The sequence below is a fragment of the Somniosus microcephalus genome, chromosome 5 (genome assembly GCF_052327205.1).
Source record: "Somniosus microcephalus isolate GS21.2 chromosome 5, FLI_Smic_1.0, whole genome shotgun sequence".
Lineage (NCBI taxonomy): Eukaryota > Metazoa > Chordata > Chondrichthyes > Squaliformes > Somniosidae > Somniosus > Somniosus microcephalus.
The window spans coordinates 53112249-53184337 of NC_140991.1; the positions used below are offsets into that span (position 1 = coordinate 53112249).

At 47.0% G+C, this 72089-nt stretch overlaps 1 long non-coding RNA gene across 1 annotated transcript; it reads right to left on the bottom strand.

The window, feature by feature from the left end:
• Positions 1–14820: 14820 nt before the first annotated feature.
• LOC147117035 (uncharacterized) lies at positions 14821–55243 on the bottom strand. The gene is made up of 3 exons (XR_015078270.1): positions 55077–55243; positions 27370–27525; positions 14821–16004 (listed from the first exon to the last, which is right to left on the bottom strand). It is a non-coding gene; the product is annotated as an uncharacterized LOC147117035 (long non-coding RNA).
• Between the last annotated feature and the right edge of the window lie 16846 nt (positions 55244–72089).

A 72089-nucleotide genomic window follows, 5' to 3' on the forward strand; every position in this document is an offset into this window, starting at 1 on the left:
GGAGACCCAGCATTACTGGATCCCACCCCATTTCCTGCTTACAGCTGCCCTCATCCACCCAGGTTACTCCATCTGAGTATTTCAGAAATCTGCAGAGCACCATCAAGTGAGTGGCAGCTCCAGGGCATCCTGCGAGGGAATCCCCAAGGACAGAGGATCCAAGTGCTGATGGAGTTTTGCTTATCGGCACTGTATGTGCTTCTAATCAAACCTTGGGCTAGGGCTGTTGATGTTGAGGTTGCAGGGCTGCTTTTTCAAGGTTGGTCAATACTCAACGCACAAGTCTGCCTGGCCATGTATCAGTTGGGGCTACTTCTCTTTCCTCTTCTTCCACCTCATCCTCCTTTTTCTTTCTCCTCCGGAAAGTGTGTGGGCTCACTTTCCAACCCTTCCAGCTGCAGGGTTTCCTCTTCTACTGCCAAAAAGTTATGCAGAATGTGCCAAACACAAATGATCCTGATACTATGGCAAGGCTGTAAAGTTGGACCTCATCTGATCTGTCCAGACATTGGAAACTCTGCTTCAAAATCCTAATAGTATGTTCTGTGGTAAATTCAGATCAAAGGGGGTATATTTCTGTGGGGAAGAGCTGCGCAAACCCTGTAAATTGGGCCTTTTTTACCCTTTTTCTAGGGCTCCCATTGCTCTTCAGTCGAAGTTACGCCAGACAAGCGGGAGGACCCTCACGGAAATTCACTCTCAAATCTCAGAGGTGAGAGGACAGTGCGCTAATTCACTATCTGGGAATATGTCTTTATAATGGCCCAGAAATTCGGTCGGGGGCTTCCCGCGGGTGTAAGCCCCCGATCTGCACTTACCTTGCGCGCCGGCCGTTGAGCCCTGGGCCCCCGTGGAATTCCGATCCGGGGCCTGGTCCAGCTGCCGGCGCGCAGTGCTTGCATATCCCAGGGGCGCAGTTAGTTCGATGCGTCCCCTGGGATCACGTGGGCCATGGGGAGCCAATCGGAGCAGGGAATGCGCCATTCATAAGTCTGACAGAAAGTGCTGTCAAGACTTATAAATACTATGGCCCCAAAATAGCACTAAATCTTCAAAAAAAAATTTTTTAAGTCACATTTTTTAAATAAACTATAAATTACATGAAATAACTATTATAAACAATAATTAAAATTTTTGAAAAAAATAATTTTATTTTCTAACGGGGCTAAAAATAAACTTACCTTGCTTTAAAGTATTTAAAAATAATAAACCTGTGGAAAAAATGTTTTAATTTTAATTAATACACCACTTACCTTGTAAAAAGCAGGCCTTACGCCTGCTTTTCACATTTCTAACTTCTGCAGGCTTACCCTCGTGGGAAAACCGGTAAAAAAAAACGAAGTTTGATGCACACGCGCAGCCTCTCCTGCGCACGCGTTTGACCTCTGAACCTCTTCGTTCAGAGGAACGGAAGTGCCGGTTTCCCACGCATGCGCAGTGCATGCAGGAAACCGGCACTTCCATTGGGCCTACGGGTGAGTACCCCGTGCGTACTCACCCGTGGAGACCTGAATTTCTGCCCCAATATATATTGTCATTGAAAAATCTATTGGTGACTGTTTCAGATACTCAAGACTCACCAAAGAATATCATGCATTTGTATATCTCTTCATCAGTTTACATTGTATGTATAAAGGTAAATTCACCAATCCTATGCTCCTGAAGGGAGCTCCATTTAAAGGTAGCGTGGGTTTGCTGCAGTATTGTAGCCTAATCTTCAATCCATGCTGCTTTTGAGTGCAGCTTCCCACAGCAGACACTGGCTTAGAATTTGACTCTGTCAAATCACAATAGGACTGCAGAAATTAATTGGTGACAACACTTTCTCAGAAACTACACATCTTATACATCGTGCATGCATGTTGCTTCCAGCTTCAGTAGCAGCACTGCGATTTAAATGAGGCAGGAAGTTATTGCTGGTGATGTGCATAATCACCTCATAAAGTAAACATAGAAACATAGAAACATAGAGATAGGAACAGGAGTAGGCCATTCGGCCCTTCGAGCCTGCTCCGCCATTCAATGAGATCATGGCTGATCTTCATCTGAGATCATAGCTGATCTTACCAGTTCAGTACCCCGTCCCCGCCTTTTCTCCGTAACCCTTAATCCCCTTAGCCTTCAGAAATATATCCAATTCTCTCTTGAAAATATTTATTGAATTAGCCTTCACAGCCCTCTGTGGCAGGGAATTCCACAGGCTCACCACTCTTTGAGTGAAGAAATTCTTCCTCATCTCTGTTTTAAATGATTTGCCCGCTATTTTTAGACTGTGGCCCCTGGTTCTGTGCTCCCCTGCCATTGGAAACATTCTCTCTGAATTCAGCCTGTCCAGGCCTGCCATAATTTTATATGTTTCGATGAGATCCCCTCTCAATCTTCTAAACTCCAGTGAGTACAAGCCCAAACTATTCAATTTCTCCTCGTAGGTCATTCCCGCCATTCCAGGTATCAGCCTGGTGAATCGCCGCTGCACTCTTTCCATGGCAAGAACATCCTTCCGCAGATGGGGCGACCAAAACTGTACACAATACTCCAGATGTGGTCTCACCAGCACCTTGTACAGCTGTAGTAAGGTATCCCTATTCCTATACTCGAACCCCCTTGATATGAAGGCCAACATACCATTTGCCTTCTTAATCGCCTGTTGCACCTGCATGCTCTCCTTCAGTGACTGGTGCACAAGAACACCCAGGTCCCTCTGCACTTCCCCATCTCCCAATCTATTGCCATTTAGATAATAATCCACCCTCCTGTTTTTACCCCCAAAGTGGATAACCTCGCATTTATCCACATTATAGTGCATCTGCCACGTATCCGCCCAGTCCCCCAACCTGTCCAAATCGCACTGTAGCCTCCTGACATCCTCATCAGAGCCCACCCCTCCTCCTAGTTTAGTGTCGTCAGCGAATTTGGAAATATTGCATCCAATTCCCTGATCCAGATCATTTATATATATTGTGAACAGCTGGGGTCCCAGGACAGATCCTTGCGGCACCCCGCTGGTCACTGCCTGCCACTCCGAAAATGAGCCGTTTATTCCAACTCTCTGTTTTCTATCCGCCAGCCAGTTCTCTATCCACGTTAATACTTTGCCCCCAATCCCATGAGCCTTAATTTTGCATGATAATCTTTTGTGTGGAACCTTATCGAAGGCTTTCTGGAAGTCAAGGTACACCACATCCACTGGCTCTCCCCCATCTATTTTACCAGTTACTTCCTCAAAAAATTCCAGCAGATTAGTCAAACACGATTTACCCTTTGTAAATCCATGTTGACTCTGTCCGATCCTTTCCCCATTTGTCAAGTGCTCCGCTATTTTATCCTTAATAATGGACTCTAGCATTTTGCCCACAACCGATGTAAGGCTTACTGGTCTATAATTCCCTGCTTTCTCTCTACCCCCCTTTTTAAATATTGGGGTAACATTAGCTACCCTCCAATCCACGGGTACTGTTCCCGAGTCAATGGAGTTCCGGAAGATGATCCTTAGAGCATCTGCTATCTCCAGGGCCACCTCCTTAAGTACCCTAGGATGTAGTTTATCAGGCCCCGGGGATTTGTCGGCCTTCAGTCCCCTCAACTTACCCAACACCATATCCCTAGAGATACTAATTTCTGTCAGCTCCTCCCTCTCATTAGTCCCTATGTTTGCCGATATTCCTGGGAGGTTATTTGTGTCCTCCTTTGTGAATACAGAACCAAAGTATGAGTTTAATTGGTCTGCCATTTCCTTATTCTCCATTATATATTCTCCCGAATCGGACTGCAAGGGACCGACTTGGGATTTTACCAGTCTTTTCCTCCTGATATACCGATAAAAGCTTTTGCAGTCTGTCTTTATGTTTGCTGCAAGTTTACTTTCGTATTCTATTTTCCCCTTCCTGATTAATCCCTTTGTCCTCTTTTGCTGTATCCTGTACTGCCCCCAATCTTCCGGTCTGGTGCTTTTTTTTGCCAGTTGATATGCCCTTTTTTTTGATTTTATGCTGTCCCTAATTTCCCTCGTTATCCACGGTTGAGTCACCTTTTTAGGTTTATTTTTATGCCAAACCGGTATAAACATGTTCTGGAATTCTTCCATTCTATCTTTGAATGCTTGCCATTGTCTATCCACTGTCAATCCCCCCAGAAACACCACCCAATCAATCTTACCCAATTCCCGTCTCATACCCTCGTAATTCCCTTTATTTAAGTTCTGGACCTTAGTCTCTGATTCAATTTCCTCACTCTCCATCTCGACTGAGAGCTCGATCATATTATGATCGCTCTGACCCAAGGGGCCTCGTACAAGAAGATTGCTGATAAGTCCCTTCTCATTGCACAATACCCAGTCTAAAATGGCCTGATCTCGAGTCGGCTCCTCGACATATTGGTCCAGATAACCGTCCCGAAAACATTCCAGGAATTCCTCCTCCTCAGAATTTTTACTAATTTGGGTAGTCCAATCAATATGTAAATTAAAGTCACCCATGATGACAGCTGTGCTCTTATCGCACGCTTCTCTAATTTCCCTTTTTATGCCTTCCCTCACCTCCATATTACTATTTGGAGGCCTATATATCACACCCACTAACGTTTTCCTCCCCTTGCTATTTCTCATTTCTACCCATACAGATTCCGTTTCATCCGAGTTAATATCCTTCCTTTCCATTGCATTAATCCCCTCCTTTACCAGCAATGCTACCCTAGATCATTGCTGCACCAGAAGCACAACTTAGAGAATCATAAAATCATAGAATCGTACAACACAGAACCATTCAGTCCATCGTGCCTGTCCCAGTTCTTTGAAAGAGCTCTCCAATTATTCCCACTCCCTTGCTCTTTCATCATAGCCTTGCAATTTTTCATCCCTTCAAGTATTTATCCATAGAATCATAGAATCATAGAAATTTACAGCACAGAAGGAGGCCATTCGGCCCATTGCGTCTGTGCCGGCTGCAAAAGAGCTCTCCAGCCTAAGTCCAGCTCTTGGACCGTAGCGTTGTAGGTTACGGCACTTCAAGTGCCTATCCAAGTACTTTTTAAATACGATGAGGGTCTCTGCCTCTACCACCCTGTCAGGTAGTGAGTTCCAGACTCCCACCACCCTCTGGGTGAAAAAGTTCTCCTCAACTCCTCTCTAATCCTTCTACCAATTGCTTTAATTCTATGCCCCCTGGTTATTGAGCTCCCTGCTAAGGTAGACAGGTCCTTCCCATCCACTTTATCTAGGCCCCTCATAATTTTATACACTCCCCTCTGCTTTCTCTGTTCTAACAACCCCAGCCTATCCAATCTTTCCTCATAGCTAAAATTCTCCAGTCCTGGCAACATCCTCGTAAATCTCCTCTGTACCCTCTCTAGTGCAATCGCATCTTTCCTGTAATGTGGTGACCAGAACTGCACGCAGTACTCTAGCTGTGGCCTAACTAGTGTTTTGTACAGTTCAAGCATAACCTCCCTGCTTTTATATTCTATGCCTCGGCTAATGAAGGAAAGTATCCCGTATGCCTTCTTAACCACCTTATCTACAGTACCTGGGGATTTGTGGGCATGCACGCCAAGGTCTCTCTGTTCCTTTGCACTTCTCAGTATCCTATCATTTATTGTGCATTCCTTGCCTTGTTAGCCCTCCCCAAATGCATTACCTCGCACTTCTCCAAATCGAATTCCATTTGCCACTTTTCTGCCCATCTGACCAGTCCATTGATATCTTCCTGCAGTCTACAGCTTTCTTCCTCACTATCAACCATATGGCCAATTTTTGTATCTTCTGCAAACTTCTTAATCATACTTCCTACATTGAAGTCTAAATCATTGATATATACCACAAAAAGCAAGGGACCTAGTACTGAGCCCTGCGGAACCCCACTGGAAACAGCCTTCCAGTCATAAAAACACCCGTCAACCATTACCCTCTGCTTCCTGCCATTGAGCCAGTTTTGGATCCAACTTGCCACTTTCCTTTGGATCCCATGGGCTTTTACTTTCCTGACCAGTCTGCCATGTGGGACCTTGTCAACAGCCTTGCTAAAATCCATGTAGACTCCATCAAATGTGCTACCCTCATCGACCCTCCTTGTCATCTCCTCAAAAAATTCAATCAAGTTAGTCAGACATGACCTTCCCTTAACAGATCCCTGCTGACTGTCCTTGATTAATCTGTGCCTTTCTAAATGACGATTAATACTGTCCCTCAGAATTTTCCAATAATTTGCCCACCACCGAGGTAAGGCTGACTGGCCTGTAATTACTCGGTCTATCCCTTTCTCCTTTTTTAAACTATGGTACAACATTGGCAGTCCTCCAGTCCTCTGGCACCACACCTGTAGCCAAAGAGGATCCAATTCCCTTTTGAAAGTTACTATTGAATCTGCTTCCACCACACTTTCAGGTAATGCATTCCAGATCATAACAACTCGCTGCATTAAAAAAACCTCCTTATCACTCCCCTGGCTTTTTTGCCAATTACCTTCAATCTGTGTCCTCTGGTTACTGACCCTCCTGCCAGTGGAAACAGTTTCTCCCTATTTACTCTATCAAAACCCCTCATAGTATTGAACAACTTCATGAAACCTCCCATTAACCTTCTCTGCTCTAAAGAAAAGAAAGACTTGCATTTATATAGTGCTTTTCATGCATGACCACCGGATGGCCCAAAACACTTTACAGTCAATGAAGTACTTTTTGAAGTGTAGCCACTGTTGTAATGTAAGAAAACAACCCCAGTTTCTCCAATTCCTCCACATAAATGAAGCCTCGCATCCCTGGTACCATTATAGTAAATCTCCTCTGCACTTCCTCCAACGGCTTCACATCCTTCCTAAAGTTTGGTACTCAGAATTGGACAACCCACTTTAGGAACTTCACCACATGTATGTTTCGCTGTCAGCATTGAAACTGGTAGCCACTGGCTGCCCTTCTTTTCCTGGCTGTGGGCTTGTATAACAACAACAACTTGTATTTATATAGCGCCTTTAGCGTAGTAAAATATCCTAAGGTGCTTCACAGGAGCGTTAGCGAACAAAATTTGATACTGCACCACGTAAAGAGATATTAGGGCAGACTTGGTCAAAGAGGTAGGTTTTATGGAGTGTCTTAAAGGAGGAAAGAGAGGTAGAGAGGCGGAGAGGTTTAGGGAGGAAATTCCAGAGCTTAGGGCCTAGGCAGCTGAAGGCACGGCCACCAATGGTTGAGCAATTAAAATCAGGGATGCTCAAGAAGCCAGAATTAGAGTAGCGCAGATATCTCGGGGGGTTGTGGGGCTGGAGGGGATTATGGAGATAGGGAGGGGAGAGGCCATGGAGGGATTTGAAAACAAGGAGGAGAATTTTAAAATTGAGCAGTCTCCCACCCCTATTCAGCCCATCAATGTAGGTGTTACACTTGTGGCCTGTACGGAATTTCTCCACCATCAGGACTAGCCACAGCCAGTGGCGACTGTGATTTTAAAAGAATTGTGCATGTGTAACTTTATGTGACTGATCACTAACATCAGAGGACTGACAAACGTGGGCTTGAGGAGAAGCCATTAAGAGGGGACCGTAAAGCTGTGTAAGGTAGTAAACAGTATGGAAGCGATAAACCTGGAGCAGTATTTCCAGCTTAACATAGTCTTTAATTGAAATGAACATTGAGTCACATGCGACCTTCTAGACTGAATTTAATAATTCAGTTACCCTTTTTGTACTTTTGTTTAAAATCTTTCTCAGTTACATCTGAATAAAACATTGATAAAGTAGACTTGTGCTACAAGGGCAAAAGAATTCATTCTAAATTCCTTCCCTGTCACTTTTGAAAGGCCTCAGCAGAACTCCCACCAGTGGAAACCTGACATAAGTCCCTTTGAAGTCTTATAATAGCCCCAAACCTTTACTCGAAGTGGCTTCAATAGAGGCCGAAGATGTAAAAAAAAAATCTTTGTCCCACCTTGAAAGGGCAGATTGGCTCGTGCCAGGGAAATGCCGCTGCTACACCCTTGCAGGTGTCAGTGGGCCGCCCCAGCTATGCAAATGACTCCATCTCCGGAATTTGCGGACAGGGTCTTTTGCCTTGAGCGAGGGCAGGCGGAGGTTCCATTCTACCACAGTTACCCTGGCAGAGCAGCAGGAATTTCCAGACCAGAATCTTTTACTTCAGAAACTCCTGATTATGTGCAGATTCTTTCCATCTGGGCACTTACATCAGTCAGTGTGGGGATAAAATTGAGGAGTAAATGATTGGTGAATAATGATAATATACAAAAAGTGGGAAATAACCAATTTAAAAGACCTAAAAACACTTAACCAAAAGAAAAGCAACAGAGGTCGATAGCTTGACAGAGCTAGCAAACTTGAAGACACAACAGACACAAGAAATGTTATGATAAAGATGCACAATGGAGTTTGCTGCTAAAGTTTTATTCCATTTTTAGTTTTATTGGACAGCAGTGGAAGTTATTGTAAATAGCCAGTATGCTTCATGTCATTGATTGGCCATATTTATTTAAACATGTTTTATTGAGTGAAAATCCACAGTATAATACAGCACACACAAAGTTTTTAAAACAGAATTTCAAGGCAATTAAAGGCCTAGTAGCTATTGTGGGGAATAATGGATGGCTGTGATTGATTATAAGGCAGTTATTTATTGAGAAGTTTGGATCATATAAAACATATTGAGGAGTTCATGGAGAAAGCTCTGTTCATTTTATTTTTTGTTGTTGAGAGTGCCTCTGATGGTGGATGCTGATGGCTCGTACAATATTGAAGTATACTAATCCAACTGAGAAGTTAATTGGGTTGAAATGATGCTGTATGATAATGATAATGAACACATTAACAGATTTGTAAGAAATGTCTTTGTCACAAACATGTTCCTTTTAAATTGGTTGGTGCCTTTGAGGAGTTTCATAAATTCTTTATTATATATATATATAAAATAGTAATGATAGATAGATAGATAGAAATAATTTATTTCTTGCAACAGGCTGGAGTAATAAAAACAATGTTCATTTTCTTAAGTCAGTGCCTGCAGATAAGAAATCAGGCAAAAGAATTGCTGAGAATAAAAAAATCATAAAAAGGCTTGAATTTCATTGCATGCTTTTAATTTTAGGCCTAATTATTTCAAGCTTTCATTCTCAAAATATCAGCAACTATTCACAGAACCTGATCAATTTGAAAAACAAACATTATTTCCTTGAGGTGAATATTACATGATGTAGAATTGAAATGGTAAATAAGCCTTTTTGTTTCTTCCAAAGGAACTTTTGAGTTGAATGTCACAAAGAGGAAAAATCCCACCAGTGTTTGTCACTATATCTTCTGGACTCTGACAACTCCTATAATCACAATGCAGTGAAGAGACCATTAGAGCTGACATTTTTATCAACATCTCAACATTACATCAGCTTTGCTACATGATTAACTGCCGTGATATTCCAAAACAAACACGGTATTTAGACATTTGCTTGCACAGATATTTTTCATTGTCAACTTGCGCAACAGCACAGGCCTTTGCTCGATTTTGACCCTTCTGTTATCAGCAAAATATATTTTTTAAAAGTTTTTTAGTGAGAAAATATAAACAGTTCATTACTATTTACATAGAATTACATGGTATTTACAGCACAGAAACAGGCCATTCGACCCTACAGGCCCATGCCGGTGTTTATGCTCCACACGAGCCTCCTCCCACCCTCTTCACCTAACCCCATCAACCCATCAACAAATCCATCTATTTCTTTCTTCCAAATGTGCTTATCTAACATCCCCTTAAATGCATCTATGCTATTCGCCTCAACTACTCCATGTGGTAGCGAGTTTCACATTCTATCCATACTCTGGGTGAAGAAGTTTCTCCTGAATTACCTATTGGATTCATTAGTGACTATTTTATATTTATGGCCCATAGTTCTGGTCTCGCCCGCAAGTGGAAACATATTCTCTATGTCTACCCTATCAAATCCTTTCATAATCTTAAAGGCCGGGACCCCGCTGTCAACCCGCCGCCATGTACCTTTCCCAAATGTCGGGTCTGTCATCGCTGAGCAGACCCGACATGCAGCGGCAGGGGAGGCAATTCAGGTAATTATGGCCTTATTAACAGAGAATTAAGAACTATTTTCAGCTCACCTTCAGCATTTACCAGGTCGCCCATGGGGTCCATGCTGCTCAGGGATCACGTCAGGTAAGCAGGTCGGGAGTTGAATGGTCATGGAATCATCTCATTACTTGACAGCTGCAAATGTGCTATAAAAGCTCCCATCTCACAGCTGTTCACTTTCCAAGCTCAGAAGCTGTTGCTTACTGCATTTGGGAGACAGATTGAGTTTATGCAGATTGCAAGTGTTTGGAGCAAACTCTCTATCCAGTGTCACCTCATTGGAACAACCTCTCTCATCACTGACAGATCGCTTCAGTCATCTCAAGTTCACCTGCCATCTATTACATCAGCATAGGTGCCCTTGAAAGGTGAGTGTGAGAGTTGGCTAGTGAGATGGGGAAGTGATAATGTAGATAGAGAGGGATGGGTGGAGGTGCAAGTTAAGTTGGTGTAAGGATGTGCAGGAGTAGGGTAGGGAAGGCAGAGTGATGGGGATGTGATGAGTGACACAGCAGGATCAGATTGAGTGTGGCTTGGCCGTAATATTTTGTGATCTACTGAGATCATTGAAAGGTTTGCGCCACTGCAGCCTGGTCCTCCTGACGACATCCCTGCTTGAGTCGTCCTGTGCAATGTGCAACCAGGCTGCAATGATCTCCTGGGGAGGTCTGTTCTGCCCATTGGAAGGGAAGAGAACCTCCCTGCATGCTGTGACTCCCTCCTTGAGCATATGGAGGGAATCATGGGAGAGCCTGGGTGCAACTCTGCACCTCTGTGCAGTGCTTCTAAGTGTTTGCAGCACCTCAATGCTGTCGAACACTGACAACACAAATGTCAAAATCAATTTGCGCATGGTCCCTTTAAGGAAACTGGCTGATGACGTGTCATGAAATGATGTCATCAGACCCGCTTCCTTCAATTGGGCGGCAAACGCGCTGGGCGGGCTTAACCAGCCCAATCATGGGAAAATCAATTTGGACAGCAGGCTGGAGCCAGCAGCGAAGCCGGAACATGCCACCGACATCACCCGCCACGGACCCGCCAAGGTTGGTAAAATCCAGCCCGAAGTCTTTGGGATAATAGCTGTCAATTTTTTTTTTCCTCATGGGAGCAGTTCAACTTTATTTTATACCTGTGTGGGTGATCTTGTAGTGTAAGCCATATGTGACTTATATCCTGCATTCAATCATTCGTAATACAGAGTAAACAAAAAAAACATGCTACTTGTTGCCTATAGGTGCTGCAGTTACTATTACATCAAATCTACCTCACCCATAGCTAGATCACCATTTTGTGATTCCAATGCCAATTCAGCACCATGTTAAATTGCACATAAAGTAGCTATAAGTTATTTATTCAGCGTTTATTTATTTATGTTTTATTTGTTCCTGGGGTGTGGGCGTCATTGGCAAGGCCAGAATTTATTGCGCATCCCTAGTTGCCCTTGAAAATGTAGTGGTGAGCTGCCTTCTTGAACCGCTGCAGTCCGTGTGGTGAAGGTACTCCCAGAGTGCTGTTAGAGAGGGAGTTCCAGGATTTTGACCCAGCGACGATGAAGGATCAGCGAAATACTTCCAAGTCAGGATGGTGTGTAACTTGGAGGGGAACTTGGAGGTGGTGGTGTTCCTATGCGCCTGCTGCCCTTGCCCTTCTAGGTGGTAGAGGTCGCGGGTTTGGGAGGTGCTGCCGAAGAAGCCTTGGTGAGTTGCTGCAGTGCATCTTGTACACCGGTGGTGGAGGGAGTGAATGTTTAAGGTGGTGGATGGGGTGCCAATCAAGCGGGCTGCTTTGTCTTGGATGGTGTCGAGCTTCTTGAGTGTTGTTGGAGCTGCACTCATCCAGGCAAGTGGAGAGTATTCCATCACACTCCTTACTTGTGTCTTGTAGATGGTGGAAAGGCTTTAGGGAGTCAGGAAGTGAGACACTCGCCACAGAATACCTAGCCTCTGACCTGCTCTTGTTGGTCCAGTTAAGTTTCTGGTCAATGGCGATCCCCAGGATATTGATGGTGGGGGATTCGGTGATGATATTGCCGTTGAATGTCAAGGATCATTGGTTAGACGCTCGCTTGTTGGAGATAGTCATTGCCTGCCATTTGTGTGGCGCAAATGTTACCTGCCACTTATCAGCCCAAGCCTGACTGTTGTCCAGGTCTTGCTGCATGCGGGCATGGACTGCTTCATTAACTGAGGAATTGTGAATGGCGCTGAACTCTGTGCAGTCATCAGCGAACATTCCCATTTCTGACCTTATGATGGAGGGAAAGTCATTGATGAAGCAGCTGAAGATGGTTGGGCTTAGGACACTGGCCTGAGAAACTCTTACATCGATGTCCTGGGGCTGTGATGGTTGACCTCCAACGACCACAACCATCTTCCTTTGTGCTAGGTATACCTCCAGCCAGTGGAGCATTTCCCCCCCCCCCCCCGATTCCCATTGATTTCAGTTTTACTAGGGCCCCTTAATACCACACTCAGTCAAATGCTGCCTTGATGTCAAGGGCAGTCACTCACACCCCACCTCTGGAATTCAGCTCTTTTGTCCATGTTTGGACCAAGGTTGTAATGAGGTCTGGAGCTGAGTGGTCTTGGCGGAACCCAAACTGGGCATCAGTGAGCAGGTTATTGGTGAGTAAGTGTTGCTTGATAGCACTGTCGATTACACCTTCCATCACTTTGCTGATGATTGAGAGTAGACTGATGGGGCAGTAATTGTCTGGGTTGGATTTGTCCTGCTTTTTGTGGACAGGACATACCTGGGCAGCTTTCCACATTGTCGGATAGATGCCAGTGTTATAGCTGTACTGGAACAGCTTGGCTAGAGGCGCGGCTAGTTCTGGAGCACAAGTCTTCAGCACGACAGCCGGGATGTTTTTGGGGCCCATAGCTTTTGCTGTATCCAGTGCATTCAGCCGTTTCTTGATATCATGTAGAGTGAATTGAATTGGCTGAAGACTGGCTTCTGTGGTGGTGGGGTCCTCAGGAAGAGGCCGATATATGAATCATCCACTCAGCACTTCTGGCTGAAGATGGTTTAAATGCTTCAGCCTTGTCTTTTGCACTCATGTGCTGGGCTCCACCATCATTAAGGAGCCTCCTCCTCCCATTAGTTGTTTAATGGTCCACCACCATTCATGACTGGATGTGGCAGGACTGCAGAGTTTTGATCTGATCCGTTGATTGTGGGATCGTTTAGCTCTGTCTATAGCATGCTGCTTCCGCTTTTTAGCATGTACTGTATGTAGTCCTTTGTTGCAGCTTCCCCAGGTTGGTACTGCATTTTAGGTATGCCTGGTGCTGCTCCTGGCATGCTCTTCTACACTCCTTGTTGAACCAGGGTTGGTCCCCTGGCTTGGTGGTAATGGTAGAGTGAGGGATTTGCCAGGCCATGAGGTTACAGATTGTGGTGGATTACAATTCTGCTTCTGTTGATGGCCCACAGCACCTCATGGGTGCCCAGTTTTGAGCTGCCAGATCTTTTCTGAATCTATCCCATTTAGCACGGTGATAGTGCCACACGACACAATGGAGGGTGTCCTCAGTGTGAAGATGAGGCTTCATCTCCACAATGACTGTGCGGTGGTCACTGCTACCAATGCTGTCATGGACAGATACATCTGCGACAGGTAGATTGGTGAGGATGAGGTCAAATTGGTTTTTCCCTCGTGTTGGTTCTCTCACCACCTATCACAGGCCCACCCTGGCAGCTGTGTCCTTCAGGACTCAGCCAGCTCGGTCATTAGTGGTGCTGCCGAGCCACTCTTGGTGATGGACATTGAAGTCCCCCACCCAGAGTACATTCTGTGCCCTTGCTACTCTCAGTGCTTCTTTCAAGTGGTGCTCAACATGGAGGAGTACTAATTCATCAGCTGAGGGAGGCCGTTATGTGGTAATCAGCAGAAGGTTTCCTAACCCATGCTTGACCTGAAGCCATGAGACTTCATGGGTTATGGAGTCAATGTTGAGGACTCCCAGGGCCACTCCTTCCCAACATTATACCACAGTGTCGCCAGTGAGACAGGACATACCCAGGGATGGTGATGGAGGATTTTGGGACATTGGCCGAAAGGTATAATTCTGTTAGCATGACTGTGTCAGGCTGTTGCTTGACTAGTCTGTGGGACAGCTCTCCCAATTTTGGCACAAGTCCCCAGATGTTGGTGAGGCGGACTTTGCAGGGTCGACTGGGCTGGGTGTGCCATTGTCGTGTCCATAGCCGAGGTCGATGCCGAGTGGTCCATCCGATTTTATTCTTATTGTTTTTCGTAGCGGATTTTTACGGCAGTTAAGAGTCAACCACAGTGCTAATGAACCAAATGGGTTTTTACGGCTAATCTGATAGTTTTATGGTCACCATTACTGATACTAGCTTTTTATTCCAGATTTAAGAAAGAAAGACTTGCCTTTATATAGCGCCCTTCATAACCACCGGACGTCTCAAGGCGCTTTACAGTCAATGAAGTACTTTTTATTTTGAAGTGGAGTCGCTGTTGTAATGTGGGAAACGCAGCAGCCAATTTGCGCACAGCAAGGTCCCACCGGGCAACACTCCCCTACTCTTCTTTGAAATTACCATGGGATCTTTTGCGTCCACCTGAGAGAGCAGACGGGGCCTCGGGTTAATGTCTCATCTGAAAGACGGCACCTCCAACAGCGCAGCGCTCCCTCAGTACTGCACTGGAGTGTCAACCTACTTTTATATACTCAAATGTAAGAAGTCACACAACACCAGGTTATAGTCCAACAGCTTTATTTGAAATCACAAGCTTTCGGAGCGCTGCTCCTTCTTCAGGTGAAGTGGAGAAATGCATAAAGACACAGCTTATATAGTCAGAGAATCATGTCAGATGTTTACAGGTAACCTTTCCAACTGCCATTTATCACACCTCGGCAGAGAGATAATCACAGCAGTCAAAGGTGTGAATGGTGTCCAAACAGGTCAGTCAGGGAAACATTACATCAAAGAACAATGAGGTGGGGTCACAAGGGGTCAAATATTGCAGACGCTGGGGTCTGTATGAAAAACAAAAAAAGACAAAAACATTTTTTTTGGCTGGAAATCACAGCAGGTCCAGCCGCATCTGTGTAGAGAGAACAAGCCAATGTCGACTCGAGTCTGGATGACCCTGCATCAGGTGGGGTTACATGTAGCGTGACATGAACCCAAGATCTCGGTTGAGGCCGTCCTCATGGGTGCGGAACTTGGCTATCAGTTTCTGCTCGACGATTTTGCGTTGTCGTGTGTCTCGAAGGCCACCTTGGAGAATGCTTACCCGAAGATCGGAGGCTGAATGTCCTTGACTGCTGAAGTGTTCCCCGACTGGGAGGGAACACTCCTGCCTGGTGATTGTTGTGCGGTGTCCGTTCATCCGTTGTCGCAGTGTCTGCACGGTCTCGCCGATGTACCATGCTCCGGGGCATCCTTTCCTGCAACGTATGAGGTAGACAACGTTGGCCGAGTCACATGAGTATGTACCATGTACCTGGTGGGTGGTTTCCTCACGTGTGATGATGGTATCTGTGTTGATGATCTGGCATGTCTTGCAGAGGTTGCTGTGGCAGGGTTGTGTGGTGTCGTGGTTGCTGTTCTCCTGAAAGCTGGGTAATTTGCTGCGAGCGATGGTCTGTTTGAGGTTAGGCGGCTGTTTGAAAGCGAGTAGTGGAGGCGTGGGGATGGCCTTAGCGAGGTGTTCGCCGTCATCGATGACATGTTGAAGGCTGCGAAGAACATGGCGTAGTTTCTCTGCTCCGGGGAAGTACTGGACAACGAAGGGTACTCTGTTGGTTGTGTCCCGTGTTTGTCTTCTGAGGAGGTCTATGCGATTTTTCGCTGTGGCCCGTCGGAACTGTCGATCGACGAGTCGAGCGTCATATCCCGTTCTTACAAGGGCGTCTTTCAGTGCCTCCTCTGCTTTTCTTCAAATCGTGTCAAGGGATCTTTTACATGAAGTATATACATGAAGTGGTCAAAATTTAAAAGGAGTAAAGAGACAGAGAAAACTAGGAATTCTTTACACAACATTTTAAAATTGGAAGAAGTTGATATAGCTGTCAAATAAAAACATATGGGATCCTAGGTTTTATAAATAACAAGAAAGACTTGCATTTATATAGCGCCTTTCATAATCTCAGAACGTTCCAAAGCGCTTTACAGCCAATGAAGTGCTTTTGAAGTGTAGTCGCTGTTGTAATGTAGGAAATAGGGGCACAGAGTAAAAAAGCAACGAGATATAAATAATTGATTAGGCCAGAATTAGGAAATTTTATCCAGTTTCTTACTTTACTTTAGGAGGAATATCAAGGCCAAATTAAAATAGTGAAGAAGGAGAACTTCTATGCCAAGTGGCACTGTAATACACAGGAACTATGATTGTAAGTGCCATGCTATATGCATGTATGGTACCCTCGAAGCTGGGTTTGGAATTGCCTGTCAAATCATTCAGTTAGAATTTTCTTTCAGTATTTGCAGCTTACCTCTTAATCCACCCACAACTTTAATTGAACAGTTCCCACACAGTTAATTTGTTTTGCCTTGCATTATATACATGCTGATAAGGTACCCTTTCTGTGCCCAAGGCCTTTGCCAAATATTGTTCTTAAATCAGTCATTGTGTTGGTCCATGGTCATCCACTCTCCTTCCCGATAGAGAAGGCCATAGACCTGACCCTGTTACCCCAACAAACAGGATGGCGGTGTTTGGGGACTTGCTGCACAGCGACATCATTTGTTAAAAAAAAATCATCCTTGTGTATATAAAAGCCTTGATTTATGTGATCGGCTCCATATCTGAACTGTGATCAATTTGTGATTACATAACTGACCCCAAACTATGTGAAGTGATCCCTTTGATTTTTTAAATTCTGTCTCTGTGTATATGTACCGAGTAGATAAACAACTGTAACTGTGTATCTACCAGGAGATCCAGGAGCTAATAAGCTGCAAGCGCAAGGCATTCCTGATCTGGAAACAGCAACACAACTCGAGAGCAAGAAAGCAGCTGCACAGACGCCTGAAGGCTGAGGTCCAACAACAAACTCATGACCTAAAGAACAGATGGTGGGTGGAGAAAGCGCAGGACATCCAGCAGCTAGCCGACAACCACGACATGCGTGGATTCTTTAGTGCAGTCAAGACCATCTACGGCCTAAGCACCCAAGGTCCTACCCCATTGCGGGCCAAGAACAGAGAGGTACTCATCAAGGACAGGGAGGCAGTCAGTGCCCGCCGGAAGGAGCACTTCAAAGATCTCCTTAACCGAGACTCTGTCTTCGACATGAGTGTCCTCAATTCCATCCCGCAGCATGCTACCCACCACCATCTCAGCACAACCCCAGCCCGGCATGAGGTTGAAAAGGCCATCTGACAACTGATGAACAACAAGGCCTCAGGAGCAGATGGAATCCCTGCCGAGGCACTAAAGCATGGCAGAGAAGCACTACTGGCGCGAATTCATGAACTCATTTCTCTTATCTGGAAGGAGAGCATGCCAAGGGATCTCAGAGACGCCGTAATTGTGACCATCTTCAAGAAAGGTGACAAGTCCGATTGCGGTAATTACAGAGGAGTTTCCCTGCTGTCTGCCACAGGGAAAGTCATCGCAAAAATCCTCCTCAATCGCCTTCTCCCAGTGGCTGAAGAGCTCCTCCCAGAGTCGCAATGCGGATTCCCCCCCCACTAAGGGGCACAATGGACATGATCTTCACCACGCTTCAATTACAAGAGAAATGCAGAGAACAGCACCAACCGCTGTACATGGCCTTCTTTGACCTCACAAAGGCCTTCGACACTGTCAACCATGAGGGATTATGGAGTGTCCTCCTCAAATTCGGCTGCCCTCAAAAGTTTGTCACCATCCTCCGCCTGCTTCACGACGACATGCAAGCCGTGATCCTGACCAATGGTTCCACCACAGACGCAATTCACGTACGGACCAGGGTCAAGCAAGGCTGTGTCATCACACCGATGCTCTTCTCGATCTTCCTTGCTGCAATGCTCCATCTCACCCTCAGTAAGCTCCCCGCTGGAGTGGAGCTAATTTACAGAACAAACAAGAAACTGTTCAACCTCCGTTGCCTCCAGTCCAGATCCAAGGTCGTCCCATCCTCTGTCGTCGAATTACAGTACGCAGATGATGCTTGCGTCTGCGCTCACTCGGAAGTCGAACTCCAAACCATCGTCAACACCTTCACCAAAGCATACGAGAGCATGGGCCTTACACTAAACATCCGTAAGTCAAAGGTCCTCTACCAACCTGCCCCCGCCACACAGTACTGCCCCCCAATTATCAAAATCCACAACAAAGCCTTGGACAACGTGGACCACTTTCCATACCTCGGGGGCCTACTGTCAACAAGGGCTGATGTCGATGACGAAGTCTAACACTGCCTTCAGTGTGCCAGTGCAGCCTTCAGTCACCTGAGGAAGAGAGTGTTTGAAGACCAGGACCTCAAACCCGGCACTAAGCTCATGGTCTACAGAGCAGCAGTGATACCCGCCCTGTTGTATGCCTCAGAGACATGGACCATGTACAGCAGGCACCTCAAAGCACTGGAGAGGTACCACCATCGCTGCCTCCGCAAGATCCTGCAAATCCATTGGCAGGATAGGTGCACCAATGTCAGTATTCTCACTCAGGGCAACATCCCCAGCATTGAAGCTTTGACCATGCTCGATCAGCTCTGATGGACGGGTCACATCGTCCGCATGCCCGATACGAGACTCCCAAAATAAACTCTCTACTCGGAGCTCCGACACGGCAAGAGAGCTCGAGGTGGGCAGAGGAAATGCTTCAAGGACACCCTCAAAGCCTCCTTGAAAAAGTGCAACATCCTCACCAACACCTGGGAATCCCTGGCCCAGGACTGTACAAAGTGGAGGAGAAGCATCCAGGAAGGCGCCGAACACCTTGAGTCTCTTCGTCAGGAGCAAGCGGAAGCCAAGCGCAGGCAGCGCAAGGAGCACACGTCAACCCAAGCGCCCCACCCACCCGCCTCTTCAACCACTGTCTGCCCCATTGTGACAGAGACTGTAGGTCCCGCATTGGACTCATCAGTCACCTGAGAACTCATTTTATTGTGGAAGCAAGTCATTCTCGGTTCCGAGGGACTGCCTAAGAAGAAGATATATCATATGCAAAGAGCACAAGCTTAATAAAAAGAGTAAATCATAAATAAGAAATAGGTGCAACAGAAATAAACAGTATTAGCAATGTAATGTAATGAATAATGCATTCATCAAATCTATTTATTTCTCTTTTACATTCTTTATGTATAACACTGTGTGGCAGCAATTATTTAGATTTTTCACAGGAGGGAATGAGATGGACAGAATAATGCAGAGAGCAGCTTAATCAGTTGGGACAGGAGTGATTTGGTTTCCAAATAGAGTGCGAGAAACAAAACGAGGAAAGGCTGGAAATACAACACAGGTCCATCAGCACCTGTAGAGAGAAAAGGCACGCATGCAAGCAAAACTCTCTGGGGAATCAGAACTGGATGTATTTCTGCCATTTCCTGAGATTTGGCTTCCAGTCTGTCACAAGCCTATTACCAGCACGTGCCTGGACCGTCATCAGTGTGAAACCAAACCCCCAAATGGATTTTGTTTACTCTTGCACGGAGGCAGTGGAAGTTATGTTACAGTTATATAATGCTCTGGTTAGGCCCCATCTGGAGCACTGCATTCAGTTCTGGGCACTGCATACCAGGAAGATATATTGGCTTTGGAGGGGGTGCAGCGCAGATTCACCACAATGATACCGGGGCTAAGTTGCACAGGGCTTGTAAGCCCCTGAGTATAGAAGATTAATGGGTGGTCTAATTGAGGTCTTTTAAAGAAAGAAAAGACCTGCATTTATATAGCGCCTTTCACGGCCACCAGACGTCTCAAAGCGCTTTACAGCCAATGAAGTACTTTTTTGAAGTGGAGTCACTGTTGTAATGATGATTAAAGGAGTTGATAGGTTAGATAGAGAGAAACGATTTCCACTGGTGGGGTAAGTCCAGAGCAAGGGGGCATGACCATAAAATTAGTGCCAGGCCATTCAGGGGTGATGTCAAGGAGCACATCGTCATACAAAGGGTAGTGGAAATCTGGAACTCTCTCCCTGCAAACAACCTTTGAGGCTAGGTCAACTGAAAAGTTCAAAACTGAGGAGATTTTTGTTAGGCAAGTATATTAAGGGTTACGGAACCAAGGAAAGTAGATGGGGATACAGATCAGTCATGACTAATCTTGACTAATCTACTGGAATTTTTTGAGGATGTAACTGGTAAAATAGATAAGGGAGAACCAGTGGATGTGGTGTATTTGGACTTTCAGAAGGCTTTCTATAAGGTCCCGCATAAGAGATTAGCATGCAAAATTAAGGCACATGGGATTGGGGGCAAGGTATTGACTTGGATAGAGAACTGGTTGGCGGACAGAAAGCAAAGAGTTGGAATAAACGGGTCGTTTTCCGAGTGGCAGGCAGTGACTAGTGGGGTACCACAAGGATCGGTCCTAGGACCCCAGCTGTTCACAATATATATTAATGATCTGGACGAGGGAATTGGATGTAATATCTCCAAATTTGCAGACGACACAAAGCTGGGGGGGAGGGTATGCTGTGAGGAGGATGTCGTGAAACTCCAGCACGATTTGGACAGGTTGGGTGATTGGGCAGAAACATGGCAAATGCACTATAATGTGGATAAATGTGAGGTTATCCACTTTGGTGGCAAAAACAGGAAGGCAGATTATTATTTGAATGGTAATAGTTTGGGAGAAGGGGAAGTGCAAAGAGACCTGGGTGTTCTTGTACACCAGTCGCTGAAGGTAAGCATGCAGGTGCAGCAGGCGGTTAAGAAGGCAAATGGTATGTTGGCCTTCGTAGCAAGAGGGTTCAAGTACAAGAACAAGGATGTCTTGCTACAGTTGTACAGGGCCTTGGTGAGACCACACCTTGAGTATTGTGTGCAGTTTTGGTCGCCTTACCTGAGGAAGGACGTTCTTGCCATGGAAGGAGTGCAGCGAAGATTCACCAGGCTGATACCTGGGATGGCAGGAATGACGTATGAGGAGAGATTGGGTCGATTGGGCTTATACTCACTGGAGTTTAGGAGATTGAGAGGGGATCTCATCGAAACCTATAAAATTCTGTCAGGCCTGGACAGACTAGATGCAGGAAGGATGTTTCTGATGGCTGGGGAGTCCAGAACCAGGGGCCATAGTCTAAGGATAAGGGGTAAGCCATTTAGGACTGAAATGAGGAGGAATTTCTTCACCCAGAGAGTGGTGAACCTGTGGAATTCTCTGCCACAGAGGGCGGTGGAGGTCAGTTCATTAAGTATATTCAAGAAAGAGTTGGATATATTTCTTGAGGCTAAAGGGATCAAGGGATATGGGGAGAAGGCAGGGACCGGGTACTGAATTTGGATGATCAGCCATGATCTCATTGAATGGCGGAGCAGGCTCGAAGGGCCGAATGGCCTACTCCTGCTCCTATCTTCTATGTATCTATGTATCTATGTAACTGAATGGCAGAACAGTCTTGAGGGTCTGAATGGCTACTCCTCTTCCTATGGTACTGAACTGAAATGCAGAAATCATCCACAATCCACATTTCAGGAAATCTGAAATCCAGGACATAAACTGTGGGAATTTTAGACAGCGTAGAAAACAAGTAAACAAAGAAAGACAAATACACAAAGGTTTCAAACCCTTGTAGTGTTGGATGCTCCAGGGAATTCCATACTCACTGGGGTGGCCATTTTATAAAAACATTTCAACTGATAGTCAATATGAGGCTCAAGAATCAACTGGCATTAAAGTAGTGATCAGAGTGCAGTAGAGGGTGCTTCTTATGTTGGAGCTGAGGCATATTGTTTGGATTCAGACTAGCTTTATTATTGTAACATTGTAATGTTAACAAATATTGATTTTAGGAATTTATAAGTAAGATTATTTCTGCTCTGTGTCTCTTTCATCGTTATACTTTCTTCCTTCTCTATTTCCTCTTTCATCTATAGGGTTAAAATTGGATTACACCCGAAAACGATCGGGGGGATCGTGATGCGCGATCACCCCGTGCCCATTGAAAGGAATGTAGGCAGAATGCAAACTTTGTGCTGCCAGCTAATTATAATGATTGTAGCATTAAGCCCTGCGCTAAACGCACTGCTGAGTGGCTGAAAGCTCAGCAGGGGGCCCAAGTTTATGCAAGGCTAGCACCAATGAAAACTAGCCTCCACTTCTTAAAGGCAGTCTGCACCTTTTAAAGGGGAAGTGCATTCTGCCTGAAACAGCTCATGCAACTAACTGGGGGGGACGCTGCAAATGTCACAACAGGGGAGAGAGCATGCACCAAGGTTCTCTGATGCAGCACTGGAGGCCTTGGTGCAGGAAGTGGAAAGGAGGAGAGAGGTCCTATTTCCACAGGGGGCCAGGAGGCCCTCCAGGCAAACTCGAAAATGCCAATGGGAGCAGATAGCCACAGCAGTGTCGCCCCGAGGAGCTGGCTGCAGTGTAGGAAGAAGTTTAATGACATTGAGTGGTCAAGGTCAGTGAATTAATCTTCAAATGCCGTACCCCACCACCTGCACCACTAGCCTCACACATTGCTCAATGCACCACACCCCATCACTCAGTTACCAACAATCTCTACCAAGCACGACTCATACATCACATTCATAGCTTCACCTCACACACTTACCACTGCTGCAAGACTCACACCCGCATCTCACAGCTTGCACACACTGTCAGCTATTCAACCATGACAGGCACATCACCCAAACACTGACACTCTTTTTTTTTATTAGTTCATGGGATGTGGACGGCACTGATAAGGCCAACATTTATTGCCCATCCCTAGTTGCCCTTGACACACTTCCCTTTCTCTTGCAGAACAAAGTGGTTCACAATCAGAGCCCACAGGGGCTACCCGAAGGGGCACAGGCGCTCCTGCATAATCTCACCCCCCGGAGAAGATGGTGCTGGCCATTCTTGGCAGGGCAATTGCTGAGCCCATGGCCAGCAGCAGGGCTGAAGCTATCCAAGATGACAGTATCCTCATACCTAATCCTCCTTCTCACATCCCACTTCCACCTCATCCCACAATCTCTTCTGACTTACAAGCTGCAGATGGTGTAAGCTTGCTTTCCCCACCTCCCATCACCACAACCTTTACCCGTGTGTCTTCTTCCTTTCAGATAGCCAAAAGCTGCCACCTGGCCAGGCACTGGTGAAGGAGCAGGAAGACAGTGATCATGAAGATACAGCGTCACTTGATTTCACACTCACAGCCCAGCCACCAGCTCAGATACCTCCATTTGAATCATTGAAACTTATAAAATTCTAACAGGACTAGACAGACTAGATGCAGGAAGGATGTTCCCGATGGCAGGGGAGTCCAGAACCAGGGGTCACAGTCTAAGGATAAGGGATAAGCCATTTAGGACAGAGATGAGGAGGAATTTCTTCACCCAGAGAGGGGTGAACCTGTGGAATTCTCTACCACAGAAGGCAGTAGAGGCCAATTCATTAAATATATTCAAGAAGGAGTTAGATATATTTCTTAAGGCTAAAGGGATCAAGGGATATGGGGAGAAAGCAGGGACAGGGCACTGAGTTTGGATGATCAGCCATGATCTCATTGAATGGCGGAGCAGGCTCGAGGGGCCGAATGGCCTACTCCTGCTCCTATCTTCTATGTTTCTATGTTTAACCCCCAGAGGGTTTTAGGTGGGCGGGGAGGGGGTGAGTGCAAACCAAATTACCAGGGCTTTTATTTTAACTCTTGGGCCGGTCAGCTGCCTGCCTGAAAGCTTTCCAACTCGCCACCTTTTTCTCTTCATTTAAGAACCTACTTAAAACTCAACTCGTTGACCAAGCACCCGCCTATTTTTTTGTTTGGCATCTATTTTTGTCTGATTACGCCTCTGTGAAGCGCCTTGGGATGTTTTTCTATGTTAAAGGTGCTATATAAATGCAAGTTGTTGTTATTATAGTATAAGTTGCAGGTGACAAGGGCACCTGCCCTAAGCCAACGACGTCCTCTTTAAATATGCAGATCAGGCTCGATGACATCATCAGGGCCTGATCTGCCATCTTAACCTGAGGCCTGAGCAGGGGAATCTGTGATGTTTTCCTTGCCAGGCAAAACGTGGCCAGAAGAGGCCCAGCAAAGTAAGTTTTTGTATTTTTTTTTAGTTTCTTTACAGGCCAAGAGGAGCAGGAGTGCTCCTCCAAGTCCCACACAGAAAAATTTGGGCCTCCCCTGCCCAGGGCTTCCTGCACCCACCCCCAACTCTGCTGGAGCACTTGCATTGTGCCGGGGACCGTGCCCCTGGGTCTCGGCGATGGCCTCCTGCTGCCCGATTTTAACAGCCGGGCAGCCGCTTCCTGCCAACTACTTGGTCGTTTTGGTCGGGAAGTCGGCAAGCGGCCTGCTAATGAGGCCTGGTCATTAAAATCAGCCGAGCCAGCCTGCTGGAGTTAAAATTCAACCGCTCAGCCCAACCCTGTTTACCATTATCTGAAAATCTAGACTACAATCTCTTCTTATAACTATTAGATTGGTATGGTAATTCAGATAAATTAACCTCCCACTTAAAATCAATTTGCAGGTTCAAATTGCATATAAAATCAACTTTGTATCATATGCAAAATTACCTTCATTTCTTGCAAAAGAGTCTATTTTGCATAAAATTAAACAGATAAGATCAATACTCACTTAAGATCAGACTTTAGACTGCAATTTGAGTCTTGTCTCATTTAAGATACATTTTCTGCCTTTCTTCCCATACCACTGTGGTTTGCCAATAGCTAAAAACAATGCTCCAGTTCAGTGGAGCTGGTTGTGCAAGTGCAGTTGCACTTTCACTTACTGGATATACTGAGTAAAATATCACCCTAGAAAGGGTGTGTTGTGAGAGGGATTTCTCCTTTGCTATGTTTGTGTGTTTTGTGGTATGTGTGCATGGAGAGAGACAATTTGAATAATGGATACCAATATCTTACACTTTTAGAAATTAATTTTGATAATGACTTTGATCGAGCAAGAATCATACAGCACAGAACAAGGCCATTTGGCCCATCATGTCTGTGCCGGCTATTTGAAAGAGCTATGCCATTAGTGTTATGAATGTGTATGTAGCAGGGAACTGGATGGTACGATGGCTTGGGCTATTTCATCTATGGGTTCTTAGTTTGAAACCAGCTTAGAATCATAGAGGTGAACTTTTACTTACTGGCACGCTGGGAGTGGGGGGTAGGACGTTCTGGTAGCACGGGGGAAAGAGATTTAACTCCACAGCGTGCGTTTTATGTCATTGACAGGTTCCCTGCCCAGAAGTCAGCCTGATTGACAGGCTTGGCTTCCAGTCGGGCAGGGAGCACAGGACCAGGTAGGTCTGATCCCCAACCCCTGGGGTGAAGGGGGGGTCCCATCCCAGGGGGATTTGTATGGGGGGGTGCGGTCTGATGGTGGGGGAGCTTGGGGGGCCGGGAAGAAGCACAGCTGCTCCTCCTGGCCCACAAGATTGCTCCCTGAGGCCTGTCTTCGCCTTGCTGCAGCTGTCGGGTTTTCTGAGGCCCGGGAAACCCGGCCAGCCACAGTAAAACTTGCACAGCAGGTTAAATCTGAGGATTCCAGATTCAATAACATATTTAAATGCTAACCCGCCTCCTGGGAGCGGGTTGGCTGCCTGCCCCATGTTCCACCTCGGGTAAAACCCGAAAGTTAGCGGGTTGGAGCTGGCTTCTTGACATGCCTCGGATTTTTGGCCATTTAACTCCCCACTCTCACCCGCGTTAAATTCCCCCATAGGGCTTAAACCTTCTTCTCTCTACCAGATATAAGTGTCTTAAGAGAAATGAGTTGAACAGCTTCACCCTACTTCCTGAGGGTGTGGATCACACGACAAACCTGTTCATCATTCACCACATGTTAACATTTGGCTAGATTCCACCTGTCCCAAAGGTGCCCCCTTCACTTACTCCTTGGCACCTTTGATGCCCTTGCTCGCCCAGCTGCCCATTTCTGAAAAGTCTCTCTGTGTCTCTGACATTCTTTCTCTCTTTCCATTGTAAGAATCCCTTTCATTGTTTCCAAGATCCACGAGCCCAGTGTTTCCATCTTTTCCTGCTGTCTTGAAGTTTCCAATTCTAACTGTGTCTCCAGTCCTTCCTCAGTGCTGTGCCAAGAACAGTCTCAAAATTGTTTGGAAAATTGACAGTTACTCTAAGAACAACAAACAACTTTTCACATGTGTACGGGGTGGGGGGTTTTCTGATACCAGGGGGATTGCAGTATGTACAGGAAAACACCAATTAAAATTTGCTCTGCGCTGGGACAATACCAGTCTGTGTCAGTCCTCATTTGGCAGGTGTGAGCACTTCAACGTGGGAACAATGGCTGTGTGTGGTCCTGAAGGGTGAAAAGGAGCTTTCCTGTTACAGATTCAAACCTACCAAACCGTCCGCAACAGAAACAATTTGAAGTTGATGTTTATTCTGATAACGCCAGTAAAACACGAAAAATAAGGAAACCCAGATACAAGAAGAAGTCCTTGATTACATATTTATCAGGTACACCTATGATTCTCTTGCTAAAGGTGTGGTGGTCAAGGCTTACTATATAATAACATCATTTTACCGAACCTCAATGGTATTCCAGAGAAAGCTTTCATTCTGTCTGTCAAATAACATGAAGCTGCTCCATCAGGGATGAAACCACAAATCTCTTCGTTTTTTATTCACCCTTATTTTTAAACAAAGAACAAACCGTAAACATCGATTAGCCTTGTGTTATCGAATAAAATAGCACAAAGAATCACATAAAACTAGAAAATCAAAACCTCGAAGTACAATTTAACTGTGACTAGTAACCAGCTATTAAATAAACAGCCTGGGGCCGATAGGGCGATGGGAGACACGGAGGATCCAGTACTTCGATATTCAACATGCTAAAAGGCACTCAACGTGCCAAATTATGCACAGCTGGTGTGTAGGGCACTGCAAGCCTTTGGACAAACTATTTTAAATGAGCATCAGCTTCTTACTGAACATCACCTAGGGGGATTAAAAGGGAATACTTTTAAGAAAGGGGACTTTCACCATTGAGTTTGAAAAAGTAACTGAGCAATGAAAGGAATCCTTCCAATGATGTGTGAACGGACTCTGCAACTAGTCACTGTAATGCAGGTGATCCCTGCCTTACGGTAGCTGTTGGGTAGCAGCACAATACACCACCTGGTTGGCATGCAGAGTGTTTGAGGTGAAGAGCTCCGTATCGAGAGAGAAGGACGGGATATGGCCAAATACCTTTCTCCGCGTCTCCTCCCGCCTTTGCCACCTGCAGCGTGGAGTCCCGCTCCCTCTGACAATGGCTGCCTCCTCCAGTGGTGTCGGCAGTTGTGCGGCAGCTGCTCCTCCTCCTCCTGTTTTGGTCATCTCCCTCCTGTTGTGCGTGAGCTTGCCCTGCAAGAAGAGTGGAAGTGGGTTAGTGTGTGGCCCGTTGAAGGGCTTTGAAGAAGATTGAGGCAGCTTTGCATAGTGTGTATGGTGAGAGAAAGAGGTAGCAGGTGTGGGGAAGAGGGGGGCAGTAGTTTTGGAGGACAGTAGCAGGTGCTGAGTGTACACGTGCAGCAGAAGGATGTGCAGTGAAGTGTGCTGCTGTGATGGGAAGTAGGGGAGGGGAGGTTTGCTAGTGCTGGGGCAACAGTGGAGAGGTGCAGGGATATGCAGAGAGTAAGAGGTGAATTTGATTCTTATCTTATCAGCACTGCTCAGGTCAATAAATGTCCTGCTGCACTGCTTCCAGGTCCTGGGAACGATGGGGATAACTTTAACCCCCAAAAACAGGTGGGTTGAGAATGGATGGGATGATAAAATATGTTTAAATTTCATACCCAACCTCAACCCGCCCACTTCCGGTTTTAACGGAAGTGGGATGGGAAGGCGGACAGCCAAGCCACTCCCAGGAGGTGGGTTGGCCATTTAAATATTATAATGAGGCTGCGTGCCTCATATTTAACCTGTCTTTCATGTTTAACCCTGGCCGGCCGGGTTTCCTGGGCCTCTGGAAGCCCGGCAGCTAAAGGGAGGCTAAGACAGCTTCATGGAAGAGGTAAGTGCCTTTATAGCACTGCTTGTGGGCCAGGAGGAGCAGGAGCACTTCCTCCCAGCCCACCAAGCTTATTTGCTTCCCTGCCCACCACTGAACCACTGACTCCTCCGCCATCGGACCCACATCAGGGATCAGAGGCCCCCCCCCCCCGCCACTCCGCAAAGAATCCTCCCACAATCGGACCGCCCTCCCCCACCACCCCCGCTGGGATCGGGGATTGGACCACCCCCAAGTGATCGGCAACCCACCCCCCCCCCCCACCCTCCCCAAGTTACAGAACCCCGGCCAAAACTCCCTCACCCCGCACCCCTCCCCCGCTCGCAAGAGCTGCCTCACTAAATATCGGGGCCAATGCTTCTGGCATTGAGGCTCTCTGCCAGCTCTCTTCACTGTTGCTGTGATTTACCTGGGCACCCTGCAGCCATCTACCAGGAAAAGGTCCTCCATCCTGCTTCTAATGCCCCAAGAGCCTTGGCTGCAGTTACCTTCTCAAAATTGTGTAAAAACATGCTTTGCAAGGTACAGCATTTAAAAAGTGCAACCTCCCCTTTTAAGAGGCACAGGCTGCCTTTAAATCACGGCAACCCTGCCGGATTTCCCAGCCCCCAATGGGCTGCCAATATCAAGCGTGATTATTGCTGGCAGCTCGCCATGAGTATTGTAATGAGGCACGAAATTGAAAATACTTTGTGCCTTACAACCACGTGATCAGGCAGGCGTAGAGGATATTAAATAGACAGTATAGTTATTCACTTAAAAATAACATAATGGGGCCTAATTTCAACATTGCTGTGCCTATTTTACAGGCATAGGTCGGCCGCAACGATGACCAATTTAGCCGGTCCCCGATTTGCGGGACATTCAAGCTGCCGCTAAATTTGTATGGTCCATTTTTTTAGGCAGCCCTGGTGCCCACCTGAAATGAGCACAGGCCTCATTTCAATATTGAAATGAAGGACCTGCGCCCATTTTTAGGAAATTCGTTGAGACTAGTCGGAGCTTGCAGTGCGCAAACGCCTGACTAGGTTTTACAGGCTCCGCAGTGGAAGAAACCAGCAGGTAAGTTTTCTTAACTTACCTTAAGATGGAGCCAAGAGGAGCAGGAGTGTTGTTCCTGCCACCACTTTAATACCGCTGGCCGCGCTTGCTCCCCCCCCCCCCGCCCCCATTTGCCTTCGCTACCCCACGCCAGCCCCGGAAATACACGTGGGTTAGCTCGGTGTCCGAGTCGGCCAGAATTTGAAGGGTCTGGACTGGCGAGCTCCATCGATGGGCCCGATTGGTGCGGGCAGCTCGCCGGATTTATACCAATGAGGCCCGAGGATGAATTTAAGGTGGTCGTCTCTCTTCGGGTGCGTGAGTTCAGCACAGTGTCCGCAATTGGGCGCTATCGAATTTAGGCCCCAGTAGGCTTGCATTTAGGCCCCAGTAGGCTGGCATATCCTCAAACAATATCCTGATGTAGTGGTTCAGAGGTTGGCATTGTAGAGATGTAGTAAGGGATATAAATTCATTGTTGATAATTGGCATTCGAAAGCCTTATTGTGATAAGTCAGGCATGATGTAGAGAGGAATATTTTGGGGCTAAATTCCAGTCGTATTTTATAATGAATCCCGAACCCTCCCCCCACCCTAAATTTAAAAATCAGAGAAAATTGGATGGAAGAGATGGGGAGGTGGGGGAGGGGAGACACTGGAAAACTTCCATCATGGTAATCATCAGCTAGTAGATAACACTTTGCCCTTCAGGGGCACAGCTGACACTCCATCAGTCTCACGCCACAGTAAGCACGGGTTCTGGCAGCTGAGGCAAGGGGGAGCAGTGGGGTCAGAACTCAAAGTCTGATTGACTAAGAAGGGCCGAGAAGTGTCATCCATCGCGGGACTCAAACTCACAAGAGCCGACAGGTTCATCAAGCACCTCTGAGCCCTGGTGCTCTGCAGTTCCTTACTCAAAAAAAAATCCTGCCCATCAGCAAACCGCCAGATTTGAGCATCAGTGATGACAGCATAAATTACAGGATTGCTATAATGGCACTGATGCTTCAGGAGAAGAAAGAGCTTTAATATAAACATTAATATCAAGAGCTCACTCCTAAATTCACGAAAATATTGTTATTGTTAAAACAACATGGGCTTATATTTCTCCGTGCATGGTACTGAGATAACCTCCCAGCACGCACACAGACCATGGATAGACACACGCACACAGACAGATTCACAGGGGTAATTTTAGCTCCGAAAAATGGGTGGGTTGGGGTCGGGTGAGATGTAAAAATGTTAGAAATCTCAAACCTGACTCCAACTCACCTCCAATCCTGGGTATAACAAAGGCGGGACAAGGGGCGGGCAACAAACGTGATCCCAGGAGGCAGGAGCCTCACAATTAACCTGTTTATATAAGAACAAAAATAATAGGAGCAGGAGTAGGCCATTTGGCCCCTCGAGCCTGCTCCGCTATTCAATAAGATCATGGCTGATCTTCTACCTCAACTCCACTTTCCTGCACTATCCCCATATCCCTTTGATTCTCTTAATATCCAAAAATCCATCAATCTCTGTCTTGAATATACTCAACGACTGAGCCTTCACAGCCCTCTGGGGTAGAGAATTCAGACTCCCCAGCCAGGGGAAACATCCCCCCAGCATCTACCCTGTAAGAATTTTGTATGTTTCAATGAGATCACCTCTCATTCTTGTAAACTTTAGAGAATATAGGCCTAGTCTACTCAGTCTCTCCTCATAGGACAATCCCCCCATCCCAGGAATCAGTCTGGTGAACCTTCATTGAACTCCCTCTATGGCAAGTATATCCTTCCTTAGGTAAGGAGACCAAAACTGTACACAAAACACCAGGGCCCTATATAATTGCAGTAAGACATGTTGGGGGAAAAATTTGGTTGCTTTGCACCTCCCGTTGAGGGCGCTAACAGGGCGCAAAGCAACTAGTGCCCGGGCGCGTTGCCGCCAACGCGTCCAGCAAATTTCAGCGGGAGGTTAGTGGCGGTGGTAACCGTTAGTGCCCTGCGGCGCTGCGCCACCGGCGATGACATCATCGCCGTGCGCAGCGCCCGCTCGCGCCCTGGCCGTGATCTTCGGTAGCAACCCCTGACTTACCACCGGATGCTATGTCCGACAGGGTCAGGGGGGCCTACCTGCAGCCGGAGCAGCGCTATTTAAAGGCAAGGTGCCGGGCAGACATTTTTGTTGCTGGCCGCCTGCCAGCACCTGCCTCCGCTGCCGTCCCCAGCCTCCTAACCCGCCCTCCCCCCCACCCCGCAGAGTGCCGGCTGCGCTCCGTGAGCCCAGCACATCTCTTGAGTGCCGGGCTCTTTTGCCGGCACTCCGATCCCCGGTGGCCCAACTGGGCCCTGGGTTGCGCTGCGCAAGGCCCCTCCCCTTTAAGAAGGGGAGGAAGGCCTGCAATACCACGGCGCGATGTGCCGTGGCGCATGGCGCTGCGGCATGTAGCACCGCGATATTCCCTTGCAGTGCCCCAAAAGGGAGGCGGGGCGCTTCCAGTAGCGCCCCGCTTCCCTCTTGGGGCGCTACCACTCAATTTCGGCCGCAGGGGCACTAAAAGTAGCGCCCCAGCAAAGTAAGTGCCCCAAAGGGGGCACGACTCAATTTTTCCCCCCCTTTACTCTTATACTCAAATCCTCTTGTAATAAAGGCCAACATACCATTTGCTCTCTTAATTGCTTGCTGTACCTGCAAGTTACCTTTCAGTGATTTGTGTACAAGGACACCCAGGTCCCTCTGAACACCAACATTTCTCAATCTCTCACCATTTAAAAAATACTCTGCTTTTCTATTTTTCCTACCAAAGTGGATAACTTCACATTTCTCCACATCATATTCCATTTGCCATGTTCTTGCCCACTCACTTAGCCTGTCTATATCCCCTTGAAGCCTCTTTGCATCCTCCTCACAACTTACATTCCCACCTAGCTTTGTATCATCAGCAAACTTGGATATATTACTTTTGGTCCCCTCATCCAAATCATTGATGTAGATTGTGAATAGCTGAGGCCCAAGCACTGATCCTTGCGGTACCCCACTAGTCACAGCCTGCCGACCCAAAAATTACCCATTTATTCCTACTCTGTTTTCTGTCCGTTAACCAATCCTCAATCCATGCTAGTATATTACCCCCAATACCATGAGCCCTAATTTTGTTCATTAACCTCTTGTGTGGCACCTTATCGAATGCCTTCAGAAAATCCAAATACACCACATCCACTGGTTCCCCCTTATCTATTCTGCTAGTTACAACCTCAACAAACTCTTAACAGATTTGTCAAACACGATTTCCCTTTCATAACTCCATGTTTGGCTCTGCCCAATCCTATTATTATTTTCTAAGTGCCCTGTTACCACGTCCTTAATAACAGATTCGAGCATTTCCCCTACTACTGATGTCAGGCTAACTAGTCTGTAGTTCCCCGTTTTCTCTCTCCCTCTTTTCTTAAATAGTGCGGTTACATTTGCTACCTTCCAATCTGCAGGAACCGTTCTAGAATCTATGGACTTTTGGAAAGTGACAACCAATGCATCCACTATCTCTATAGCCACCTCCTTCAAAACCCTAGGATGTAGGCCATCAGGGCCGGGGGTTTTAGCGGCTTTCAGTCCCATTAATTTCTCCAGTACTATTTTTTTACTAATACTAATTTCTTTCAGTTCCTTATTCTCGCTAGAGCCTTGGTTCTCCACTATTTCCGGGAAGTTTTTTGCGTCTTCTTCCGTGACGACAGATACAAAGAGCTGGATTTTCCACCCGGAGGTGGGATGGTGGCAAATTCACTGTTCTGCGGGTTCCGGTCCCGCTCCCGGTTGCAGCCGCCCCCCATTAAGGATTTTGCCGAGATCGGCCTCATTAAGGCCAACGTGTGCGCTAGCCGGCCCAATCGGTGGGTGCGGGCCGGCTGCCCGCGCTTGATGACGCGCTAGGAGCCTGGATATTTAAGAGGGCCACGTCCCCTTTGATTTTCACTTGCTTTCTTCTGGTTCCGAATGCTGGTTGCTGCAGGAATGGCAGCTCAACGGTCCAAGACTGCTCCCTGTTTCGATGATGACTCCCTTCATGTTCTTGTGGAGGGAGTAAGATGATGAAAGGAGGTCCTCTTCTCTTCCAATGGACGAAGGAAGCTTCCTCAGCACACAAAGGCAGCCTGGCAGCAAATTGCTAAGGAGGTAAGTGCACAGTCTGTGTGTACATGCATCTGGGTGCAGTGCAGAAAAAGGTTCAATGATCTGATGCGCTCAGCAAAAGTGAGTATAACATCACACTTGCCTTCAATCTGCTTCCCATCTCTTCTCATCCCCATCACTCTGCATTGGCAACCTACTCCTGCATATCCCAACTTACCCTAACATCCCTTGCACCCTCACCCATCCCTCTCTCTCTATGTACAGAATCACTTCACCATCCTACTATTCACCCCTCACACTCGATCTCACTGTTATGCAATGACAACAACTAACAACGCACAGGGAGGCACCTTGGTATTGGCACCTCACTTCATCTTTGTCTTCCTCTAAACATCTATGTTATCCATTCTTTACGCTCACTCCATCAATCTTGCTGAAATTCCACTTGTGTCCCTCATTGCAGGAAAAGAGAGCCCACAATAAGAAAAAGAAGGGGAGGACAGGAGGAGGCCCACCATCCCTGGCGCATCTAACGAATGCTGAGGAGGCAGCTCTGGAGATTGTCTGAGGTGCAGGGGAGCTGGAAGTGGGGGACGGAGAGACAGGCACAGTACAGCAAGCTGGTGACAGAATTGATTTGCAACCCTATCATTTTGCTTTCATGAGTGGCTGATATGGCATCTGATGCTCATTGAAATTGAGTTCTGATCATCTGCACAATGGAATGTGTCTGCTACCTAAACATCACATGTCTAACTGATATCTTTACTCCCCCACAGGACCATAGAGAGCCCTCCTCCCCACTGTCCATGAGGAAGAGCCAGAGGACTCTTCAGAGTAATCTGCAGCCTCTGAGGGAGCAGCTTAATCAGAAATGAGTGCACCCAGTTCCAGCGCAGAGAGACACACCTCGGAGGGTCCTTTGCGAGATAGAGTAGCATTGTCACCTGGTGTACCACAGCTCACAAGTGAGCAGGAGCAGATGGTGAAGACAGGGACAGCAGTGGGGAGATCTCGTCGGAGGCCACAGTGCACTCCTAGCTCTGCTCAGCTGCATGTAGACACTGAACCTCTGGGGCCATCCAGAAAGAGAGCGGTGCTGGAACTTCAGGAACAAGTTCAAGAGGCTCTGACTGGGTTTGCAACCACTGTAATTGCGAGTGTGCAGGGATGGAGGAGTCCATCTCAAACATGAGCAATGCCATGGTGCACGCATTAGCGAATGTAAGTGCCGCCATGGAAAGAATGGCAACCTCCATGGAGGACATAAATCGCCAGACTCAAGAGAACATGGTAACACTTCTAAATAGATGGTCATCTATGGAGGATAGATGGGCATCTATTGAGGAGAGAAACCAGAGGTTCATGGACGTCCTTGTTATGAGGAATGTCAGCACAGAAATGGGTCCTCGTGGCCCCACTGATGTGCAGCAAGGTGCTCTCCACCTACTTGTTGGCAGTGAAGTTTGGGTAACCCATGAGAGGGATGGTGGTGGTCAACAACAAGGAAGTGGAGGCTCCGCTCCAAGTGCACACACTCCCATGCCACTGCGGAGCCCTCAGTCAAAACCACAGATGCCTCACCCAACTGAGATGGCTGTCTCTGCCCCTGCACAGCCGTAGGAGGAGCAGACTTTTGAGGAGCTCACCAAGGCTTCCAAACATAGAGGACGAACGCCAAAGGCGTCTAAGCAGGCACAGCAGGGAAGTGAACAAGGTGCCTCAAAATCTGAAGCCACAGGGGAAGCACCACATAGAAGCACACGTAAGAGAAAGCTAAAACACAAATAGTCACAAGGGTAATCACTTGGGTGATTTCATATACCATTTAACATTTGTGATCTTTATTTCTAGTGTATTAAAGTAATGTGATAGCAATGATTCAATGCATTGCACTATGTGTATTCAGGATTGGAAGTGGCACAGTGAGGAGTGAGGCCGCCTTTCATCTGCAGTGATGGTGGGGAGAGTGATAGGAATGCACAGTTCATTGTCAAGATGCTGTATTGTGTGGAATGGAGGTCCTGCCAACCCTCATGGGCATATGCCAGCCACATGTATGTGCAGCATAAAGTTACACAAATCTGGCATGGGTTAGTCCATCCCTTGCCTCACGGCCAGCAATGAGGTCACGTGCTGGTAGTTCCTCACCTGCAGCCTCATTTGGCTCCTCTGAGGAGGAGGAGGAGGAGGAGTCTGCGCTGTGCCACTTGTTCCTCAGGCAGCAGTAAGCAGACCATGATGATTCTGGAGCCCCTGGCTGGTGCGTACTGTAGGGCTCCACCAGATCTGTCCAGGCATCTGAAGCGCATTTTGAGCAACCCTATGGTTTGCTCAATGGTGCTTCTCGTGGAAATGTGGCTCTCATTGTAATGCTCCTCAGCTTCATTTGATGGCCTCCTCATCGGTGTCATTAGCAACGTCTTCAGGGGATAGCCCTTGTCTCCAAGTAGCCATCCGGAAAGTTGGATAGGCAGATTAAAGAGCTGAGGCACAGTGGACTGCCGCAGGATGTACGAGTCATGGCAGCTGCCAGGGAGCTTTGCGCATACATGCATAATGTTCTTCCTGTGGTTACACACCAGCTGCACGTTAAGAGAGTGGAAGCCCTTGCGGTTCACAAATACAGCTGAGTTGTGATGGGGTGCCGTGATGGCCACATGTGTGCAGTCGATGACGCCCTGCACCCTTGGGAAGCCTGCCATATTGGCAAACCCAACCGCCTGCGCGTTTACACTTGCTTCATCCGTTGAGAAGTGGATGTAATTGGTCGACTTGCCAAACAGGGCATCGGTACCATGTGTTATGCATCTGTGTGCGGCCAACAGGGAGATGCTGCTGATGTCTGCAGATGATCCCTGGAAGGACCCTGATGCAAAGAAGTTGAGGGCGGTGATGACTTTGACAGCCACTGGTAAGAAGTGTCCACCCACTGCTCTGGGCTGCAGGTCTTGGTGCAGCATTGTGCAGATGTCTGCGACTACCTCTCGCGAAAGTCTCAGCCTCGTTTGGCACTGCTGCTCAGTCATGTTGAGGAAGCTCATCCTCTGCCTGTAAACCCTGTGTTGGGGGTATCTCCTGCGGTGCAGTGCAGCCCTGCGCTGACGGCCTCTGCACTGTGCAGCATCAAATGGCTCAGGAGAAAGTTGGCGCTCTTGTTGTCAGTGCTGCTGGTGTGCCTGGTTCTGCTGCTGTCGCGGCTGCTTGCACTCCGAATCTGAGGACCAGGATGAGAGAGTATAAATAGTTCCCATTCTGCTGGTGAAAATGTCACTTGAGGATGAAATGTTATAAGCGCTCAGTCAAAGTGGAGAGAGGTTATTCCAAGGAGATCACAGTGCATATAGATCTCACAACACACACTTACAGCCTCAATACACCTGAAAAATGACTTCCAAATCCTGCAATCAGAAAGCTCTGGCTTTTGCAATTGAACTGAAGTGGCAGGTTAGCTTTAATGCTGCACTTGCAGCTGTGAACTATTCAGCTTGTTGGATTACCCGACACAATCAGCTGGCATGTTTCTACAAGGCCGTGGAACACGCTGAAAATGTGGCAAAATTGAAAAGCCCTCTCAAAGTAGCATTAAACAAGTAGTTAACAAACTGTTAACGACCTTAACTGCCTCTCCAGCCGCTTGGTGTCGGGTCTGATCAGGAGTAGCAGACCCGACACTTTGGAAAGTCGCATGGAGGCGGGTTCACAACACACCATCAATCATTTTGGATTTAACTCCTGACCCGCCTCCAAACCAGCCCTCTGAGCGCGGCAAAATTGCGGCCACAGTATTTGTTTAATTTCCCTGCCATTTCCTTATTCCCCATTATAATTTCTCCTGTCTCAGCCTGTTAGGGACCCACATTTACTTTAGCTAATTTTTACATACATATAGAGGCTTTTACGATCTGTTTTTATGTCTCTCGCTATTTTACTCTCATGTTCTATTATCCCTTTCTTTATCAACTTCTTGGTCCTCCTTTGCTGAATTCTAAAATCCTCCCAATCCTCATGCTTACTATTATTTTTGGCAACATTATAAGCCTCTTCCTTTGATCTAATACTATCTTTAACTTCTCTTGTTAGCCACGGTTGGATCACTTTTCTTGCGGGGTTTTTGTGCCTTAAAGGAATGTATATTTGTTGTAAATTATGTATTAATTCTTTAAATGCTAGCCATTGCTTGTCTACCGTCATACATTTTAATGTAGTTTCCCAATCTACCGTAGCCAACTCGCCCCTCATACCTACGTAGTTTGCTTTGTTTAGATTAAAGACCCTAGTTTCGGATTTCACTAAATCACTTTCAAACTCAATATAAAATTCTATCATATTATGGTCACTCTTCCCTAAAGGCCCCTTTACTACAAGGTTATTAATTAACCATTTCTCATTGCACAATACTAGATCTAAAATAGCCTGTTCCCGAGTTGATTCCTCAACATATTGATCTAGAGAACTATCTTGCATACATTCCATGAATTTGTCCTCAACATTATTACTACAAATTTGGTTTGCCCAGTCTATATGTAGATTAAAGTCCCCCATGATTACTGTATTACCCTTGTTACATATACCTCTAATTTCCTGATTATACTCTGCCCTACTTTACAACTACTGTTTGGGGGCCTATAAACAACTCCCACCTAAGTTTTCTGCCCCTTGCTGTTTCTTAGCTCCACCCAAAGTGATTCTACTTCTTGATTTTCGGAGCTAAGATCCTTTCTCTCTGCTGTCTTTATCCCATCCTTTACTTTCCTCCTCCTTTTCCATTTTGCCTATCTCTTCTAAAAGTTAAGTATCCTGGAATATTTAGTTCCCAACCTTGGCCACATTCCAACCACGTCTCCGTAATGGCTATTAGATCAAACCTATTCATTTCTATCTGTATTATTCATTCATCTTTTGTTGTGAATGCTTCGCGCATTCAGCTATAGTGCCTTTAGCTTTAACTTAATTCTATTTTTCCCTGATGTCACCTTAGTCACTGATGCCTTATTTCCTTTGTTACTCTCTCTGTCCCTTCCTGACCCACTCTGCTTATTTTTACCCAAAACTCTACTCTGCTCTAGAGCCTGGACATTTCTCTTGCTGCTTTTAAATTTACTCTTTCCTGAATTCTCCCAGCCCCCATTCATTAGTTTAAAGCCCTGTCTACTGCCCTAGTTATTCAGTTCATCAATACACTGGTACCAGCCCGGTTTAAGTGGAGCCCATCCCAACGGAACAGCTCCCTCTTTCCCCAGTACTGGTGCCAGTGCCCCATGAACTGAAACCCCTTCCTCCCACACCACTCTTTGAGCCACGCATTTGAACCTCTAATCTGTTTGTCCCTATGCCAAATTGTGTGTAGCTCAGGTAACAATCCAGAGGTTATTACCTTTGAGGTTCTGCTTTTTAATTTGGATCCTAGCTCCTCAAACTCCCTCAGTAGAACCTCATTCCTATTTCTACCTATGTCGTTGGTTCCTACGTGGACCACGACAACTGGATCCTCCGCCTCCCACTCCAAGTTCTCCTCCAGCCGCGAGGAGATGTCTTTAACCCTGGCACTGGGCAGGCAACACAACCTTCGGAACTCTCGGTCGCGGCTACAGAGAAAGTATCTATCCCCCTGACTATACTGTCCCCTAACACAACTACATTCCCTTTCACTCCCCCCCCCCACTTGAATGTCCTCCTGCCATGGTCAGCTTGCTCATCCAACCTGCAGGCTTTTCCCTCATCCACACAGACAGCACTAACCTCATACCTGTTGGACAAGGGCAAAGGCTGAGGCTCCTCCAGCATTGCACCTGCGGTCCCCTTACCTGCCTGAGTTGCAGTCACACCCTCCTGTCCCTGACCACTAACCAGACCTGTACCACTACCTAACCTAAGGGGTGTGACTGCCTCCTGGATCAATGTGTCCAGGTAACTCTCCTCATCCCTGATGCCCCGCAATGTCTGCACCTCAGACTCCAGCTCAAAAACTCTGAGCTGAAGTTCCTCAAGATGCAGGCATTTACTGTAAACGTGGTTGTCCGGGATCACAATGCTCTCCACAAACTCCCACATGTTGCAGTTGCAGCACACCACCTGCACTGCCATCCCTATATGACCTTGTTTTATTTAATTAAATTTGTAATTAGGTAACTTAGTTTACAGTATAGTTTCATGACTACTTACTTGATCTAGATTAAGTTTTGGGTACTGGAATTAAATATCTACCTGTAACACAAAGCACCACAAGTAGTGTAGGCAAAAAGCAGCAACTCCTTCCCCCTCTTCTCTGAATACCCACTCTTTCCAAAAACCCATATAAAACACTTGGGTTAAGTACACTCCGTTTTAATCCCGCTCTGAGCAGACCGCTCTGTGCTCTCAAAACCATGTTGACTCGGCCTAATCATATTATGATGTTCTAAATGCCCTGTTACCACTTCCTTATTAATGGATTCCAGCATTTTCCCGACAACTGATATCAGGCTAACTGGCCTGTAGTTCCCTGTTTTACAGGTTTAACCTTGGCCGGCCGGGTATCCTGGGCCTCGAGAAACCCGGCAGCTCAAAAGGGGTGAGGACAGCTTCGGGGAGAAGGTAAGTGCCTTTACTGCACTGCTTGTGGGCCAGGAGGAGCAGGAGTGCTCCCCCCCGCCACACCCACCACCCCCGGCCCCCCAAATACCACCCCCACCCAAAGACTCCCCATCCAGGATCAGACGCCCTCCCCCCTCCGGGATCAGACCTCTCCCTTCCAGGATCAGAGATCGGTAAGTCCCCCCCGCCCCAACCTGGGATCAGGGATCGGACCACCCCCACCCGAGATTGGGAATAGATGCCCCCGTGATCAGAACCCCCCCAGGGATCGGGGAACAGATCCCCTGGGATTGGAACCCCTTCGGGATCGGACTTCCCCCCTCCGGGATCAGAGATCAGTAAGTCCCCCCGCCCCACCCTGGGATCAGGGATCGGACTGCCCCCATCCCCGAGATTGAACTAGATGCCCCCCATGATCAGAACCCCCCCGAGATTGGCGAACAGACCCCCCTGGGATTGGAAACCCCCCCCCCCGGGATCGGACACCCCCCCTCCCCTGCCACCATGCTTCCACTACCTGCTCCTGCGGCCTGCTCCGGAGTGTTCGCCGCCCAAGAGGGAGCCAAGCTTATCAATCAGGCTGACCTCTGGGCTGGGACCTTCTAGTAAAAACAAAGATGCACGTTGTGGAGTTAAGACTCCACAGCATGTGGGGAAAACTGACCGAAACTCCTTCCCGCCACATACGAAACCCACCCCTCTCAATATCGCACTGCACACTGTGAACCCAATTTTAACTCCAGATGGATTTTGGGCAGGTGGGTAGCGAGGTGAGTTAAAACAGCCTGCTCCTGGTCCTACAAAGAAATTTAAAAAAAATCCTTACCCATTTGGGTCCTTTCTGGCCCCAGCTCTTTCTCCCGCTGTCTTCACCCCACGGGAAAGTCACAGAGGCTTCCTTGCTCAGGCCAGCAGTTAAAATTGCAGTTGGGTCCTGATGACATCATAATTACTCAACATGCCTACGTAAAGAAGGACCCCACCAGCTTTTTGGCAGGTTTACTTCCCACCTTCTCAGTAGAGCAGGTTAATATTCGTAACGGTGGCACCTGGTGGCTTTCAGGCAAGTAAGTATCCTGGGCAATTTTAACTGCCCATCTGCCAGGCGGGTAGAGTTAAAATCATCTTCATGTGCACAGACACAGACAAAGGCCACGATTTCGCCAACTGAGGCGGGTCTGGGGCAGCCGGGGTCGGTCGGGGTGCGACCCCACTGCTGGCTCCAGCCCGCTCCGGAAATAAATTTTATGCTGATTGGGCTTGTTAAGCCCGCCTAGCGCATTTGCCGGCCAACTGAAGGAAGCGGGTCTGATGTCATTCGATGACGCGTCATCAGCCGATTTCCTTCATGGGACCATGCACAAATTGATTTTGACAGTTCTGCTGTCACGGTTCTACAGCATTGAGGTGCTGCAAACACTGACATCCTCGGTTCCGAGGGACTGCCTATGAAGAGAAGAGCTGCAAACACTGACAAGCACTGCACAGCGGTGCCGCCTGCACCCAAGCTCTCCCATGTCTCATTCCATATGCTTACGGAGGGAGTTACAGCATGTAGGGAGGTCCTCTTTCCTTCCAATGGGTGGAAGAGACCTCCCCAGGAGATCAACGCAGCCTGGTTGCATAATGCACAGGAGGACACATGCAGGGATGTCATTAGGGGGACCAGGCTGCAGTGGCGCAAACCTTTCAATGATCTCAGTAGATCACGAAACGTTGCTGCAAAGCCTCACTCAACCTCATCCTGCTGTGCCATTCATCACATCCCCATCACTCTGCCTTCCCTCACCCTACTCCTGCACATTCTTACTCACACCAACTTACCTTGCACCTCCACCCATCCCTCTCTATCTACATTATCACTTCCCCATCTCACTAGCCACCCCTCAAACTCGCCCTCATTCTAGTGCAATCATACCAAGTAAAAACACACAAGGGTAGGCACTTGGTGTCGGGTCTGTTCAGCGATGACAGACTCGATATCTGGAAGACTAGCATGGAGGCGGGTTAACAGTGGGTTCCCTACCTGCTGTCAAAAAGAAAATTTCCCAGCCGACCCACCACCAAACATGCCCCCTGACCCCCCCAAAAAAATTCCCCCAAAAGATACTCGCTCACACGCACACACACACGCACCTGTGCAACAACTTGGTTTGCTGTGACTGTAATGGTGCTGCCTCCATATCCTTCCTAGTTGGATAACAAATGACTTTTAACCTTTATGTTTTTGGGTCACCTGAAAGCACCCAGAATATCTCCCCGCAGCTAAACAATGTACACATGAATCCAGTGCCAGCAATTTACATGACAACTGTTTTTGATATATCTTGTTACATAACAAGATGCTATCAAATGCCAGCATGGCATGAAAATTAAATCATGAATGGAACGGCTCTTCCCTCTGTGACCAGTAGTACATTATTGTCATACTCTGAAATGTTGAACAGGGTGAGTATCATGCATGCAGCCTGTGGAATGGGTGAGAAGCAGCATGAGTTGATTTCTTCCTGTACAGTCGCCAGCAGTTAATCTGACAACATATTTCGACATGTGTGGAAAAAATAAAAGCACTGTTTGGGATCGAGCAGCCTGTGAATTCAGTACTTCATGGCTGCCATGGAGGTTTCTTTCCTCACCAATTTTCTGTGCTCTTTTCCTCAAGCCACCAGTTCTGGGCACTTGGTGCTCAGTAAAACCCAAGTGGCCATTATTATGCGTGAGCCTTAACAGTGAGTGACAGCAGGCTATTCAAACTTGGTGGGGGGGGAACCTGAGCTGAGCTCAAACTTGTCCCCATCCAACATCCACGTGCGCAGACATCCAGCAGGGCTCAGTCGACAGCGATTAAGAGCAGGAGTCCTCATCAACTTCCTCCTCTCTAACCCACAGAAAATTGTAGCACCCCTACAGCCACTCTGTCTGAAATCAACTGAGCGTAGTCCGGGAATTAGAACTGGGTCTTTTCTGGTCTGTCTGGTTCAGCTACTCACTGGATAAATCTGCTGAGCCATTAGGGCAGTGAAGAAAGTTTTAAGATGGCAACCACTTGCGTCTGGAGAAAGTCAAAAGGCTGAGAATGTCACAAGACAATAATGGGAATTCCAAAGTGCCTTCAGAATTGTAATAATTCTTGTTAGATCATTAGTCACGCTATCACAGTACTCTGAATAGCTATAGAAAGGCTTCAACTTATGCCAAAGCAATCATTAGGTGGAAATTTAAAAAGCATGCTTGACGGCTCAGTGGGTAGATGCAGTGCTGAGTACGGTATGAGCCATACAGACCAGGAAGGTTCAAAGTTCAATTCCCTGTTTGTGCTGAGTCTGCTGATCTCTGCTGAAATGGTGGTAGGGCATTACAATTGGCCTCAGTGACCCTGGACTAGGGAAAGGGGGTGGGGGAAAATCAGCCAGGGGGTTTCGACTCCAACTCGCTATCCAGCGACTGCTACAGAAAAGTGTAGATGCGTGAGGGAGGACAGCATTAAATTTGGCTTTCAAACCTCCTGTGGCCAAGTTGTTTGCCAATACGCTCCATCTAGACTCTCACAGTTAATATAACAGCTACCACCTCTTGGCTCCAACCTTATTCATTGATATTCTTGGCCTTACTATCTCCTCTGACTTCAAATGGAACACTAACATTTCCACTATTGTTAACATTTCCTCCAAAGAATAAATTTTCCTCTTTCGAGCCAAAATATTCTTTTTCCTCTCAGAAACTTCTAAGTTTCTATAAAACTCAAGGTCATCAAGAATTTAATATTGATCTCACAGGCAGGAGGCTCTTCTAGCATCTCTCTGGTGCTTCTGGGCAAGATACAAGAAAAAGTTTCTCATCTGTCAGATGATTCCTCTTTCACCACCAACATAAGCTCCCTCTCCATCACACCCTGGCCTCTCTCTATTTTACCAATGCTACTTTCCTCTCTTGTTCTTTCAAAGTTGCAAATATGCTGTCCTACACATTCTTGCTGTATTGAAATCAAGCCTTATCGCACAGCCTCCTCTCTAAGAACTTCAGAACTATGAAACCGGTTTCCTCTCTCGGTTGTTCCTTCGCCCTATTATCTTCGGGCTTTAAAAACCCAAGCTTGGCGCCACCTAATCACTATTTTTTGATTTACCTCGTTGTTCCATCATTGCTGTTTCTTTTCTAACCTTTGTGGTGTCCCATATTTTGGGCCTTGGCCCTTCACCTTGGTTCCTCAATTTAAAAACAGTAAAAATAAATATGATGCTGGTAATTTTAACCCCCCAAAATGGGTGGGTTGGGTCAGGTGGGAAGTAAAAATGTTAAAAATTTCAAACAGGTACCCTACCCACCTCGAACCCGCCCACTTCCGGTTTCCACAGAGGCGGATGAGGGGCGGGCGACCAATCCGCTCTAAATAGGCGGGTCAGTCATTGAAACCATATAAGGAGCCTGTGTGCCTTCATTTGAACAATGCTTGTATTTTTTTACTGCTGTCATTCGGGTTTCCCAGCAGATAAAAGGAGACAGGAAGGGCTGGATGCTTAAGGTAAGGGCCTTTACAGCACTGCTTGTAGGCCAGGAGGAGCAGGAGTTTGTCCTCCAGGCACAACATGCTTACCCTTTAAACCACCTCCCCCAACCACCCCCCCCCCCCACAGTGATCACCAACACCCCCCCCGCCCCCCACAATTCCTTGCGACCACCAACCCTCCGAGCTTCACACGATGGGGTCGATTTTAACTGAGCCGTGAGGCAGGCTTTGAGCCGAGCGGGGGGAGGGGGGGGGGGTTAAAATCACTAAAACTAGCGGGCGGGAACCCCAAACCTGGTTCCTGACCCCAAGCCATTTTAACCCAGGCATGTCTGATGGTCCCGCATCAGTCTTTAAGGCCCTTAATCAGCAATAATTGGCCTTTATAATGCCATTTTAACAGGCCCTTGCATTTTTAACCCTTTTCCCACGTAAAACACGCCTGGTGGGGATCAAGCCTGTGAAACCTGGTGTGAGCACTATTGGCTTGCTGACTATCAGCTGCAGGTCAACCATTAAAGAGGAGATTTGATCAGTCATCATTTGCAGGTGGCAGGACTTTGTTGTTTCAGGCCTGGGGCAACTTTTACCCAGGCTTAACCACACCTGTGGAAGGTTGGAGCCTCACACACATCTCCAGTGTGAACTCCTGGGAAACCCCTCTCGCCACCCTCACTCAGCGCTTCCTCAGCGGAGGCATATGCCAGAAGCATGGGAGCCATTTTTCTCCTTCCCTTCTTGGCATTCGAGGAGCTCGAGCACCAGGTGCGGCAGCAGCAGAACCAGGAATAACAGCAGCACCAGCAACAGCAGCAGCAGCAGGAGCAACAGGCTGTTGCTCACCCACCTGAGGCAGCACAGGCCAGAAGGGGCCAGCGCATGGAAGCCCGTCGGCGCAGGAGATACCCCCCAGCCAGGGTCTACAGACACAGGGTCAGCTACCTCAACATGACTGAGCAGCAGTGCCAAAGGCGGCTCCGCCTTTCGCGACAGGTAGTGACTGACATCTACACAATGATACAGCAAGACCTGCTGCCCAGATGACCAGGTGGACACTCCTTACCAGTGGCCATCAAAGTCACCACCGCACTCAACTTTTTTGCCTCAGGCTCATTCCAGGGATCATCAGCAGACATCAGCGGCATCTCCCAGTCGGCTGCACACACTTGCATCACACAGGTAACCGATGCCCTCATTGCCCTCGCGCACAATCACATCCATTTCACCAGGGATCGCGCAAATGTGACGGCGCGAGCGGTTGGATTAGCTCATCTGGCAGACTTTCCAAGGGTGCAGGGCGTCATTGACTGCACACATGTGGCCCTTAGGGCACCCCATCGCAATCCAGGTATTTTTGTCAACCGCAAGGGCTTCCACTCCCTTAACGTTCAGCTGGTGTGTGACCACAAGAAGTAGATTTTGCATGTTTGTGCCAAGTACCCTGGCAGTTGCCATGACTCCTTCATACTGCGCCAGTCTAGTGTGCCTCCGCTATTCAGGCCACCAGACCAACTTCACGGATGGCTACTTGGAGACAAGGGCTATCCCCTGAGGACTTGGCTAATGACGCCATTGAGGAGGCCAGCCAATGAAGCTGGGGAGCGCTACAACTCCAGCCACATTTCCACCAGATCCATAATCGAGCAAACCATCGGCTTGCTGAAGATGCGCTTCAGATGCCTGGATAGATCAGGTGGAGCCCTACAGTACTCAGCAGCCAGGGTCTCCAGAATCGTGGTGGTTTGCTGTGCACTTCACAACATGGCACAGCGTCGTGGCTTGCAGATTCCTGAGGACCAAGTGGCTCCTCACATACCCTCATCAGATGATGATGATGATGATAATGATGAGGAGGGCGAAAACGAGCATCCTGCAGAGGCCCATCAACCAGCGGCAGCATTACGCGAGAACTTTGCTGCCCGGGATGCAAGGAACGCACTCATCCTGGCCAGATTTGCTTAGCCTAGTAAATCAAACTCTTTTGCCTCGCAGCTTCTTAGCTGAGCATTGACAATGGCCAAACCCTGCGGATTCCTAGCTATTTGACCAGCATCCTGACAATTGCAAGTAATCCTAAGCCCTCAATGTGAAAGCCCCATTCGCAAAATGACACATGCCAGAACTGCAACAGTTGCCATCAGAATTTTTATGCACAAGAACCAACTGATGGCATTTTTACAATATACACAAAATTTCACCCAAGTGACTAACCTTGTGACTACTTGTGCTTTATTTTCCTCTTACATGTGCTCCTACATAGTGGTTCCCCTGTGGCTTCAGCAGATGTGCAGGCCCCTTGCTCACTTTCCTGCTGCTCCTGTCTTGGCACCTTTGGCAGGCGTCCTCTGGGGTGGCAAGCCTGTGAGGGCTCGTCAGCAGTCTGCTGCTCCTGCGGCTGTGCAGGGGTTGAGACATCTATCTCACTTGGGTGTGGACTCCGGCGGGGCTCTGACCGAGGGCTCTGCAGTGGCATGGAAGTGTGAGCGCTTGGAGAGGAACCCCCACTTCCTTGAGACCTGCCACCAACCTCCCTCTCATGGGTCAGCTCCCCCTCCATGCCTGCAAGTGGCTTGAGAGCACCTTGCTGCACATCAGGGGGGCCATGGGGACCCGTATCTGCAATGGCAGTCCTACTCAGAAGGACTTCCATGAAGGTCTGGTTTCTCTGTTCAATAGATGTCCATTGCTCCTCAAGAGATGTCATTCTATTCTGAACACTCACCATGTTTTTCATACCCTGGTGACTAACCTCCTCCATGGCCGTAGCCCTCCTCTCCTCTACCATAGCCAGCCTTACCACGGAGGCAGCAATCATTTCCACGTAGGTAGCCATCCTTTCTGTGTTGATGCGTTCATGCGCCACTGACTCCACAAAGGCTCTGCTCATGTTCACTATGGACTCCTCCATTCGCTCCACACTCGGAGCGACCCTGGAGACAAAACCTGCCAGAGACTCCTGCGTCTGTGCATGGAGTTCCAACACCTCTGATCTTATGGATGGACCTAGAGGCAGAGGGTCGACATGCAGCTGAGCCGAGCTGGCAGTGTCCTGCGCCCTCCGACGAGGACTCTCCACTGCTGTCCCTGTCTCCACAATCTGCTGATGCTCACTTGTGAGCTGTGATACACCAGGTGACAACACTACTCTGATGCGCTATCAATTACTCATAAAAGACTGAGAGTTAAGAGAGTAACTAAAGGCTTTTATTAGCAAAGAACAGAGCATGCCTCTCGTGGTTGACTGGGTTCCAAGAAGGCAGGGGGCTGCAGGTCAATCACCTTTATACCTGGGCCTGTGGGTGGAGCCAGCCGAGACATGTTGAGGCATGCATAGGTACAACAGTGTGTAACAACAACAACAATAACAGTGGTTTACCACATACTCTATGTCCCGAAGGTCCCCCCAAGGCGTGAGTGTCTGCGCTGGTGCTGGGTGCGCTTATTTCTGCTGACGCTGTGCCCTCAGAGGTTGCAGATTCCTCTGAGGAGTCTGGAATCTCAGGCTCTTCCTCCTGCAGTGGGGACGGGGGCTCTCGATGGTCCTGTGGGGGAGTTAAGGAAAAAGTTAGAGATGTGATGTCAAGGTTACATGCACATTGCATTTTGCCGATGATCATAAGTCCATATGATGTAGCTTCAGAATCATTATCAGCGACTCATGCAATGTCAATGAGAGAGATGGGAAACTATTCTGTCACCAGCTTGCGGGGATGCACCTGTCTGTCCTTCCGCAACTTCCGCATCTGTATCAGCCCCGACAATCTCCAGGATGGCTTCCTCCTAGGGGGTGAGCTGGGCTAATGAGGGTGGCCCTCCTCCTGTCCTGGCTCTCTCTCTCCTGTTGTGAGCTCTCTTCTCCTGCAATGAGGGAGACAAGTGGAGGTTGAGTGAGAATGAAGGAGTGAGTGTAGAGATTGCATAGCATAGATACTTAGAAGGAGATAAAGATAGAGTGAGGTTGCAAGACCAAGGGCCCTCCCTGTGTGTTGTCAGTTGTATTCAAAGCATCAGAGTGAGAGGGAGTGTGAGGGCTGCATGGTCGAATAGTTAGGTGAATGTGAGCATAGAGAGAGAGGGAATGGCTAAGGGTGCATGGATGTGAGTGTCAAGTGGGATGTGGAGGAAGAGATTGCTAAAGCTGAGTGCTGGTGAGGAAAGGCAATGGGGATCAGATTGTGGGTGATGGAAACTTCATACTTACTTTTCCAGTGCGATGAAGGTCATGGAATCTTTTCCTGCACTGCATCCAGGTGCGCCGTGTGAGCCCCAAGAGTTGACTTCCCCAGTCACCTGTAGCCACACAGCCTTGGTCTGACTGGGAGGCCTCTTCCTCCCTGAAGAAGGGAACAGGACCTCCCTGTGGGCCCTAGCCCCATCCAACAATGCCTGCAGTGACGCCTCATCAAATTTAGGCGCAGCTCTTGCCCTCCCGCTGACCATTGTTCCTGCAGGCTCCTGTGCCATCATAAGGGGAAAGCTTGGAAGCCTGCAGAGGAAGCAAGGCTTGCTGTGGACCTTAAATGCAGCAGCAATGATGATGTCATCGGAGGGGACTTGCAGTCATGAAAAACCCATTTGCAAAGGCTTCCCACACGTTGGAAATCAATTGGCCAATTGAGTTAAAATTGCATCAATCTCACACATCCATTTAGATTCGTGTGGGAATCACGAAATTCGGGGAACCCGACAATTGCCCGCACCTGAGTTAAAATCGACCCCGATCTCTTTCCGCGATTTGTCAGCTTCCCTGATACCCCCCGCGATCGCCCCTGACCCCCCATGATCACCCCTGACCCCTCCAACCACACTCTACCCAGCCCCTGCAATCACCTTGAACCCCAACCCCCCAATCACACTCTACCCACTCCCGACCCCTGCGCAATCTCCTCTGCAATCAATCCCAACCACACTCTACCTGACCCCCCTCGCAATCTCCCTCGAAACCCCCAACCACGCTCTACCCACCAACCATCACCTTCCTCCCAGCCCCCCATGATTTCTCCCCCTTCACCACCACTAAAATTATCTGCTCCTGGGCTGCAGCCTTCCTCTCCCGACAGGCAGCCCAGCCTGTCAATCAGGCTGGCTCCCGGGCGGGGAACCTGGAAAAAAAAGTCATGCATCCGCACTTCCAGGTCTCCCGACCATAACTCCTCCCACCTGCTCTGAAACTCCGCCCCAGTAAATATCGGGGTTGATAATTCAATGGCTTGCGCTGAGGAATTAAGAGGGAAAAATATGTTGTGAAGAAACAGCAACTGAATTTCAATTGCACAGATTTTTGCCTCGGCTTTATTCTACAAGCTGAAACTTTTCAAACTCTTATTCATTGGAAATCCAGAAGGTTCCTTTCATGGACATTAATGTTATACAAGCTTGGTCATAGGCACGATGAAAAGATTTTTTACAGGGAACATTTGCTCAGGCACACATTGCTTCCTAATGCGTTGTTTGCAGCAAGACCGATTAAAAAGGGGAAATTCTGCTCACTGTTGAGGTGTTTCTGTTAAGAAAGGTCTACTATTTTAATATGTTCAATATGCCGTCGTGATAGTTAAAGACTGTTAATGACAAAGATTGTTGTTAGGCTGTGTTTATGTTTGAGGAATAATGGACAGTTTTCTGTAAACAGTAGCATGTTCATCTATGGCTGACTTTCTCTGTTATAAATCTTCAGGGTCAGACCGCAATAATTCTCTCAAGAGTGGTGAAATGTTAACTGTGTTGAGGCAAAGAATGCTCGCTAGAGATTGCAAGGCACCAAAGACTGGTATCATTGTCAGACCTTGCAATGCACCCTCATTTCAGATTTGAATGTGTCGTTCACATTTTTCGTGTTCTATCTTACCCACTTGCTTCCCGAATTTGACACCCGTTCCACTATCGCTGCAAAGTTACACTTCAGGTTAAAGAAACTTAAGCTGCAGAAGGCGACTGTTTTACCATATCTGCTCATCAGTTCGTTTCTTAAGAAAGAATTACCTCACTGTCAGTCATGGTGCAGAGTGAAAGTGAATCATCATTGTTATACAGGAAGGAAGTGACTGAAGTGCGGTTCAGCCCAGGCTGACCCCATGTAGTAGCAGAGGCATGGGAGCATACCATCTGCCCATCTTCTCAGAAGGGAGTGGTGTGTGGTCCAGAGCAATCTAAAAGAGGCAGGAAAATAACTCAATTCCAATGGAAAAGGGGTAAATAATCATTTTTTTCACTGGTTTAAAAAAATTGCACTTAAGGAAATACTTCTGGATATGGAAATCCTGTTTGTTCTTTTTGTTTTTACTCAAGTGTTAAATATTGGGAATAATTTGTCAACAGGGATGACTAGTAGATGCAATGGCATTAGACATGTTCACAAATGCTACAGGATGCTATAATGAGAGGTACTAAAGGAATAGGCTTGAATAGGTGAGTGGCGTTTTCTCTCCCTGATTTACTTGGGCTGATCTACCTCTTCAGTGTGCCTGGGAAATGCTTAATTTCCAAGGACAAAGGAGACTCATGGCATCGGGTCTCCAGTCCACGCCCTTTCCATTGGACCGGGATTTCGAGGACTTCATCCGAAGGAGCACAGATTGTGCATACAAGGCCAGTGAAGGATATGAGTTGGGAGGGGTCTATTGGGACCTCCCATCTCATTTTCCTCCAGGTCCATTGGAAGGGTTCCCAAACACAGAGGCACCTGGAGACTTTGGCAGTGAGCCTTGCGGAGGATCTGAAGCGGGCAGGCAGCAAGGTGAGGGAATCTTATCAAGTTAAGTACAAGCCTTTTTACAGCTTCCCCAGAGATCTTTGGACCTGCAAGCCTTCTGGCTGCTTTCTTTGGAGAGTAACCAGAAGGCCCCCAAAGCTAACAGCCAAACAGCCATTCAAGTTACTGCAAGCCTTGTATGTACGCACTAGGCCCTGTGCCAGCTATATGCTGGGGTAATGACAATGACCTGAAGCCAGAAATAAAAGCAAGTACAGGTCATTGCAGGCAGAGTGTTCCACCTGCCTGGCACTGAGGTTCAGAGGGAAGGAGGAAAATTCACACTTATGTTAAGTGCACTAAAGCCTTTTGTTATTTCGCAACGTGAGCAGCGTACTTCAGCTCCAGCACTTATGAAAACCTTGATGCTCTATTTTGTCTATATTGGATAATGTTCAGTGCTCTGTTCCAGGGACTGGAGCCAGGCCACCTTGATTGTAAAGTGATTTGCAACTTCTGAAAAGAAAGAAAGACTTGCATTTATATAGCGCCTTTCACGACCACCGGTGGTCCCAAAGCACTTTACAGCCAATGAAGCACTTTTTTTTGTAGTGTAGTCACTGTTGTAATGTAGAAAATGCGGCAGCCAATTTGCACACAGCAAGCTCCCACAAACAGCAATGTGATAATGACCAGATAATCTGTTTTTTGTTATGTTGATTGAGGGATAAATATTGGCCAGGACACCGGGGATAACCCCTGCTCTTCTTCAAAATAGTGCCATGGGATCTTTAACATCCACCTGAGAGAGCAGACGGGGACTCGGTTTAACGTCACATCTGAAAGACGTTATTATCTGAGCACAAAAATCTAGGCTGACATTTCAGTGCAGTGCTGAGGAAGTGCTGCACTGTCAGAGGTGCCGTCATTCGGATGAGACATTAAATCGAGGCCCCGTCTGCCCCCTCAGGTGGACGTAAAATAACCCATGCCACTATTCAAGGAAGAGCAGAAGAGCTCTCCCCGGTGTCCTGACCAATATTTATCCCTCAACCAGCATCACTAAAACAGATTATCTGGTCATTATTTCATTGGTGTTTTTGGGATCTTACTGTGATCAAATTAGATGCCGCGTTTCCGACATTACCACTGTGACTACACTTCAAAAAAAAAAGTACTTCATTGGCTGTAAAAAACTTTGGGAGGTCGTGAAAGGCACTATATAAATGCAAGTCCTTTCCTTTTTCATGCATAAATGTGACTCGAGCAATGGCTTCCTGGTTTTTTTTTAAATTTGTTTGTGGGATGTGGTCGTCGCTGGCAAGGCCAACATTTATTGCCCATCCCTAATTGCCCTTGAGAAGGTGGTGGTGAGCCACCTTCTTGAACCGCTGCAGCCCGTGTGGTGAAGGTACTCCCACAGTGCTGTTAGGGAGGGAGTTCCAGGATTTTGACCCAGCGACGATGAAGGAATGGCGATATAATTCCAAGTCAGGATGGTGTGTGACTTGGAGGGGAACTTGGAGGTGGTGGTGTTCCCATGCGCCTGCTGCCCTTGTCCTAGGTGGAAGAGGTCGCGGGTTTGGGAGGTGCTGCCGAAGAAGCCTTGGCGAGTTTACGTGCAATTCAAAGCTGTTATGTTCTTAAAGGAGCACTTTCATCCCAAAAAAGAGATTTTTTAAATTTATAAACACAAATGGCCCTGAAAATTGTTGGGCCATTCCAGTGGAAGGATGGTAAACTCTGCCAGGACCTGGATACACTAGCTGCAGCTTCTAGTGGTCTGGACCCCCAAGGATCACGATTATAAAATTATTAAGTGAACTCTTAAGGCAGGGTGGTGGCAGGGGGCAATGACCAATGCATTCCGGAGGGAGTCTCTGAGCCAGATATCTGGTGCCAGAATTTCCAGGGTCTTCCGCGGAATACGGGAATGCTGCAGATATGCCCCCAAACTACCTGTAGGTTCCTGCCCCCACTCTCGCCCCGCCCCGCAAACTTCAGCGGGGTCAACCGTGGAATTCCACGTCGGGCAAATCTTAATTCAAATACTGGGATCGCGCTCCACGGATTTTCTAGGGGACTACTGTGGTGGCATAAGTAGTTTTAAGATTTATCAACGTGCCCTTATAATGCATTGTTATCCTGATTCAACTTTTCTATCTCTTGTCACCCAGCAAAATAAAAGTCTGCCCAACATCTTTTCATAACGACTGCTTCTTTCAAGAATGATAGCTAGGACTCACACAGCACAAATAGTGAAAGGATAATTCAAAATATACATATTTTGCTGTAATTCAGAATCTCAATGCCATATCTGTTCAACTCATGGACATGATTCTGTGCTTTCAAAATCTACAATTGAAATTCAAATTTCTCTGCAGTTTTGGCGACGCTAGTAAACTTAGTTTTGATGGGAACAAGTCCATTTCGATGGCACTTCACATCGGCTCCAATGGAAATTTACAATGGATTCAAACTGTTGTTTCCTTGAAGTGTTTCTATGTTATTTCAGTATCCTCTTTCCATCAAAGTTGATGCAGTTATTTACATGTTTACATTAATGCTCAGAAGTCCTATTGAGGGCTGGCAGATTTTGACTTTGGAAAAGTCGCTTGAGACCGACAGAGATCATTATGCTGTTATGTTACAAAACCCCTCCTCTCCTAAAGACTGGGGTAAGTTACATAGGCAGCAGCAGTGCCCCAGTACTTCATCATTGTGGCAATTCTTCATGTCTGTCAGCGTGTGTCAGCAGCGTATTTATCTGTTGGGTATATCACAGTTGAGTCTGATCCTTCCTCACCCAATGTGCACACACACTCAACCAGGATCACTAGATGGAATATGGAGTGGGAATCAAGCCTGATTTTTCCTTTCCCTAATCTAGGGAGTCTGAGACCCCCCCACTGTCAGCTGATTATGAGCTAACTCAACATTGATCAAGGATTGAACCTGGGACCTTCCTGATCTTTATAGCTCAACACCACATCACGCAGTACATTTACTCACTGAGCCATTGTCCTTTTATCATAAACCCTCCCAACTTGTTTGCAGTGCATTTGTATTTTGCCCTCTTCCTCTCTCTATGTCTCGCCTAGCCATACGCTAGGCTTTGGCATATAGGGTACTTGGATCGAGGTGTTTGGATGACACTGTTGACCTGTGTGTTATTAGGTTATATGCAGTGTTGAAAGGCTGCTGTTAATGACATGCCAAAGAGAGGAATTAGACAGTACTCCTGTTACAAAATGACGTATCTTGTCAAGGTATCCTCAATTGGGTTGGATTGTTCTGCACCAAGTTTAAACATACAGGTGTTTAATTTCCTTTGCTAGTGAACTCATTAAAATTCCTTTGCGCGCTATTTTAACCCCGTTGTTAGCCACTGTTGAATTATTATATTAAAATAGCACATAGAGGAGTTTTACCTGAGGAAATTAAATTCAAGCCCATCAAATCCTGTGCTTCCAAACACTGAATGAAAGACACTGAACTCTTTAGCCCCAACTTTAACCCCACCCCACCTGGCATGAATGGTGCAGACAGAGAGGTTAAAATGGCGGCAGGGCAGAAAGCGCAGCGCTCCTGCCCTTCCCCCACCCCAACCGCCATTTTAGCTGCTGGGATTCTGGCAGCATGGAGGCCGCCCACAACAGGCAGGTAGGGGCCTAATTAAAATATGAAAGTCGCGGCCTGATGACATCATCGGCGCGGTGCCCAACCTTAACTTAAAATCCCGGGAGGCCAGCACAGCGCCAAACCTGCCAGCAAAACCTGGCGGGAGGCAGCAGATTAGCCAGAGGAAGCCCAGCTGTTTATTTATTTCAATTGTGTGAAGATTCTTTGTGGGGCAGGAGGAACAGCAGTGCTCCTCCAGGCCCACAAGGAATCCTTGGGCCTTCCCAGCCCTGGCATTCCCTCTCCCTCCCACCACCGGTAGCTTTTTGTAGATCCCTCCTCCCAGCACTAACCTCAATCCAGGGAGTGATCTCCTGAGTCCCTGGCAGCATCAGCCCAATTTCTTGCTTCCCGCCCACGGGCTCTGATTTCATTCCCGCCAGCTTCGAGTGGCAGGCAATGTAGAAACATTCAAATTAGGCCCGGGAGGTAAACTAGCCCAGGCTCTCGCGCCAAGGACTCCCACCTGCACCGCGCCCCAAGTTAAAGTCCAGGAATATTTTTGTCCCTTGTCCACAATCGGGCACTGGTAACAATGGATAGGAAAGGATTTATTTTTATTTGTTGAGAATGAGACATGGTTCTCCTCATAACTGTGGACAATTAAAAGAAATTTGATTTCAATTACAGAGCTTTTCATTTTAACAGCCAGAGCACAGTTGAAGCCTCTTGGAATCTGCATAGATCTGCTAGAAAATTCTAACAGCTGTTCACATTTTTTCATGCCTTCTGCCAGGGCCTGAAATGTATGTTTCTGAATACTGAATGTGGCAGATTATACACAGTCAAAAGACAATGGAAGCCGAACTCAGATGATAATAATAACTTTCTCTGTGTCTTACTCGCCAGCAAAACATGACACTCAAAGTGATAAATTATTGTGTAAAAAGGAGAGGAGGTAGACTGCAGCATGAACTCCTCATTCACTGAGAATGTGCCAAAACCGTGTATCAATAAATTACTGTTGTAAAAGAATGTTGCTTAACTCCCAAAGGACAATAACAGCAATTCAGCAACAAGCACCAGAGTGATTTAATGACTAGAGCCTTCATTTTTCATTTTATTTAGGGAACATATTATAATCTCAGGGTTCTACAGTAGCAGCTGTTGCATAGGACAGTGTTTTGGAGTTTATTCAAAGTAGGGTGTACAGTGATTCGGGTCAAAGACCCAAACACTAATGAATGTGGACAGTTCAGCCAAGCTAATGGCAGGCCAAAGATTTATGCCAACTGTTTGGCACAGGAAATAGGGAAGGAAGATGGTTTTGGTTGAGAATGGAGTAACAAATTATGTTGCATATTGCACGGAAAGTAACAGTACTTGTGTGTCTTAGAAAGGTTAACGAAACTTAAAAGGACAAACTAGCCAGACGTCATCTTATTTTTCACTGCTCTATCAGTATCATTGTTGCCAGTGTGTGTTGCTGCCGATTTATGAAGCATTTTTGATGAGATGTACATCTGCTCTTCACAAATCTGCATTCAATCGTATTTAACTCCTCTACTGACATAAACTTGTATTTAGACATGAAATGTGTACGGTAGCATAGTGGTTATCTCACTGGACTAATAATCCAGTAGACCTGGACTACTGATCTGAGAAACATGAGTTCAAATCCCACCATGGCAGCTGGGGAATTTAAATTCACTTAATGGAATAAAAAGCTGGTAGCAGTGGGGGTTAATGGGGTGTAAAGCAACTAGGAGGAGATTAGCAGTAGTGCTGTGCTTCTGGTGATGATGTCATTGCTGTGCACAGTGCCCCACACACACCCTGGCTGCAAACTTGGCCCGTGCCACTGGGCACTATGTCTGACAGGGTCAGGGTGGTGTTTTTGCGGCCATGGCGGTGATAATTAAAGGGCAGGGGCCAGGTGGTCTTTTTTTTTGGACCGCCTGCCAGCACCTGCCGCCTCTGGCCTCCTCCTGCGGGGTGCCGGCCGCGATCTGTCAGCCCGGCACTCCTCTTGAGTGCCGGGCTCTTTTGTCAGCACCCTGCTCTAGGCCCCTCCCCTTTAATCAGGGGAGGGAGGCCTGTAATACCGCGGCGCGACGTGCCGATGCGCGTGGTACTGCTGCACATAGCGCCAGGATATTCAATGGGAGCACCTCAAGAGGGAGGGGGAGCGCTTCCGGTAGAGCCCCGCCTCCTGCTTGGGGCGCTACCATTGAATTTCAGGCACGAGGGGGGTGCTAAATTTTTGGGGTGCTACAAGTAGCGCCCCGGCGAAGTTATCGTCCCCAAAGGGGGCGCAAGCCAATTTTCCCCCCCATTGAATCTTGCAGCACAGAAGGAGGTCATTCGGCCCATCGTGCCTGTGCCAGCTCTTTGAAACACCTGTCCAATTTAGTCACACACCCCAGCTTTTTCTCCATAACCCTGCAAATCTGTCCTCTTCAAGTCCAATTGCCTTTTGAAAGTTCTTATGCAATCTCATTCCATGACACTTTCAGGTAGTGCATTTGCAGATAACAACAACTACAACTACTTGTATTTATATAGCACCTTTATGTGAAGAAATGTCTCCTCATTTCCTCTCTAGTTCTTCTGCCAATTATTTTAAATCTAGAACCTCTGGTTACTGACCCACTTGCCAGAGAAAGTTTTTTCTTCCTACTTGCTTTATCAAAACCCCTCATAATTTTGAACACCTCTCCCCTTAACTTCACTGCTCTAAGGAGAATGATCCCAGCTTCTCCAATCTCTCTATATCCTTGGTATCATTCTGGTAAACCTCCTCTGTATCCTCTACAAGGCCTGGCATCCTTCCTAAAGTGTGGTGCCCAGAACTGTACACAATACTCCAGCTGAGGCCTAATGAGTGTTTTGTAAAGGTTTAACATGACTTCCTTGGCTTTGTAAATAGAGGCATTGAATGCAAAGACAAGTATACCATATGCTTTCTTAACTGCCTTGCCAACTTGTCCTTCCTCTGGCAAAAGTGTATCCAGTGGCTCAGTTGGTAGCACCCTTGCCTTTGATTCAGAAGGTTGGTGAGTTCAAGTCTCACTCCAGAGACTTGAGCACAAAAATTCTAGGCTGATACTCCAGTGCAGTACTCAGGCGAGTTATCCCTGGTGTCCTAGCCAATATTTATCCCTCAGTATTATCTGGTCAATATCACATTGCTGTTTGTGGGAGCTTGCTGTGCACAAATTGGCTGCTGCGTTTCCCACATTACAACAGTGACTATACTTCATTGGCTGTAAAGTGCTTTGAGACATCCGGTGATTGTGAAAGGTGCTATATAAATGTAAGTTTTTCTTTTTTTCTTTTGCCACCTTCAAGCGTTTGTGGATATGCACTCCCAGGTCCCTTTACTGTTGCACCCCCCTCAAAATAGTACCATTTAGATTACACTGCCTCTCCATGTTATTTTTCCCAAACTGCATCACTTCACACTTATCCTCATTAAACTGCACCTGCCATGTGTCTGCCCATTTCACCAGTCTGTCTATGTCCTCCTGAAGTCTGCTCCTATCCTGTTCATGATTTACTATGTTGCCAAGTTTTGTATCATCCACAAACTTTGAAATTGTGCTCCCTATGCCCAAGTTCAGGTCATTTATATATAACAAGAAAAGCAATGGTTTTAATCCCGATCCTTGGGGGACTCCATTGCACTCTTCCACCAGTCAGAAAAATATCCGTTCACTACTGCTCTCTGCCTCCTATCCCTTAGCCAACTTTGTACCCAAATTACCACAGTCCCTTTAATACCACGTGCGTCTATTTTATGAATAAGTCTGTTATGTGGTATGTTAGGTGTCAGCTGTGGTTCAGTGGCAGCACTCTCGCCTCCGTAGGTCTGAAGGTTGTGGGTTCAAGTCCCACTCCTGAGATGTTGAGCACAAAACCTAGGCTGACAGTACTGGAGGGGTGTTGCATTGTTGAGGGGTTGTCTTTTGGATCAGACGTTAAACCAAAGCTCCGTCCGTCCCTTCAGGTGGACGTAAAAGATCCCAAGGCAGTATTTCAAAGAAGAGCCGGGGAGTTCTTCCTGGCCAACATTTATCCCTCAACCAACACCTCAAAAACAGATCATCACATTGCTGTTTGTGGGACCTTGCTGCGCACATATTGTTTGCCATGTTTCTTACATTACAAGAGTGGCTACATTTTAAGAAGTATTTTGTTGGCTATGAAACACTTTGGGATATCCTGAGGACGTGAAAGGCGCTATATAAATGCAAGACTCTCTTGTTCTTTTAAGGTAGCTGCCACGAGGCTGCGGCACTCTGTTCATATTTTTTAGCAGGCAACTTGCCAACATGTTAGAGAAATCGTCAGAAAATGGGTACAATTCAGCAGGCTTCTTAGTAAAATCATCAAACAAGTTAATGTCTCCCCCCCCCCCCCCCCAACAACACATTTCGTCCTCGCAATTTGGAGCATCTAGCTAACCTCAGTCCCTGGGCAACGACAACTCACAGCCACATGGTTATTTGTTCCAGACCACAACAAATTCACAAATGTGTTTCCTTTACACCCCCGTCTCTATTTTTGATTAAAAAAGTAAGTTTGCAGAGACAGCAAGAAGAAATCGCATTGCCATTTGCATTATTCTGGCTGCCTACATAGACAATTGAAGTGTCTCCACAGCACAGCCCCTTTAAGGGACAAAAATCAAAACCGCGCTAAGAACTTGTGCAGAACCTCAGCTGAAAGGTTTGAGGTGATTAAACTAATCATTGTGGCCCAGTGTGGTTTTTCCATCTTGCTCTCTTTTTATATATAGGTTACAGATATTTTCCCTTAGCCAAGGGACAGAGGAGAAAGAGCCAACATTTAAGAGTGTAAGAGAGCAAAAGTTACATGACAATTATAAGGAGTCACTTGACATTAATAGAATACAGATAATTAAATATACCGGAGAAGCCAAAATGTCTCTACTGTTGACTGGAGCATTTACAGAAAACATGTAAAAGTCATTATAATCTCCAAATGGTCCAAACGATGTCATTTGTTTGATTTATACAAGCACACTGCTTCTAAATGAATCTCCAGACCGATGACAATTCTGTTCAAATGTTAATCTCTTTCCAGGCTCTCACGGATGTCACTGTTTCTTCTACAACCTAAGGGCTTCTGTTTAGTGGCTTTACCCCCTTCCCCCTCCTCCCACTCCCACCCCCTCAACCCTTGGCCAAGATTCTTCTGCCAAAAGAGGATTCAGGCTTTCACAAAACATCTGGCTATTTGTTAGGTTCAAAAAGGGAAGTGTTTGTCATAAATATTCATTACTCTTCCTTTTCAGTAAATAACACAGACAAGTTAGGTATCAGCCTAGCTTGTAATGACTCACTAGGAATTTGGTTGGGCATTAGGCTACTTTTCCATACATCAGCCATTGTATTTGTTTAGCTAGAAGCTAGACGAAGAACTGAGCCTTTCTGCATTTTCTAAGTATAATTTTGTAAATCATGGATGACAAATTGCTAATAAATTGAAAAAGTGTAATTTTTTTTACTGTTATCCAATTTATCCTTTGGAATCCGAGTCAATAGAACAATATGCTGATAAATAGAAGGGTATGTTAATAGATAGAAAGATATGTTGATAAATAGAAGGCTATGTTGATAAGGTGCCCGTGTGGAGCATAAACACCAGCATAGACCTCTTGGGCCGAATGGCCTGTTTCTGAGCTGTAAAACCCTGTGTAATTCTATAGCCCCGATCTTGACGGGGCGGGTTTGCTAAGCGGTGAGGCGGAGTTTCGGGCGGGAAGTTCAGTTTCCCCCGCATGCTGTGGAGTTTTGACTCCATAGCATGCGTTTTTTTTAACGGCAGAACCCCTGATTGACAGACTTGGCTTCCAGTTGGGCGGGAGGCAAGTAGGGAGCCTGCAGCTGCTACTGGGAGTGTGAGGTGGCACCTGATCCCTGACTCACGGTGGGGGGGGGGGTTGCAGGTGGGGGCAAGGGGTGGTTCAGATCCTTAACCCCAGCAATCCGATTCCCGATCAGGGGGTCTTTGTATGGGGGGGGGCGGGGGATGGGGATGGGGTGTGGGGGGTCCATTCCAAGGGAAGAAGATAAGCTTGGGGTCCGGAGGGAAGCACCCCTGTTCCTCAAGCAGTGCTGTAAAGGCACCCCGAAGCTGTCCTCTCCTCCAGTGAGCTGCTGAGTTTCCCAAGGCCTGGAAAACCCAGCCGGTCGGGGTTAAACCTGTAAAAACAGGTTAAATCAGAGGCTGCCAGTCTCATGAAAATATTTAAATGGCCAACCCACCTCCTTTTTTATTCATTTATGAGATGTGGGCGTCGCTGGCAAGGCCAGCATTTATTGCCCATCCCTAGTTGCCCTTGAGAAGGTGGTGGTGAGCCGCCTTCTTGAACCGCTGCAGTCCGTGTGGTGAAGGTACTCCCACAAGGCTGCCTGCTCCTTGTCACGCCTCAATTGAACCCAGAAGTGGACGGCTTGCAGGCGGGTTGGGGACGGGTTTGAGATTTAAAAAATTTAAACTTCTGACCCGGCCCCAAACCACCTGTTTTTTGGGGGTTAAAATTCAACCCTATGAAATTTTAGCATCCAGCTGACCAAACGCATGGTCAAAAAAAAAGTACTGATCACCGCAGAGAAAAGTCCTGCTCGGGAATTTGATAGCGAAAGGTGCTGCTTTACAGATTCCTATGGGCAACAGGAACCTTCAACCAGATGGTGTCTGTTTTTGTAAGGAAACAGAATAGATTATTAAATAGGCAACACCTGAACTTTTCTTTGTGTTTTACAACAATGCTGATTGTTTCTTGCTCGCTGTGTACAATATATGACATGGTGATCTGACAATCACTTTAATGCTGTTAAAGAAAAAGAAAGGCTTGCATTTCTATAGTGCCTTTCACGACTACCGGACATCCCAAAGCGCTTTACAGCCAATGAAGTACTTTTTGAAGTGTAGTCACTGTTGTAATGTAGGAATTGTTGTAACGTAGGAATAATGTTATAATGTTATATATTAGAATGCAAGAACTGTCCAGAATGAGAAAAGGTCATTCAGCTTATCGAGGCTTGGCCCTCTATTTCTCATCCAACTGTACTTTGAATGATCCTAATATTTTTGTATTTATTACCTTGTCTGACATAATGTTACGTGATTGGCGGGGCATTCCAAAGAACCTTTTTTTCCTGGAAATACTTCTCATCTTAGAGTTACCATCTTAATAATAAACTTAGGGGTAAAAATTGGGTAGCGCCCCGAAAAAGTTAGCGCCCCCGCGGCCGATTTTCCCAGGTAGCGCCTGGAGAGGGAGGAGGGGCGCTACTTGAAGCGCCCCGCGTCCCTCTTGGGGCGCCGCGGACATTGCGGCATGTCGCACCGCGGTACTGCAGGCCTTCCTCCCCTTATTAAAGGGGAGGGGCCTGGCACAGCATGTTCCGGCACCCAGCTGGGCCACCAGGGATCAGGAGTGCCGGCAAACAGTGCTGGGCTCACCGAGAGCAGCCGGAACCCCGTGGGGGGGCTTCACAGGGTCCGGGGGCCGGGGACAGCAACGGGGGCAGGTGCTGGCAGGTGGCCAGCAACAAAAATGGCTGCCCGCCACCCCCCCTTTAACTAGTGCCGTCCCGGCCGCAGGTACGCCCCCTGACCCCAGCGGCCAGAGCGTCTGGCGGTAAGTCGGGGGGGGGCGCCACCCAATATTACAGCTGGGGTGCGAGCAGGGCGCTGTACACGGCGATGACGTCATCGCCGGCAGTGCAGCGCATCACAGCGCTAACGGTTCGTGCTGCTGCTAACCTCTTGCTGAATTTCGCGGGAGACATTAGCGGTGCCGCGCCCAAGCGCTAGTTGATTTGCGCCTATCAAATCAACCAAATTTAGCCTCCTTAATATGGATCAGCTTGGTTCAGCTAGTAGCACTCTGATACTCTCACTTGCATAACAAGGTTGTAGGTTCACTCCTCATTCCAGGATTTGAGCACATAATCTAGGCTGACGCTTCAGTGCGGTACTGAGGGAGTGCTGCATTGTTGGAGGTGTTCTTCTCTGGATGTTCAACTGAGACCCAGTTGCCTGTTCTGGTGGCTCAGGTGAACATAAAAAATTCTATGGCATTCTTTGAAAATGGGCAGGGTCCAGAGTTGGGAAACATTCTCCTCCACCCTCAACCAACACCACTAAAAATACATTAACAAGCCATTCGTCTTATAGATGTTTGTGGGATTTACTGTGTACAAATTGTCTGCTGTGTGTACCCACATAACAACAGTGACTGCACTTCAAAAAGTATTTTTTTGTGTACGTGCCATTTGTCTGTTTTCTATGGGTTTTGAATTTTTCTGATGTTATACCAAATCCATTAGAGAAATATGAGGGTAGAAAGACAACACTCAACCAAACAGGAGGAACACATCAAACATGATGGCAAATTCGGCTTCCGCCCAAAATGAATGCAAAGCCAGCAGAGTGGACTTGTCGCCCACCTGAAGCCAGCTTTGGGAGACCCGAAGCACTTTCTGTTTTAAGCCTCACTTGAATGCCGTCGGCGAGCTGCGGGCGCCAGACAGACTGCTCACCACAGCTTCCCAGTTGCGGGAGGGCAGAAAATCAGCTGGCTCCCACTCGAAGCCAGCCAGCAGCTTGGGTCTGGGCGGGGGAGCTGATCCTGAAGGGGGCCACGCACAGGCCAGGAGTGGGCCGTAATATTTATTGTGGAGACCGGAGGTCTGATCTGATCCTCACCTGATGTCCACCCATGCACTTTCAGCAGGGGTCATTGAATAGCCATCAGAAGTGAGAACCTTGCCTGATTTATTTTTCCCTTCCTATCCTAGGATGCTGAGACCAATTGTACTGACCCTAACCCTATTCCAGCTGAGGTCCGCTGACTCACTCGGAACAGACCAAGAACTGTATCTCACAACCTCTGCTGTGTTTGGCTCAGTCACTTGCTGGTGAATTTCTGATCTTATCCAAGATATCTCGTCAAGGCCCCGAAGCAAGAGAAAATCCAGGGGACAAATGAAACTCTTCAACACTTTGCAGTTAAATCAAGAAGCAGAAATTTCAGAGGCTTAGAAACCAGCCATCCACCAATCAGTATTGGGAAAGGTGCGTGGTATTCAAGAACCTAAAGATGAATATAAAGGAGAATATATAACTGAAATTGTGTGAATGTCTATGTGTGTGTGTGTGTGCGTGTATATATATGTCTCTGTCTGTATGTATGTGTGTATGTGTATGTCTGTGTGTGTATGTGTATATGTCTATGTATGCATGTGTGTGTGTGTGTGAATGTCTATGTGTATGTGTGTGCGAATGTGTATGTGTGTGTGTGTGTATGTGCGAATGTCTATGTGTATGTGTGTGCGAATGTGTATGTGTGTGTGTGTGTATGTGCGAATGTCTATGTGTATGTGTGTGTGTGCGTGTGTACGAATGTCTATGTGTGTATGTGCGAATGTCTATGTGTATGTGTGTGCGAATGTGTATGTGTGTGTGTGCGTGTGTACGAATGTCTATGTGTGTATGTGCGAATGTCTATGTGTATGTGTGTGTGTGCGTGTGTACGAATGTCTATGTGTGTGTGTGCGAATGTCTATGTGTGTGTGTGCGAATGTCTATGTGTGTGTGTGCGAATGTCTATGTGTGTATGTGCGAATGTCTATGTGTATGTGTGTGTGTGCGTGTGTACGAATGTCTATGTGTGTGTGTGCGAATGTCTATGTGTGTGTGTGCGAATGTCTATGTATATGTGTGTGTGTGCATCTGTGTGTGGGAGAGCTAAACGATCAAGCAGACAGTTGCCAGGTGTATTGAAATCCAAGTTGACACATCACTTGAGTAAAAATCCAGGAGGCCCTTATGTCTATTTGCCAAATTCAATTGTCTGTAACTAAAGCAATATTGGAACCAAAATTCATGTTGAAGATGACTTAATTTTTTTTTTCTCTTTATTAAAGATTTTTTTTTTCACTGTGCTCATAACCATGATGGATGTCAGTGCTCGGAAATGTAGTATTTGCTTTCAGAGTGAGCTTGCCAATTTAGCATCAATTAGTGCCAAATTATGGCTACTCTTGTGCAGTGAACTCACTCCCATGAGGAACTGGGTTGAGACTGGCCAAACTCTTTTCCCTTTGGATCCATATAGATGTCAGAGAAGGAGACTCATCCCATCAGTCTGCAGTGGCTACAAACCCAGACCCCAGAGGTGACGGTGAAAGGTAAAAGGGCAATGTAAGGTCTAGTCCCACTGTTTGATATTTTAATCTGACAAGGCCAGACCAAAATATCAAACACTAACATATCGACTGTCAGGAAAATGAGGTACCAACAAGCAATTTTATTTAACAATCTGATTTTGTGGTTACATTTTAATTAGTTGATAGGGGGTATTGTGATGATATCATGCTCCTGGCTTGCAGGGTATTTTGAATGGGCTGTGCAGCCTATTAAAGAGGCCTCACGGCTCCCCAAAAAATTACAGGGAACACTGGTGGTGGTCAGAGATCGGGGTTAGGGGGGCTCGGAGATCGCGGGGGTGTCAGAGATTGCGGCGGGGGTCGGAGATGGCAGGGCTGAGAGTACAGAGGTAAGCTTGTTGGTCCTGGAGGAAACATTCCTGCTTCTCCTGGCTCAGTGGTGTAAATGCGCTTACCTTATGGAGCCGGTCCTCCTCACCTCCTTTTACCTGCCGGGGTTCCTGAGCCCCGGGAAACCCGGCCAACATTAGTTATTAAAAAAAACTCTGCTAATATGGAGGCACACAATCTCCTTAAAAGATGCCAGTGACCAACCGCCTCCAGAGAGCGGATTGGTCGCCCGCATTTCTGGCCCGCCTCCATTAAAACGTGGAAGTGGCGGGTTGGGGTCGATTTTTTTACCTTTTTAAAATATTTACTTCCCACCTGGACTTGGGGGTTAAAATTACCACCAATGATGTCATCAAATCACTGCTTATGTCATCGCACAATCCTCTGCTATAAACACGGCGCAACATCTGGCCAAATTCTTTCTCCTGATGACATGGCCATATAATCTTTTATCTCTATAGCCTGGAATAGAAATTTGCTGCAGTAGTTGGGTCCTGCATTATAAAGAGAGAAAGTCACTGGGGCAGACAGAACAACTTGCTTTAGGCTAGTTTGCGTCTTTGAGGCTTAACGACAATTTCCTTGGCGCAAGCACTTTGATAGTTAAGAAGTCTGTGGGACCGCAGCAGGAATCAGTACTGTCTAGTCAAGCAGACGAAATTTGAATGAGCTATTTACCAATGTAACTCATACTGTAACAGCAAGGGCGAGTGGAAGCTCTGACATCCAAATCTAAGATTGATATTATGTAAGGCAATCAGTTGGCGGGGGTGGGAGCGGGAGGGTGAGGGGGGCTCCTGGCTATTTTCCTGCAAACCAAATGACAAAAATACTACACTCTTGTGGTAAAATACCCGATCCGTGTTGAAATTTTGATTAATGGCCGCTGGTCTGAAACCCTGTCAGGCTGATATAAATGTGCCCAGTGTGCAGTAAGAGGCAGCTACTTCCAATTACACCCCTGATCCTTTAGAAACCTCCCTGGTTGTAAATTTCTTAAATTGCACAACGTCAGTTGAAAAAAAAATGAAGAGAAAATTGAGATACCAGTATTCATGGAGGAATGCAATTGGCCGAGGCCCCAGATGTTTCAGGTCTCCAGTGACTTGCCTGTAACTGGTCCAGGAAGTTTGAGGAGCATTTTGCATTGACATCATACACCACGAGGTGGAAAAAACATTTACCATGGGAAAGATTTGGGGCCTGAGTCTAGTGATCTGGACAACGAGTACATTGCAAATTTTGTGGAAATGAGCTGTCCATATGATCCTGCACCAAAAAAAAGGTTTAGATTCTTACTGACAGACCTCTTTGACGATGATAATTATTATTTTTTTAAATTAACTTTTTTTTAATTCTCCTGGTTCTGTGGAAATGTAACTGTGGCTGACCGAGACAGGGTTGCATTCTGATGTAGATTAAGCTGTCACGGGCTCTTTTCTGAGAAGCTGGTTCTTGTCACGGCCTTTTGACAGGCCCTGTACCGGATTCCAGTCTGATTCATGGCTGGCTGTGAGACAGAGGAAGTGCAAGTCTGCTATAATCCAAACACAGGGAAAGTAGCATAGTACAGTGCAAAAAAGAAAAAGTGAGATGGCCACATGATGCCTGAAGAATTAGGAGACTGTCCTCCACATTAACACAAAAAAATCTGAAGTCGACGTAACTTGCTCAGGATTTACTGCAAGAAAAATCTGTGAATCAAACTATAGGTTCAGATGTCGTTCAATTTACTGATCCCAACAAGCTTCCAGTGGTAAGAAAAGAATCAAGCAAGAAGCAACAGATGCCAAGGGCAAACACAATTATTATAAATCTTGTTTATAGTCCTTATTACAGTTGAAACAGTGAGTAATTCTGTCAGGTCAGTAAGATAAGTCAGATTAGTCAGAAATTTATCATCCACGTTTGCGCATTTAGCTCTAGTTATGAAGCAGTCCATTCTTGTCCCTTTCAGATGAAAGCAAACTGGCTGTTGCTCGCATGACAATTGTCCATCCACAGGAGCGGGGGGGAAAAATCCAATATGCTGGAAATCAAAAATAAAAGAGAAAACGCTGCAAATACAGAGCAGGCTAAAAGAGAAATGTTACGGTTTCGATGGAGGCCCTTCACCAGACCGGGTACAGTCAGGCTGGAGAAGTTTGTTTTAATAGGACTGACAAGGACAAGGCAGGAGGGAAGAGGACAACCACAGATAAAGATCAGTTCAAATACGTATAGTTTGATTCAATTACTTTCTTGCAGTATATCCTGAAGAAGTTTCACTTGCCGAAGACTGTACAGGCCTAATGCGGATATTCATAAAGAAGCAGTTATTATGTTTAGTCTACATGTATCATAACTAAATAATGGAATAATGTAAATAATAATGGGCTGTTGGTTTACCAAATTCATAAAATTATCAAAATAGGAGTGAAAGCGATAATGATTTAATGGAATCAAGTAGTTGATGCCTATGCCTAGCGTTGCCAACCCTCCAGTATTGCCCAGGCGCCTCCAGCTATTAAAGATTAATCTCCTATAAATTAATCATAAGGGCATTAAAAAAATTGTGTTTTCATTTTTCATTTTCTTTGAACACTTTCATTTATTATTGATAAAAATATTGGAGATGGGGGAAAAAGGCTGTTTGAGTGAGCGGTGGGTGGGGTTGCAGCTGGAAGCGGCAGGGCATGCGAAGAAACCTCTAGGAACATGTCCAATCAGAGATGGCCACACTAATCTATGGTTGCCGCCTGTGCACACTGCCTGTAATCCATGTAACATGTGATTTTACTCAACGTCAAATCAACTTGTCCCTTTACTGGCCAGCTGCAGGCACCAGGTGCAATCCCAGGGGCACTAAGTGGGCACGTAGTAGGGAGAGTTCTGGGATTGGGGGCGGGGAGGGGGGATTGCAATTAGAAGGGGGTGGACAGTGGCTGACAGTGGCCTGGAAATGTCCCATGGAGCCAGAAGGAAAACTCATGATGCAGTCAGTCACAAAAAACATTGCAAAAGGGGCCTCACATAGGCATCAGGCCCCCTATTTACATATGCAAAGGAGCTAATGCCTGTTTCAGGCATGTGTACTGGACACCTATGCGGGAGCCTTTACCAATATGGCAGGCAGTACACTTACATAGGATTACATAGGATATACAGCACAGAAGCAATCCATTTGGCCCAACCAGTCTTGCAATGTTGACCCCCTGGCCATAGCAATAGGCTTGTAAAGTCTCCTCTTGTCTGTCCTCATCTAACTCTATCAGCATAACCCTTTAATTCCTTCTCCCTTATATGTGTAGCTAGCTTCCCCTTAAATGCATCTATACGATTTGCTTCAAGCAATCCCTGTGGTAGCGAGTTCCACATTCTCACCACTTTCTGGGTAAAGGAGTAGGCCATACGGCCCCTCAAGACTGCTCCGCCATTCAATAAGATCATGACTGATCTTCGACCTCAACTCCACTTTCCTGCCCGATCCCCAAATCCCTTGATTCCCCTAGAGTCCAAAAATCTATCCATCTCAGTCTTGAATATACCCAACAATTCAGCAACCACAGCCCTTTGGGGTAGAGAATTCCAAAGATTTGGTATCCACTGAGTGAAGAAATTCCTCCTCATCTCAGTCTTAAATGGCCGACCCCTTATCCTGAGACTATGCACCCTAGTTTTAGACTCCAGCCAGGGGACACAACATAGAAACATAGAAACATAGAAGATAGGAGCAGGAGTAGGCCATTCGGCCCCTCGAGCCTGCTCCGCCATTCAATGAGATCATGGCTGATCATTCAAATTCAGTACCCTGTCCCTGCCTTCTCCCCATATCCCTTGATCCCCTTAGCCTTAAGAAATATATCCAACTCCTTCTTGAATATATTTAATGAACTGGCCTCCACCGCCCTCTGTGGCAGAGAATTCCACAGGTTCACCACTCTCTGGGTGAAGAAATTCCTCCTCATCTCAGTCCTAAATGGCTTACCCCTTATCCTTAGACTATGACCGCTGGTTCTGGACTCCCCGGCCATCGGGAACATCCTTCCTGCATCTAGTCTGTCCAGGCCTGACAGAATTTTATAGGTTTCGATGAGATCCCCTCTCAATCTTCTAAACTCCAGTGAGTATAAGCCCAATTGACACAATCTCTCCTCATACATCATTCCTGCCATCCCAGGTATCAGCCTGGTGAATCTTCGCTGCACTCCTTCCATGGCAAGAACATCCTTCCTCAGATAAGGCGATCAAAACTGCACACAATACTCAAGGTGCGGTCTCACCAAGGCCCTGTACAACTGCAGCAAGACATCTTTGTTCCTGCACTCGAACCCTCTTGCTACAAAGGTCAACATACCATTTGCCTTCTTAACCGCCTGCTGCACCTGCATGCTTACCTTCAGCGACTGGTGCACAAGAACACCCAGGTCTCTTTGCACTTCCCCTTCTCCCAATCTATTGCCATTCAAAAAATAATCTGCCTTCCTGTTTTTGCCACCAAAGTGAATAACCTCACATTTATCCACATTATAGTGCATTTGCCATGTTTCTGCCCAATCACCCAACCTGTCCAAATCGTACTGGAGTTTCACGACATCCTCCTCACAGCATACCCTCCCACCCAGCTTTGTGTCGGCTGCAAATTTGGAGATATTACATCCAGTCCCCTCATCCAGATCATTAATATATATTGTGAACAGCTGGGGTCCTAGGCCCGATCCTTGCGGTACCCCACTAGTCACTGCCTGCCACTCGGAAAACGACCCGTTTATTCCAACTCTTTGCTTTCTATCTGTCAACCAGTTCTCTATCCAAGTCAATACCTTGCCCCCAATCCCATGTGCCTTAATTTTGCACGCTAATCTCTTATGCGGGACCTTATCGAAAGCCTTCTGAAAGTCCAAATACACCACATCCACTGGTTCTCCCTTATCTATTTTACCAGTTACATCCTGAAATAATTCCAGTACAACCTCTCAGTATCTACCCTGTCAATCCCCCATAGGATCTTATATGTTTCGTTGAGATATATGGAGATCGGGCAGGAAAGTGGAGTTGAGGTCGATGATCAGCCATGATCTTATTGAATGGCGGAGCAGGCTCGAGGGGCCGTATGGCTTACTCCTGCTCTTATTTTTTATTTCTTATGTTCTTATATCACCTCTCATTCTTCTAAACTCCAGAGAGTATAGGCCCAATCTACTAAATCTCTCCTCATAGGACAAGCCTCTCATCCCAGGAATCAATCTAGTGAACCTTCGTTGCACCGCCTCCAAGTCAAGTATATCCTCCCTCAGATAAGGAGACCAAAACTGTGCACAGTACTCCAGGTGTGGTCTCACCAAAGCCTTGTACAATTGCAGTAAGACTTCCTTACTCTTGTACTCCAACCCCATTGCAATAAAGGCCAACGTGCCATGTACCTGCATGCTAGCTCTCAGGGGGAAAAAATTGGTCATCGCCAGCAAAGCAGTCGGTGTCACCGCCAGCTGCCATTAATGGCCGCCTGAAATGGCCGCAGCTCTAACCAACCTAAATTGGTGTGGGGGGCATGGAGGTAGGTGGCGCAGCGCTAACCTTAGCCGCAACGCCATCCTGGTGGCGTTGCACAAGGGATCCGGGACCAATTTGTAGTCCTGTTGCGGCGTTGCTGCTTCCCCGAGCGTCTGTGTGCGAGGCTGTGAAGCTCGCAATGCATTGTGGGCAGTGAGGAGCTCTGAAATTTAAAGGGGCCATGCACATTGAAGCAAGGGAAATTAAAATGCACCGATTCAATACATTTTTTTCAGCCCTTTCTGACTTTTTACAAATATTCAATATTTAAAAGAAGTTCCAAATGTGATTATTCAGCTCTTAAAGCTGAATTACCTTCCTAAACTGAAAAATGGGAAAATTGCCTCAGCACTAACACAAATGACTCAGCAAGCCAGGGAAGGGGCATCCAGGGTCTCGCATGCAGTACTCCAGCTATGTGCAGGGGGTCAACACTGCAAGACTGGCCCTCTACCCACAGGGGCCAGGAGGCCCTCCAGAAAGAGCAATGTGGGAGTATATTACCAAGGCCGTCACTGCCAGCAGTGTTGCCCCCACCACCTGGCTCCAGTGCCCAAAGAAGCTTCATGACCTCAGACCACTGGTCAAGGTCAGTAAATGCATCTTCAAAAGCCATCACCTACCAACTGCACTACTAGCCTCACACACTGCTCAATGCAGGACCCCCAATCACTCACCTACCAACAATCTGTACCAATGACAAGGCACATCTACCATTCCTAGCATCATCTCACTCCCTTGCAGGAGAAAGTGCAGGCCATTCTTGGCAGGGGCATGGCTGAGCCCTTGGACTGAAAGGATACAAGGTGCGGGCATCCTCATACGTTATCCCCCATCTGGCATGCACCTCTAGGATTCCCGCCCTCCCGTCAACACAGCTCCACTCTTGTGCCTTCCTCATTTCACATACCCAAGCAATGCAGCCTGCCCAGCCAGCGGGTCAGCAAGAAGAGGTAGCCTGCCCAGCCAATGGGACCGCAGGCGGATGCTTCCATCCCGGATATCCTGGCCACAAAGGGGCTGTCTGGGATGCATCCTGCCGTCTGATTCCTCCTCTTCAGCTTCCTCCTCTTTGCGTCTTCCTCTTCTGTGCCTTCCTCTTCCCTCTGCAAGCGGATGCTGTAAATGTGAAGTGACAGCATAAGATGCTGCAAATACTCAGTTGGTCAGGCTGCATGTCAAACTGAGACATGAACTCCACGGATGTAGCGTGACCTGCTGAGTACTCACAGCATG